Here is a 72,089-nt window from a genome sequence, read left to right on the forward strand (position 1 = left end):
TCCCAGTATCATGGGGGAATTTGTTTCAGGCCATCAAGTTCACAGACACACAATCACATATGTAAAACGGTGCTTGCATGTCATCTACATATATTATCTGGTCTATATTTTTGTAGGAAATTGTTGGAAAATAAATAAAGACTCAAAATTATACATAGCCAACTGTCTAAGTGATATGTTGTGATAGTGCATTTATAATTCATCTGTCACTGCACTCAGAAGGAAGAGGAAAGAGGATCCTGAGTTTATGGCCAGCATGGCTGCTTAGTTCAAATCTAGTCAGTCCTACATGTCAAAACTGCAAGGCTGAGGCTGTAGCTCCCTGTTAGAGTATTTACCCACCATGCACAAGGCCCTGTACTTAGTTCTCAGCACCAAAGATCAACTGATTTAATCATTTTTTTAACTTTCTTTGTATTTATTCTGTGTGTCTTTCACATCATGCATCTTGATCCCATTAGTTTCCTCATCCCTTCACATCCTCCCTCAGCCCCTACAACCTTTCCCCTAAAAAGTTGAAATTTATGGGGGAAAAATTAAAACTCTCATCATGGAAACTACAGTGTGACACAATGAATCACACAGTAAACCCGTTTTCCCATAGATCTTTATTTGCAAGTGTTCATTGTGAAGAGTCGTTAGTCTGGCTTGAGGCCTCTGGTTTCTACTACACTGTCAATGCTGGGTCCTCAATAATACTCTTCTTGGATATCCTGTTGTTGGCTTGTGTTATGGAGATCTTGAAGCTTTGGGTCAAACATCTTTATGTGCTCCAGCAGATCATAGATGAGGTGGGTCAAGTCATAAGCCTGGTTCTGCTACTGGCCAGCTACAGGGTTGGTCAGCCCACCACTAGAGTGAAATCTGAAATAGTGCTACTCCCTTTCAGCAATGCAAGGGGCAGAACCGTTCTCCTGCCTTCCTGCCTGAGGGGTTGGCACTCCCACACCTACACCAGCAGAGACAGCACCACTGTGCTACCTAGGTGAGGTGCAGACAGAATGCTGCAGTTGGTGATGGACAAGGAGAGCCTTTCAGCCCCCAGGAGCCAGCGCCAGCTCCTCCACCTGTCCCAGGCATCAGTGGGCTGGGGGCGGGGTCATCTCTCCTCCACCCATGCCACCACATGTCAGTTGAGTAATGGGGACATCTCCCTCCTCACAACATAGGGACTGGGTCACCTACACCTCCAGCAACAAGGCCAGCTCTGCTGTGTTGCCTAGGTGAGGAGCAGGGCCCACTATCCTAAGTGCTGCAGCTCGTAAGGTGTGGGGGGCTCTGCTATCTTGTAGGGAGTAAGGTGAAAGGGGTAAGGAAAACATGTCTCCTCCACCCCATAGGCCTGGCTCACCCACACCTCCTGCAACAGGGCTGACTCACTCTTGTTGCCCAGGTGAGGTGTACAACCTGCCCTCTTGAGTGTTTCCACTGGTGGGGGGCAGGGACAGTTCTCCCACTCCTGTGACCTCACAGCCAGTTCTCCCCTGCCTCAGCATTGATGGGTGGGAGGGAGAGGGTATCTTTCCCCTGCACTCTTAATCTCCTAGATAAGTCAAAGGAAGTCATGGGCTTCTATGAAGTATACATCAAGCTTTATGCTAAAAGTTTAGGTATTTGGACAGAAGGCAAAATTTTAGTCTCTTCGTTTTAAAATCAGTCAGATGTTTAGATGATAAACAGAATTAATTCTCATTCACACAAATGAATAAAGAAGGAATTCCTGAAATGATGCTATTTTATGAACCTCAATTCAGAAATTATGCCTCCCGTGACCTGATTTTTTGTTGTTTTCTGTCTGCATTGTTGACTTGTATATTCTGTTAAAATATACAGGCAAAGTAACAAAGAGATTGAGGGTTAGAAGCAAACAGGTTGGCAGGACTGTTCTCCTCCATGTGACCATGCAGGTATCCAGGCTCCTTCCTGCTTGAAGCTATCAAGACTCCTTGAACAATCTAGGTATTCTATATCAGGACATTTTCTAAATTAGACTTAATGGAGCACCTATCATGTTTGCCTTCTTTATATGGCTGTATACATTGATACAGAAGACTTGAAATTACAGTTTCATTTTAACCCCAGAGAAGTTGTCCACCATTTTTGTCATGCCATCTAATAGGTTCTGCTAAATCTTAATTAATGTCCTTAAAATGCATTAATACTCCAGGTTATTTCAGTGGGGATTCTCTTCCATCATAAATGACTCATTTTTATACAGACTCCAATGACATTTGTGTGTGTGTGTGTGTGTGTGTGTGTGTGTGTGTGTGTGTTCATTATGAATAAATTCATTGAAATGTATGGTTAAAATCAGGGTTTCTCTATTCAGGAGTGTCTGCTGTCTTATATTTATTTGTTGAACTTTTTAGAAATCATATTAATTTAAGACTATTCAAAGTAAACCACTAGGGATTAAACCCTGTTTTATCACCTATCATTCTACTAGTTATTTTTTCATTAACATAGCAAGAATATTTGGTATTGACAATTTGAAAGACGAAGAGTTTCTTTAGCTCATGGGTTCAAAGGGTAAACTATATCATATGACTTTTGTTTAGAGAGGTGTGGCAGAATAGAGCAATTCATATCTTGGCAGGCCGGGAAGCAGAGAACTCTAATGGCAGATCCTGGCTCTCTTTCTTCTTCTTTTTCTCCTTTTATTCTGTTGGAATCTCCAGCCCATTTGTTCTAGTTTACATTAATTATTTAATTTATTTTTGACATTATGATGTAATTATACCCTCTTTCCTTCCTCCAAATCCTCCTCTCCTGTTTTCTTTCGAATGTATTGCCTCTTTTTTCATTGTTACATGCATATAAGTATATGTATGTACATGTATTTTCCTAAATATAATCTGCTCAGTCTGTATAATGTTACCTGTATGTGTCTTCTTAGGGATTGGCCATTTGGTGTTGTCTTTCCTGAGGGAGATCATTGCTCCCACTCTCAACATGGCTTAGTTGTCTGTAGTTCTTTAATGTTGCTGCCATAAAACAATGAGAAAAAAACTGACTTGGGGGAGGAAAGAATTTGTTTGTTTATAGGATATGTCCATCATGGAGGAAAGCCAGGACAGGAGCTCAAGACAGGGACTCGGCTGGAGGGACTGAAGCAAAGACCTGAAAGGAATGCAGCTTCCAGGCCTACTCGGTCTACATCAGTCATCTCAACCTGGTGTGGAAGCTCTGCCATATTCCTAGGCAGCTGCTGGGCTTCCAGCTGCTTCCATGACCTTTTACCTGTATTGCCACCAGAAGGGGCTGCTCACATTTAGGTAAATCTTTCTAATTCAAATAATCTCATCAAGAAGCTACTTTGCAGGAGTAGCCAGCAGCTTAGGCATTAGTGGAATGCAGATCTTACCTCGTTGATGACCAGGCTCAGGCAACACTTCATGAGATAGTTCTGCTCATATCTAGGTAGGTCACTGGCATTCAGTTCTTTCTCTCTGGAAGCATCCTCACAAGTACTTCAAGAGATGTGTCTCACCCATCTCCTATGTGATTCCAAATCCAGAAAAGTTGACAGTAAATATTAACCACTTGGTAACTTTAATTCTAGAAACTGTTTTCCACAGTGTGCATGTTTATAATAGATATTTACCTTGAGCAAGAAAGGATCACAGGATATACAACAAAACCCACTTTAAGAGTTTTTATTAATAAAGAGCAGAGAAGGGGAAGAGGGGACGCACAGGCCTGTCTGAAAGAAACATGGCAAGAGAGTGTTTGGCAGGCGTGTCTACTTTTTAAAGGTAGTTCAGCACATGGGTATAGGGGCTTGCATAGCCATGCCACACAAGCATATAGATTGCATGGCTATAATGGACATGTGCATAGATTATGCAGGACATAAGACCCTAGGGTGACTAGACAATTCGCCTGAATGCTGATGGCGCATGCGCGGCTGTGGCATCTTGGAAATGCTAGCACCTGGGTGCCTAAGTGTTTTGCCTGAATACTGATGTCTAAAGGACCCTGGACATGACAACAATGACCTTTTCCAAATAAGTTCTTTTCTAGCCCTGTTGTCACTGAGAAGCCTTGAATGTTATATTTTTTGCCTTTGATGCAGTAGAATCAACATTAGATTGGAAGTGAGAAATATGGATCTAGTTTTAGATATGCCATTTTGGTCGTGGAAATGTAAAAAGAAAAATTTGCCTCGCGTAGCTCATGCTCTCTCAGTGGGAGGCTGGCTGTTCTGGGTTCATAATTATGATGGACAGAGCATGAGTGTACTTTGAAGACCATTCCTCAGGTGCAAAGGTGTGGCAATCTTTGTTATATTCACAACAGAACATAATAGATCAACCTTGCTGAGTTCCCAATTTGCTCAGGTTCTGTACAGGGCACCGCAGAGTGATAAACATGAGTTAGAAGCCACAAGTTAAGTGTTGAAGATAAAAGAAACTGCCAGAAAAATATGATAAAAGATAAAAGATAACAGCTCAAAGAAAATATGAAAGCAATCGCAGGCCAAACCAGAGTGGCAGAGCCGAGAGGGTGGTAGGGATACTCTTTTGATCAGTGGGATAGAGAATGAATTAGGGGGGTCTCACTGATCTTTTCTGCAGTCTCTGTGCCATGCCTTGGGGTAACCAAGATCTGCTGATGCTTCCAATCCAACGTCTGATTTCTCCATGTATATCCTTTGGTTACCACAAAGTAGGCAACAGTTCATTTGAAGCATCCAGACCCCGGGCCTTCAAGGAGCACCATGAGACAGGTGTGTTGGGAACTTGTGATTGACCTGCAAGCCATATTTTTGCTGAAAATGAAAGCCTCTTTATTTATAACAGCAAATTTCAAAGCTTCCATGAAGTTACAGAGATTATCAATATTGTATTGCACTGTTTTAATACAACCTGCTTTGTGTATCAGTTAAGAGAGAGTTCATTTGGTCACTAAAATGTGCGGTAAATTGCCTTTTGAGCAAATACGAAAACAAAACCAGGGCAGAGGCCAAGACTAAACAAATAACTGCAAAGGATTCAAGGTTGGCTAACTGAACAGTGTAATAACCACACGATTTGACAGGTGTTGGGATACTGTTATATTGCAGGAGCATTTGTAGTATAATTATAGTTATTGGTAGCTTGTGTTTTCTTTTAGAATTTTAGTTTTTTTCAAGTGTGCAACGTAAGTCTCTCATATTTAGAAGCATACTGCCAACATAAGAAGAAAATTATCAGATACATTAGACAAACTTTATATTGGCTACCATTTAGTAATGTTGCTTGAATTCGCTAGAGCAAGACAAGGTAATGGCTTCATTAATTTTTTTAAAGCAGTGAATTAGTACAATATAAACATATTCAGATTTGTGTCTATGCAATAGAAGGATGTAGATTAGACTTTTATACAATCATTCAGATAATCGAGCCATGGAAGTTCTATCATTTTTTAATGTATAGTTTCCAGACTTATACTGACCATCAACAGCTACCCAGCTGAGACAGAGGCTCATGTCACATACTTTTACAAGTTAGAGTCAGATGCACTGCTGTCATTTTGTGACCGTTACATTAGCCATAACTCAGTACGGTGGTCATCCAAACTGCAAAGGATGCTTGGAACCAGAATACATCCTGAACCTAAAAGGAAAATGAGCCCCTGAAGGTGATCTATCAAGTTTCATCAGATACAAGAACATACATCTGCTCTACTATAGATCTCTTTTATCTGTTTTGACTCGCGAGGTCATAAAAACCCTATAACTTATTTTCCTCTTCAATCCTTACCTTTGGAACGGAAATAGATCTAAACCTCTCCTCCACCATGGGAGTTTCCTACAGTCACAGACTAGCTATTGATTCCAGAATTGAAGCCTCAGCTTCTAGTCTTCTATCTCTAGAACTCATTCTCTCTCTTTACTTTGCTCCATGCATTTCTCCTTGCCTTATACTTTACTAAGAATGAAGGAGCAAACAGGAATTTCTAGATCTGCTAAAATAATAATAGAATCACACGAATAAAGTGACTGAAGTATATCTACTTGGTGATATTGCAGACAAATGAAGCCTAATATGTTAAGGGGCGAAAAGCAATGCAGTTTGTTTAAATAATCCATTTAAGGTACCATGGAAAGGGTAAATAGTTGAAAAAATAAAACCTAAGGTCTCAGTCAAGGGCTTTAATAAGCTTTCTTGGAAATAAGAGAATGACCAAACATAACTCTGGTAGCTACTTTTTCATCCTGGTTTTAAAACGAGTTCCTCTAAGAACCGATTCCATTTGTAGAGTTTGATATAGTCTCTGGCAATTATTCATGAATCCATACTAAGGGGAAAACAGTCCTGCAGAAAAAGAATTTTAGAAGCAAACTTAGGACCCAGTTGAGTTTGGCAATTTTAGATGTAGCCAATGTAGGATGAGCTCCTGACAGAATCCAGATAGTACAGATGATTTTGCACACATTATTCTGTTTATTCTAATGTAATTGCATATGAACAAAATAGCATTTGTATTATCTAGAAGTCCAAGGTCCTCATGCTATTTTTAGGTCCTTTTAACATGGAAGAATAGTATATGGATTTAATATCTTTTTTTCTCTCTGATTAGTTCAAACTTTTCAAAAGTTTGCTTTGCTTTCAGAAATAACCAGAGACCTCAGAGTAGAAGGAGACATCAGCAGCACATCTACTTTAACCTGGACCCCTGTGAAAACGAGAGCTCTTGCGCTGCTCTTCAGCCCTGAAACCACAGCAAGCCATTGGTTAAGCTATGAGAGCAATGTATGATAGACCACAGTACTGACATACCCTGCTCACTGTTTGCTGACCTGATAGCTAGGGCCATCAAATTTTTAGTGTGGTTTGGTTGGTTTGGGTTTTATTTTATTTAAAACAGAAAGCATATATCAGATGGGTATTATTAATGCTTTGCTCAGCATAAAAATGGCACATTCATGCTGTGTTATCATGCCTTGCTTTTATTTATCCTGTTCTTCCACCATACTCCCATATCCCAACTGCCCTTTTCTTGCCTGCCCATATCCTATTCAACAAATAATTCCTATTTCTGCTTAGATCTCATATGTAATCCATTAATCTCTTTTCCTACCTGCTCTTAAGACTATACTTCCTTCCCTGTCACAGCCCCCTTTATAATTTCATCACACAGACGTATATGTTTATATGTAAAATGTCCAAATTTATATATTTGTGTAAAATATAAATATATAAATTTAAATCTAGAGTTCAGACATGACATTTATCTTTATAAATCTGGCTTATTTTGTTTGAGATAATGATTTCGACTTCCATCCATTTTTTCTTCCCATGTCATAATTCTAATTTTCTTATGGATGAGTAAAATTCTACCGTGCAAGTGTACTGCTTTTCTTTATTCATCTGTAAATGGGTATCCAGATTGGAACAATTTCCCAGTTCTACTGCAAGTGCTTCATTATTGAAACATTGACTGCTCTTCATATACCCACTGACTGCAGTTAGGAGCAGAAATCTGAGAATGGATGAGCAAGAGTTGCAGTGGCTTGTTGACGTAAATGACTTTTGGTTACCATAAGGCAGAGGACATTACTAAGGTCCACACTGCAGAAAAGAGTTGGTCATTGTTGCAAAGACAGAGAGAAATCTGTAAAAATTTGGAACCACTAATTACCAAGACCACTATTTATAACTGAGGGTTTTTTTTATTTTTGTTTTCTAAGTTTTATTTAACTGAACTTCCTGATACAATTACAAAAATTTAATTTTTCTCTTGGGCGTATGGCATGGGCAAGATGGGTGAGTGTCTTGGTCACCATACTGGCAGGAAATTCACCAGTCACCAATGAGACCAGAACTGGAATGATAAACAATCTAAGTCCACTTAGGCACAGACATGAAGGTCAGTCCTTTTGGGGTATTCGTCATGCAAGGAAATTGTGCTTGAAAAAGTTGAAATTGAAGCCAAACAGCCAAATTCTACTTTCAGGAAGGGTTTGAGGAGTGGCTCATCAAGAATGTCAAGACTGTGTCAGGGATAGTTGCTTGAACGTCACTGAGGAAAACGATGAAGTTCTGGTTGGTGGATTTGGTCAAAACAATCATGCTGCAGGTGACATTCCTGGAGCCCACTTTAAGTAGCCAGCATGTTTCCTTTGACCCATGTTTATTCTCAGAGGTGACTCTGAGTTCCTGTGCGGTCTCAGCTTCTGTGTGCTGCTGCTAATGTATGGTTTATCTTCTTTCAGGCACAGTCAGGTCCAAAATACTCTAGCAACTGCAAGATTTTCTCTTTCAGCTTCTTAAGCAGCTGGTCCTCATGAGCATCAAACATTGGGCTTGAGGGCATCGGTTTATCCCCAAAGAACAGTAGGCATGGAGATGACAAGAACAGGGTGGTTCCAACTTGCCATTGCTCTCCGCACTTCATAGCCATCTTTCTCTTCCAGATGCCTTTTCTGCCAGCTCCAGGCTTAATCCTGGATCTGTCCCTTGATTTCTCAGTTTACCCTTTTAGATGCCCCAATCCACTCGCCTAGGGATGGCATTGCACAACATGAGCTAGAACCTTTCTTCTCAAATAATAGTCAGGAAAAATGTATCACAGACTTTCCTTGCTGTGGGCTAATGCTCTTGTACACTGTAGAGATTTGTCACTCATTTTGGCTTAATAAAACACTGATTGGTCAGTAGCCAGGCAGGAAGTATAGGTAGGGTGAGCAGACCAGGAAAATTCTGATTTATTTGTTGATAGTTATCTCAGACTAGATCTTCAGTACTGTAGAAGGATGTGTCTTTCCAATTGTCACATGCCCCAACATAGCTAGTTATGCGTGAATTATTTAATTACTCCCCAACTCTTCTCTTCAGAAGCCTGCACTCTTCAAGTGTGCCAGTGCCGCACCTCATTTAATGGCTGCTATTCCACCTTCTTGTTCATGGTTCTGCTCTGCCATATATAACTTCCAACTATTAAATTTAAAGCTGTATTAGAGTCGGCACATCCCATCACTCTTTTCCTGATCCTCTTGCAATACCTGAGTGTGTTCCATGTTCATGGGTGGATTTAAGGTAGGATTAGGATAGAGAACACACCCTAAACTGGATGTGAACCTGTAGAAGAATGAAAATAGACCCATATCTATCACCATGCACAAAACTCAAGTCCAAATGGATCAAAGACCTCAATATCAATCTGAACACACTGAACCTGATAGAAGAGAAAGTGGGAAGTACCCTACAACAGATAGGCACAGGAGACCACTTCCTATGTACAACCCCAGCAGCACAGACATTAAGGGCAACATTGAATAAATGGGACCTACTGAAACTGAGAAGCTTCTGTAAAGCAAAGGACACTGTCACTAAGCCAAAAAGGCAACTTACTGACTGGGAGAAGATCTTCACCAACTCCGCAACAGACAAAGGTCTGATCTCCAAAATATATAGAGCACTCAAGAAACTAGACTTTAAAATGCTAATTAACCCAATTAAAAAATGGGGCACTGAACTGAACAGAGAATTCTCAACAGAAGAAGTTCAAATGGCCAAAAGACACTTAAGGACATGCTCAACCTCCTTAGCGATCAGGGAAATGCAAATCAAAACAACTTTGAGATATCATCTTACACCTGTCAGAATGGCTAAAATCAAAAACACCAACGATAGCCTTTGCTGGAGAGGTTGTGGAGGAAGGGGGTACCCTCATCCATTGCTGGAGGGAATGCAAACTTGTGTAAGCACTTTGGAAATCAGTGTTTCGGTTTCTCAGGAAATTCGGGATCAACCTACCCCTGGACCCAGCAATACCACTCTTGGGAATATACCCAAGAGATGCCCTATCATATGACAAAAGCATTTGTTCAACTATGTTCATAGCAGCATTATTTGTAATAGCCAGAACCTGGAAACAACTTAGATGTCCTTCAATGGAAGAATGGATGAAGAAAGTGAGGAATATATATACATTAGAGTACTATAACTGAGTTTTAATTGCTTCATATTCAAAAGACTCAAATAAAACTTCACATTTTTCCCGCTTCCCCGTAATTTAAGTAGGTAAAATAGCATTCCAGAATCATTTTTTTTTTCCATTTACAGGTGAAAGTACCAGTGTCCATGGCTTTAATGAGTTGCTGACTTCCATTTAAACGGGAAAAAAACACAAACAAACGAACAAAAACTGTTGGGGCCAGCAAGATGACTTAGTGGGTTATGGTGTCTATCACCAAACCTGACAACCTGGTTAGATCCCAGGACCCACATGATGGAAGGAGAGAAGCAACTCCTACCAGTTGTTCTCTGACCTAACACTCATACCATGGAATGCTCACATATACACACATGTATCATTGGCACTATACAACATAAATGAAAGTATGAGAAGAAAAAATATGTGCTCATTTTTGTTTAGTAAGTACATGGATAGAAGAAGCCCACAATATTTACAACATTACATTTATTTACATTTTTCTTCCCTTTCCCCATACCTAAAATGGCAACAGTGAAGAATAGTACAAAAATAGTCTACTATGATATGATTTCTGCCCTATAATCAGTCTCTATGTATTTGCTACAGTTAGGGTCTGAAGCCTTTCTGAGAAGTCCATTTTGAGAATTCATTTCATTATGGTAAGAATGAGTCAGGGATGATTTGAAACACTGAATTTTGGCTGCACAATGAGATATTCAATGTAGCCTTTATACATCAATGGAGGGAGAATCATGTTGGTGAGTGTGTCCTGAGTCACTGTGGCATTGGGACATTTTGATCCATTAAAACAACAAGGTAGTTGACACCTGCTGTGTGGTGCAGTGGGAATGAGGGAAATCCCATGCTCTTGAAACCTCTGCATTCTAAGAGTGTTGTCCTGTAGGAATCACGGGAATGGTCAATGTGCTTGCATACAGTTTTCTTTCAGGGAAGAAGGACCTGGAATGTGTTTACATATTTAAATAAGCATACATGTCTGTCCTTGCACTTTTCTGGGGAGAATTTGATCTCTACTGGAAGATGTCTAAGGCGTAGGCCAAATAATACTCAGCTCGGCAGAATATCTTCTCTCTCAGATTTAGCATTTCTCTGTGTCAGTAAGTAGTGCTCCTTAAAAACCTGGAGTTATGGCTGTGTGTGTCTCTTTCAAAACCTAGTCCTACATGTAACACTAATTCAAAGTACACTGGACTATAGCTATGTTTGAAGTTATGATCATTAAACAAATAGTTAAATTATACCAGGAGTGTTAAGGTGGACCTTAATCAAGCATGACAGGTGTCCTGTATAAGAAAGGATGAGGACAGGGCAGACTGAGGAAAGTAGAAGACAACAGGAAGACAGTTTTGTCAGATTCTGCCGTGACATTGTCTGAGAGACAATGAGAGAAATGACCAGTTAAATGGTTTTAAAATCCCATTACTCAAATGCAACCTCTGCTGGGTTTTTAGGAAAAGAAATTACTCATTTTATTGTTAAGCCAATGACTGGAATTTATATTGTGGTTGAATAATGAATTATCCTTCAGGTCAGGAAAGCTAATTCGAGGCTCAGTCTGATGGCTCAACATGGCGAGGAAGGATATGGTTTTGTTGTCTGGTTAAGTTTAGACATTTTCTTGTATTCTAAAAGTAGTGACCAAACCCAGCTTTTGTTGTCCAGAGTTTAGGAATTATCAATGAGTCTTGCTTTAACTGTTGAGCTAGGTTATGTCCTACTTTGTCACTCCTCACCCACTAGACTGTTGTGACTGATAACATTGCATTTTCACTCTGCCTACAGCCTGCCAGGCAGTGAAGAGCTGTGAATACAGCGACCCACACCTGCTCAAGGGACTCAGAATATGTGACAATTGAGTGTTCAGTCCTAACCAGGACACTTATACCACCTCCTCTAAGCTACAGGGAACATTGCGGAAGATTAAAAAAAATTAAATCATGCAAACTGGGGCATAGGAAGAAGAGCTGCAAAATGCTGACTTCATCTTCAAGCACAGCATAGCCATTGTGGTCATAATCTCATATCTGGGTGGTAATCTGCCCTGGGCCAATCATGGATTGAGGAGGGGTTCATGAAGCCCTATTCTACCCTGATGGATATATTGTCTACTGATATATTCTGAAAGAGAAACAGTTGTAGTCTTCAGTGAGTTGATTAGCTCCAGTGTTTAGTTCTAATTCCTTGGTTACACAGTCAGCTCTGAGTAAAAGTGAGTCACAAAATAATAGAAAAAGGCATGAATATGATAAGGGAACTGTATGGGGGAAAGGGGAGGAGAGAGATGAGGTGGCATGAGATTAAAGAAAGGAAGAGGTGAGGATAAACAAAATGTACTATATACTTCTAGGAAATTGTCCACAGTTTTTGCTTTTATTAAAATGTTTTTTTTAAAAAAAATGCATCTTCAACAAATGGCGCAGGCATAATTGGATGCTGACATGGGAAATGCAAATAGATCCATATCTATCCCCATGCACTAAACTCAAGTCCAAGTGGATCAAAGACCTCAATATAAGTCCAGTCATGCTGACCCTGATAGAAGAGAAAGTGGGAAGCAGCCTTGAACACATTGGCACAGGAGATCACTTCTTAAAGATAACTCCACTAACACAGGCACTGCGTACAACAATCAATAAATAGAACCTCCTGTAAGGTTCTGTAAGGCAAAGGATACAGTCAAAAAGACAAAACGGCAGCTACAGAATAGGAAAGGATCTTCACCAACCCCACATCTGACAGATTGCTGATCTCTAATACATATATAAAGAAATCAATAAACTAGACACCAAAATAACAAAAAATCAAAATGTAAAAATGGGTTAGAGATCTAAACAAAGAATTCCCAACAGAAGAAACTCAAATTGCAGAAATACACTTAAGGAACAGCTCGACAACACCCTTAGCAATTAGGAAAATGCAAATCAAAACGACTCTGAAGCAGCATCGCACACCTATCAGAATGGCTAAGACCAAAACCACTAATGACAGCTTATGCTGGAGAGGATGTGAAGTAAGGGGAACAGTCCTCCATTGCTGGTGGGAGTGCAAACTTGTACAGACACTTTGGAAATCAGTATAGCAGTTTTTCTGAAAACTGGAAGTCAACCTACCTCAAGACCCAGCAAAACCACTCTTGGGCATATACCCAAAGGATGAGCAATCATACCAGAAGGATACGTGCTGAACTATATTCATAACAGCATTATTCATAATAGTCAGAACTTGGAAACAACCTAGATGCCCCTCAACTGAAGAATGTATTATAAAACAAACAAAAACAACAAAAAGTCTTTTTACAAGGCTACAATTACCCTGATACCCAAAACACAAAGACATTACTAAGAAAGAGAATTACAGACCAATCTCACTCATAAACAGTGATGCAAAAATACTAAATAAAATACTGGCAAGCTGAATACAAGAACACATCAAAATAAAAAAAAAATCATCCACCATGAGCAAATAGGCTTCATTCCAGAGATGCAGGGATGGTTCAATATACGAAAATCTGTCAATGTAATCTACCATATAAATAAACTGAAAAAAAAAAGAACATCACATGATCATCTCATTAGATGCTGAAAATACCTTTGACAAAATACAACATCCCTTCATGATAAAGATCTTGGAGAAAGCTGGGATACAAGGAACATACCTAAACATAATAAAGGCAAAATACAGAAAGACAACAGCCAACATCAAACTAAATGGAGAGAAACTCAAAGCAATCCCAATAAAATCAGGAAAAAGATAAGGTTGTGCACTTTCTCCATATCTATTAAATATAGTACTTGACGTTCTAGCTAGAGTAATAAGACAACGAAAGGAAATCAAGGGGATACAAACTGGAAAAAAGTAGTCAAACTCTCACTGTTTGCTGATGATATGATAGTTTGCATAATATAATAGAATTTTTGAGCCCAAAAATTCTACCAAGGAACTTTTACAACTCATAAACACCTTCAGAAATATAGCAGGATACACGTTTAACAAAATAAAAAAAAAATCAGTAGCCTTCCTTCATACAGATGATAAATGGACTAAGAAAAAATTTAGAGAAACATCACCTTCACGATAGCCACAAATAACATAAAATATCTCTAGAGTAACTCTAACCAAACAAGTGGAAGACCTGGATGACAAGAACTTTAAATCTTTGAAGAAAGAAATTGAATAAGACACCAGAAAATGGAAAGATTTCACATGCTCTGGGGTAGGTAGAATTAACATAGTAAAAATGGCAATCTTACCAAAAGTAATCTACAGATTCATCACAATGCCCATCAAAATCTCATCAAAAGTCTTCACAGACTTTGAAAGAACAATACCAAGCTTCATATAAAAAAGCAAAAAACCCCAAATAGCCAATCATTACAATAAAGATTGTAATGATAACAATAACAACAACAACAAATAACAATCTTTACAATAAAGGAACTTCTGGAGGCATCACAATCCCTGACTTCAATCTCTACTACAGAACTACAGTACTGAAAACAGCCTGGTATTGGCATAAAACCAGACAGCAAGACCAATGGAACCGAATTGAAGATCTGGCTATCAATTCACACATCTATGAACACCTCAGTTTTGACAAAGAAGCAAAAAATATGCAATGTAAAACAGGAAGCATACTCAACAAATGGTGCTGGCATAACTGGATATCAGCATGTAGAAGAACAAAAATAGATCCTTATCTATCACGAGACACAATACCCAAGTCCAAGTGGAAGAGACCTCAACAAAAAACCAACCACACTACACCTCATAGAAAAGAAAGTGGGAAGTACACTTGAATGCATTAGCACAGGAGACCATTTCCAAATATAACATCAATAGCACAAACACTGAGCAAAACAATTAATAAATGGACCTCCTGAAACTTAGAAGCTTCTGTAAAGCAAAAAACATGGTCAACAAGACAAAATGGGGAAAGATCTTCACAAACCCCACATCAGACAGATGGCTGATTTCCAATATATACAAAAAAAATCAAGAAATTGATCATCAAAAGTACAAATAATCCAATAAAAAATGGGTACAGACCTAAACAGAGAAAGAACTCTCAACAGATGAATGTAAAAAGGCTCAAAGACACTTAAGGAAATGTTCAACATCCTTAGCTATCAGAGAAATGCAAACCAAAACAGCTCTGAGATTCCATCTTATAACTTTAAGAATGGCCTAGATCAAAAACACTAATGACAGCTTATGACATCCTCTTCAGCATAAGCTGTCATCAGTGTAGAGGATGTGGGGAAATGGAACATTCCTCCATTGTTGGAGGGAGTACAAAATGGTACAGCCACTTTGGAAATCAGTATGGCGATTTATCAGAAAATCAGGAAACAACCTACCTCAGGACCCAGCAATACTACTTTTGGATGCTCAATCATACCATAACGACATATGCTCAACTATGTTCATAGCAGAATTATTTGTAATAGCCAGAACCTGGAAACAACCTAGATGTCCCTCATCTGAAGAACAAATAAAATAGATGTGGTACATTTACACAGTGGAGTACTACACAGAGGAAAATATAATGACATCTTGTAATTTTCAGGCAACTAGATGGATCTATAAAAAAACATATTGAGTGAGGTAATCCAGACCCAGAAAGATAAATATAATGTGGACTTATTCATCAGTGGATTTTAGACATAAAGAAAAAAAAAGCCAGCTTACAATTAACAATCCCAGAAAACTTAGACAACAAAAAGGACCCTAAAAGAGACATACATGGATCTAATTTACACGGGAAGTAGAAAAAAAAACAATATCTCCTAAGTAAATTGGCAGGGCAGGGATCATGGAGAGTGCAAAAGGTGAGGGGGGAGAAAGGGAGTAGAGCAGAGAAAAATATATAACTCAATAAAAACAATAAAAATAGATTTAAATACAATACACCTCATGCCTCAAAAGAAAATAAAAGCAGCTGGTACATTTGCACATAGGAGTATTACTCAACGGCAAAAAGCAATGACATTTTGAAATTTGGAACTAGAAATAAGTATCATGAATGCGGTATCCCAGTCCCAGAAAGACAAACATGGTATGTATTCATTCATAAGTGATAGCAGATGCAAAGCAAAGGATAATTAGGCTACAATCCACAATCCAAGAGAAGCTGGATAAAAAGGGGAACCCTAAAAGGTATATGCATAGAGGATTCCAGGAAGGAAAATAGTTAAGATATCTTGGGTAAACTGGGTGGTGGGTAGAAGGGAGAGGATGGGGGATGCGAACATGAGAGATCAAGAAGACCAAGTTGGGTGAGGGAAAAAGGGGGAGAGCAATGTAAGAGATATCTCGATAGAGGGAACCATTATGGGATTAGGAAGAAATGTGGTATTAAAGAAATTCTCAGGAACCCACAAGGATGACACCAGCTAAGACTCCTAACAATAGTGGAGAGCAACGTCCAGTAACTGATGGAAGCAGACACAGTGACCCACAGCCAAGTACTGTGCTGAGATCCTGTGGTTCAGTTGAAGAGAGGGAGAAGGAATCATATGAAAAGGGGATGTCAAGAGTATGATGGGGAAAACCACAGAGAAAGTTGACCTGAGCTAGTGGGAGCTCACAGACTCTGGACTGTTAGCTAGTGAAACTGCATGGGACCAAACTGGACCCTCTGAATATGGTTGAGAGTTACATGGCTTAATCTGTTGGTGTGGACCCTGGCAGTGGCACCAAGACCTATCCCAGGTGCATAACTGGCTTTTTGGAGCCCATTCCCTATGGTGGGATACCTTGCTCAGCCTAGATATAGAGGGAAGGACCAGGTCCTGCCTCAAATTAGTATGCCAGACCTCATTGACTCCCCAAGGAAGGCCTTACTCCCTCTGAGCAGTAGATGGGGGATGGGAAGGAGGGAGGTGGGGGAATAGGAAAAGGGGCAGGAGGGGGAACTGGGGTTGGTATGTAAAATTAAAAGCAATTTTTAAAAAAAATATGAAAAAAGAAAAGAACTAAAAGGAAATACATTTTCTCATACAATATATATCCTGATTACAGTATCCCCTCATCATACTCCAGGTCCTCTTCTCCTCCCCCACCATCTGGATCCACTCCCTTTCTGTCTCTCAATAGAAAGGAAAAGACTTCTAAGGAATAACAACAAAACTTAATAGCATATAACAAGATAAAAAGGAAAACTATCACATCAAGGTTGGATAAGGCAAACCAACAGAAGGAAAGAGCCCAGTAAAAGGCACAATAATCAGAGGTCCATTCATTTACACACTCAGGATTTCCTTAAAAACACTGAACTGAAAGCTATACTATATATGCACAGAAGGACCTTGTGAAGGCCTGAGCAGGTCCTATGCTTGCTGACTCAATCCCTGTGAGTTCCTATGAACTCTGCTCACTTGTTCTCAAGAGCCTTGTTCTCTTGGTGTCCTCCAAACCCTCTGCCTCTGCCTCTTACACTATTTCCACCTCCTCCTCTGTGGGATTCCCTGAGCTCTGAGGGAAGGGATTTGAGGGAATCATTCCCTCTAGAGCAGTGTGTTACAAGGTCTCTCTCCTTCCCTCTCTCCTTCTTTCTCTCTCTCTCTCTCTCTCTCTCTCTCTCTCTTTCTCTCTCTCTCTGTGTGTAACATGCCATTGTGAGTCTGTGTTTAGTCCCATTTGTTGCAGGAGGCAACAATCTGATTTGATATGTCAAATCAAGCACATTCCATGAGATGGAACCTTTAACTGATACTGAAAGACCTACAGTAAAGTCAAATACTACTGGCCTTTAAACAAAAAAGTCTTGATAAAATAACTTCTAATGATATTCTGCTGAACTGATAGAATAATGCCTTATTCAGACAGCATAGGAGAAACTATCAACAAATTTAGTCAGCTATACAAAAGACAAATTCTATAACATAAAGATGAAGAGAATCAAAGGATGGAGAAGTCATGCTGCCTACGCTTAGATTTCTCAGTATAAATGGGCTTTTCTGTTTAATTTTGCATTATCAGTCATTTTACGATCTGAGTTTCTGTTTTTCATTTTCTTTACATGTATTCATTTGATGTGGATGGGGATGAAGTGACTCACCAAGGCTACTGTAGAAACCAGGGATTGTTAAGAAACTGTTTATCCTGTCCATCTGTGATATTAACTTGTTATTACATTTGTATCAAATTAAACAAACTTGTTTTGAAACCATATACATTTATTCTGTTACAGTTCTGAAGGTCAGAATTTTAAGATGACTCTTGCAGGGCTAATGATGTGGGAGTGTCATATATCAATCTGTTGATTTCATTGGCTAAGTAATAAATAAACTGCTTGGGCTCATAGCTTAGAACATAGGTGGGTGGAGTAAACAGAACAGAATGCTGAGAGGAAGAGGAAGTGAGCTCAGAGACTCGACAGCTCTCCTCTGGGGAGCAGACGCCTCACAAGAGACGCCATGCCCTGCTCCTGGACAGACACACACGATGAAGCTCCGACCCAGGATGGACTTAGACTAGAATCTTCCTGGTAAGCGCACCTAGCTGTGCTACATAGAATATTAGAAATGGGCTAGTCCAGGTGTGAGAGTTAGCCTAGAAGAGGCTAGATAGAAATGGGCCAAGCACTGTTTAAATGAATACAGTTTGTGTATTGCTATTTCGGGGAATAAGCCATGTGGGCGGCTGGGTGCAGGGGACACAGCCCCGCCGCTCCTATTACTACAGGCTAACATCAAGGTGGTGACATGGCCGTGGTGCTCCCTTTGATGGTATGGAGGAGGATTTGCTCTCCTGCTTCGTCCAGCCTTGGGGAGGGTTTCATCCTTGGTTCACTTCTCTTCCATCTTATCAAATGTTTTCTTCTATCAAATCCCATTACCCTGAGAAATGTCAATATGCTCCTACTTATATAGATACATAAAATAAGTGTACAATTCAACTTCTGCTGAAATAAATCAGAAAATATTGTACAATAAAATTAATTGGAGATAATCAAATTTGCATATTGAAACTGAATGTTTGTTTCTTCCACAATGAACTAAATCTTAGCAGAATAATGGATAGTGCAGGGCAGTGCATTATTTTCAATGCTGATTGATGTTTTTATTTGATAATTTTCTGTAATGAGAATGCTGCTTCACATAAATATATAGTAAAAATGGCAGAAGTATGTTTAAGGCTATGGTAGAAATTATTGAAAATTGTGCCATAATCCCTAACTAAAATTCTTTTAATAATTTTTGTATGACTTCAAGTCCATAATTCAAGCAGAAATTTCAAAACTAATGTATCCTAATACAATACAATCCAAGCTGAGAAGTAGCAATAGTCTTTGTTTGGCATCATTAACCCATTATGTTTCTATAAGAACAGAAAGCTTGGTGTGCAGAGTCAAACAACACTCCATAATATGCCATAGTCTCGGACTTAAGCCAAAGTGCTTCAGGCAGTTCCTGCTGTGTAGCAGGGAGTGTCTGTTGGTGTCACACGACATGGTGACCTGAGCAGTGCAAAGAGCCGTTGCTTTGTGTTCAACATCTAAACTTTAGGGAATCGCAGAGTGAAAGATGGTAAGTATAGACAGAGACACCTCAGAGCAACAGACATATTCTGTTGCCTTGAGACAAGCATTCTGAAACTTTTTACTGTTGCATTTTAATACACAGTCCCATATGGGATCTTGACTCACAGTGAATAAGTTTCCCTCTGCTTCTGTCATGTGATGTCCTCTTCTCCATGTGGTCACATCTGTCCTAATTTTCTATAAAAAGACTTGAATTTGTCTTTGGGGGACCATATGGGTAATCAGAGGATTGTTCTTTATCTAAAGACACTTAGCCTTTTGGATAAATCTTAACTTGTACATAAAATAATGTTCACAGGTTCTAGGGTTTGTATCTGGATACCACTGGGGTCCTTATTTAACGTTGCACAGTCTGCATTGCCTGCTGGAACATAAATTGCCCTCAGCATGCCATGGGGCATCGGTATGAGTTCTTTGCAAACCTTCTTGTACAGACATCTATGATTTAAGTGTAACAACTGTTATTAACATAGTATAATTTAAAACATGGTGACCGGAATGTAAATAGTTAATGTATTTATAAGGTCAGTTTTAAATTAATGTAAATGTTGAAGGCCTTTATATAACTATATGATAGTTAAATGTAAATACTACTGGAATTTCATTTGTGTCTATTATTTCAATATATAGTCTGATGGATAAATCACTAAATGTGCCTGGTTACACTTTCAAAGAAATTTTTGTTTTAAAATTAAATTGAGTGTGTGTGTGTGTGTGTGTGTGTGTGTGTGTGTGTACACATACTCATGCCATGATATATGGAGGTTAAAGGACAACCTGTGAGTACCTGCTCTACCCTACTCTCTGGATTCCAGGGATCTTGCAAGGTCCCTCAAAGAAATTTTATACTGAGCCAATATGTATGACCAAATGTCTATACTTCTATGAGATTTGGTTAGGGCTAAAGACTTACAGAGATATTATAGCTATTGATCAGAATCATTATTTGTAACTTTAAGGAAGGTTTTAGAGGAAGAAATATAAAAGCTGGCAACATTTTTAACTAGCTCACTAAAGGTAAACCCGGGGTCTTAAACTAAGCAACCCTTCATGCAGTTTCTTAGATGTTACATGGATTAAACTCACAAGTGGGAAGATAATTTTATAGGCCTGTTTCTGACAAGACCATACCCTATATGTGAAAATATACTAAGTATTGGAACAAAGCAAGCTTTGCTTCTTTAAATGAATGCAATACATTGGACATGGAGAGAAAATCTACTTAGTTATGTTCATGCTGTGCAAGTAAAAGGCCCTGAATTTGATCCCCAGAGGACACATAGAAACAGTTGGACATAGGTTGCAGCCCAGCCAGTTGGGCCTACTCAGGGAGCTGCAGGCCAGTGCAAAAGCTCATTTCAGGAAAGAAAGTGGGCTGAGGAGAAAGTTTGGAGGGTAGAGCACAAGCCACGCAGTGTGAAGAACTAGACTTGAATTCCCAGATCCCATGGAGTAGCCAGTGGGGGAGTGGGACCCTGTTACCCCTGTGCTTCTACAATACAATGGGAAGTAGAGAAAGAATCCCTAGAGGCTTGTGTGGTGCAGAACAATTCTGTATTCTGTCTATTATGTCTTAAATAAATGCTGATTGGCCAGTAGCCAGGCAGGAAGTATAGGTGGTACAACCAGAAAGGAAGTAGAGGTAGGGCAAGGAGAACAGAAGAATTCTGGGAAGGAAGAAGCCCATTTTTCCCCAATCCTGCCCAGACCACGGAAGAAGCATGATGTAACCTGCCCTGCTGAAAAAGTACTGAGCCATGTGGCTAACATAGGTAAGAATAATGGATTAATATACATTATAAGAGCTAATACAAAGCCTGAGCTAATTGGACAATCAGTTTATAACTTATGAAGACCTCTGTGTGATTTTCTTTGGGGCCAAATAGCTGTGGGACCTGGTGAAAGGACAGAAACCCCAACAAGCAGGCCCTCATGTTACACTTGAGGGTCACCATGCCTGGTGTGCACAGTGGTGAACACACTCTCCATGAAACAAAGCAGAAGGGAAGGACTGACTCCTGAAATAGTATCTCTCCTCTGTGTCTGGAAAGCAGGCAAGTGATTGTCACGACTGCTTTACATGCACAGATGTGAGTACATGCACACACATCCACACCCCTGCAGCAGCATACAAGCATATAAATAAACACAAATATATAAGCACACAGAGTTTTAAATGTGTATACATTTTAATTGATTCTGTTGTTCTACAATTTCATACATACTTAAAATGTTTTCTGGTTACTCCCTTTTCCTTTCCCGTCATATCTTCTTCCTGTCCTCCTAGGTATTCAACAGCCCATTTCCTAGGTTCATATTTTGTGACTAGGGACACCTGAGTGACCACTGCATTAGAATTGTCCACTGAACCCTGGCAGGGTTATCAGTTCATACAGGTAAGAGGGCAATGATTTTTTCTACTTCCTAAAGGTGTCATTAGCTAATAGTTCAGCAATGACGGGCAGAATCCCCTGGATTCCTGCTCTATCCACATCTGACAATCTATTGGTCCTCTCAATGTACATTATTTTTAATAAATCATAATGGATCCCGGAAAAGCCATCCAAGGTTGACCACCATGACATGCATAATCACTTTCCTGTGCTTCTACACATATGAATATGAACCTACATACACATGAAAAAAGAATGCAAAATGTTAATTGGTAACTAAATAGCTTTACTCTGGAAAAGCCTAACTGAAAAGTGTGATATGCTTTAATTATTTTATAGGGTCTGCCTTATGTTAAAAACTGGAATCTATATCTTCCATAACTTCTCCAATGTTTCTACTGTTTATATATCTTGAATGGCATCCACTTGAATCTGTGAAACTGACTCTCTGGAGGGAAGAAACTTCTGTACCAATGAAGGGGATACTCTCTCACTGTCCCATTGATTTCTCAGAGGCAGTAACTGACATAACCCAGTGACTTACCCTCCAACCCATCAGAAACCAAGTGCATCATCTGTGCAAGCATGTGATCTCTACTTGCCAAGTCTGAGACATTCAAGAGGAATCCAAGGAAGACAGATGGCCCAGGGACAAGCTGCCAGGTAGACAGCAATTGCTTCCCTGAGTTGTCAGTTGTCACCTCTATCCCCACCCCTGTCACATTCTCTAGCAGTATTCAGAACAGTGATTTCAGCCTTTGTCTGTTTGATCACCTGTCTCCTTTGTCAGACCCAGTGAGCCATTTGGCAGCCCTTGTGGTGGCCATCTGTGCTGTTAGGATGAGGCTCCTTTCCCATCACTTACCTAGCTTTCTCATCCAGAGATTCTTGGCTTAAAGGAGTCAGGTGCTTCAGATTTCTGGGCTTCTTGCCACTGACTAGGTGGGTTTCACATCTTGGGCCAGGTTTTGAGGTAGAAGCATCTAAAGGGGATTGTGTTTCCTTGGAGGTTTCTTTTTCATTCCCATAGCATTGACATTTACTTGGCTGTGCCCACTGACTTGCCCTCTTGACCCTTCTACTTTAGGTGATTTATTCTATTCCTGAAAATCTAGTCAGTCTAGGTGAATGAGAATGGGCCTAATCTTAACAACAGGGAGTGATGAATAGTCTACTCTTTATTTCTTGGGAAAAGTGAACCCATTGAATCGGATTAATGTCATTACAAGGTAATTTTCAAGTTTTAAAATGTTATAAACAGGTCTCTAGACCTGTAAATATAACTTCATTTAAATATGCACCTTTTAGTCTACTCTAGGAATTGTGTGTGTGTGTGTGTGTGTGTGTGTGTGTGTGTGTGTGTGTAGAGAGAGAAACAAAGCCATTTGCTTTTGTACTAAATAAGGGGAAATCTATTTAAAAAACATTTACCATCTCTGACAAATAATGCTAATACAAACCAAGAATACTGTGATTTCAACAGTCTTTTACTTGGGTTAATTTTGTCTTTGAAAATATTGACCAAGGTCAGTATAACAGGTGGTTCATGGGGGACACTGAAGATCAAAAAGGAATTTGATGGTATGGTAACCTTGTAAAGCCAAGGGTAGTCTAAGTCAGAATGGCGGGCTGACATTCCCCTATCTTAGGCAAGAGCTTGACAAGTACTGAAACTGCTTTTTCTTTTTGTTCTTTTTATTTTTGGTTATGCTTAAATCCAGGGAAGGTAATATTTCTCTCCCTTCTAGTTCGCAGCAATATCATTACCATACTAGTAATTAATGGCTATAAAGATCCCAGAAGCATTATGATATCATAAAAAGTGAAGGGGGAAGTGTATTAGACTGTAATAAATTCTCAGTCATTTATACACTTTTAATTTAGAACTGGATTCAATAGAGTGAGACGCACTTTGGCAGTGTAGTTATGCACCGTGTGGGAAAGAGCCATTTGCTAGGCGAGGTAAGAGGGTTAACAGAACTTTCAGAATAAAGAAAAAAAAAAAGAAATACATGTAGTTCCACGCTCCTGAGTAAGTACTTGAAAATAAATGGGTGAGAAATCTCCAGATTCACGGTTATCACAGCAATGCCACATTAGGCGTCGTCAGGAAGGTATCCTGTTAGTTCCACACATCTGTTAGGTATTGTAAAATACACTTTTCTGTTTCTATTTGGGGCCTTGCTATATGGTGACCCTAAAATTATATATTCAGTTTTTATTGAAATGCAAAGAAATATTGGTTCACTTTTTAAAAATAGCTACCTATAAACATGCAGCATATATAGTTACAAAGCAGGATCCTCTGATAGATTAAGAAGAAATCATTTAATTCTGACTTACATTAGATAATTCCATAAGTTGTAAAAATTCATATAATTTGAATAACAGCGACAGAAGGCACTATTAAAATATGTGAGTAAACAATATGCTCATAAACTGTCAAATAGTTCCTCATTGTTGGAAAACAGGATGTAAAATATGTAATCAGAGGCAGTTTTAGACAAGAGTATTATATGAGCCTTTCCTCGTGTCCCATGACATGGAGTTTAAAATTTATCAAAAATAGAATAAGAAGACCTATATATATTTAAGCATATGATTTCGGAAGAGGCTATGGATAAAACTTAAGAATGGACCCAAACAATAAAATTTTAAAATGAAAGAATGACCCCAAATAAGGGACAGGTTTAGACTGTAAATTCAAGTAAGGGGTTGGAAGGTGGCAAGGACATTTGGGCTTCTCTTTGTTTTGCTAAGTTTGAGGTTACAACAGAGAAGCCCTTATTATGAATCTGTCTATCAATATAGTAGCATTTAAATTTCATGTTTTCTGACAGTCAGAAACATGAATGAGTTTTGTTTTTTTTTTTTTTTTCGGGGTAGAAAAACAGGGTTATAATGTGTTGCTGCTTTACTGAAGACTATCTCTAAAACCTTGGAAGAATGTAGAATTGGACAGGAGAATTGAGGGAGACATGGAAAATATGATACAATGAAAAGTTAAAACAGAAGAGACGTCACTGAGAGGCCTGAAAAGGAATCGCAGAGGAATTAAAAGTGCAGAAAAAGCCAACACAAAATGGACTCCATTTTAGATTTTGAGTTCACATGTATGTGATTTTCATTGTTTGTTTGTTTTGACTTAGTTATTTTTAAGAGAAAAAAAAATAAAGTATGGCAGGAATAGATGGGGTAGGATCTGGGAGGAGCTCAGGGAGGAGAAAGAATATGATGATTAAAATATATTGAATTAGAACTTTTAAAATAATAAAACTTAATAAAATAACTTCTCAATCCTGAAATTATTATGAAACCAAACTATAACAGAATTCATCAGTCTGTCAGATTTCACAGGTCTTAATTAAATGAGGATTTAGACATTCTTTTTTGGTAAATATTGAAATATTAATGATCTTTGAAAACACAGCTTTAGAATGAAGATAAAAATGAGAGGCTCAAAGTGTCATGGAACAGAGACAGTTTGAGTGCTTGGACCATAAGGACCATGAAAAGCAGCCATTTCCCCTTTAAGACTAAAGTAGAAAATGCAGTATTTAAAACTCTAAAGAAAAAACTAATTCAGTAGAGAAGTAAATCTGAAGATCAAAGAGATTGAGAGATCAAACATTTATTTCATGAAGATGAGCCCCGTAAAAATATGAAGACTTGATGTGAAATGTTCAAGCATGAATACAATCTCAGAAAGAAAAATGGTGTCATAATTCTTTGAAGGATAAATAAAAGATAGTATTACTGAAAGTGCTGTTTCAAGGTGCTGAGAAATTCACAACAGTGGTCTTGACTTTTCTTCCCTGAAGTCAGAGATGAGCTAGTAGATGAGCAGGAGAAATCAGGAATGATTAGAAACTACTCAGATTGAGGAATAGACTACAAAATTCACCAAAGTGAAAGAGAGAGAGACAGAGCGACAACTATTAACAAGGATTACCTAGGGCAATGCTGAAGGTGAATTATAGGACTTCATTGTGAGTCTTTTTGTTTTATGGATGCCAGTGCGTAAATATGGGGAAAATGATAATCCAAAGGAAAAGATGTAAACCACAACACTCTCATATAAAGGTAAACAGTCTTGTCTCAAAGTGTATTCTTAACTACCTGTATCTATCCATTTATATGTGTGCGTATGTGTTCGTGTGAGTGTGTGTGTGTTTGTGTGTATGTGTGTCTCTGTGTGTGTGCAGAGGGTATTGCATATTAATCAAAATTCTGGCAGGAAAAAATTGGTATACCACTCAAATGTGGTCATTCAGGAGAATGCAGTTAAGTCTCTATTTCCAAAGTTAGAAGGGAAAAAGAAACTAAGGGGAACTAGGAACCTTATCTAGGGCTATTCAGTTTGAGATTTGTGAGAGGCGATATTGAAAAGAGGGCTTTTGTGAAATTAGGAAGGCCTGTAACTTCAGTAAAGACTAGAGAGTACAATATGACGTTTAGGGAGTCAGAGCTTGTCAATGTGTTTCATCTGAAGGGATGAAGATGAAAATATAAAAGTCTTGTGGGTCCCTGTTGGTCTCTTCTCCTATTTCTCTACTATGTGTGTCTTTTGTTGTCTGAAGCAAACAGATGAACAACAACAAAACTCATGAAAGAGAAAAGAGACTGGCAATCCACAGAAACCAGCTCTACCAAGGCACAATCCACAGAAACCAGCTCTACCAGAGCACAATCCAGAGAAACCAGCTCTACCAGGGCACAATCCACAGAAACCAGCTCTACCAGGGCAAGGCCTGAAGGACCAACACACAGAGCATCCGAGAGGCGTGAGAGGAGTAGATGTTTGAGTTTACCCCATGTCTTAAGTGATTCAAATGGTGGAGAAGAGAGGACCTTTTCAGAGGGAAGAAAAGCAGATCTAGAATATTTTGTGAGATATGAATTATAGAGGGTTAACACTGTCCAAGAGACAAGTACTCCATTTTCTTTTTATAAGACTAGCATTTTGTTTTCCTTTTTAGTCACAAAGATCTGGGAGCATCAAACTCCTGCTGGGCTAAAAAGCTCTGACCTGAACTAGAGGAATACTTTTGGAATTATTTGGAAAGATAAAGTAAGGAAATTTTGGTGTGATTTGTTCAAACATCAATAAGACAAGACTCCTAGTTTTGTTGTGTATTTTTTTGATTTAGTGTACTAATTTTAGTTATGGTGAAATTAATGAGTGTTTTTTTCCTTTTTCAAAAACTGGTTTTATGTCTAGTTTAACTCAAGCAACCAAAGACAGTTTAACAGAAAGAAACTGTGGTAGTGTGGAACTCATAAAAAAGAAAAATAAGAAAGGCTGAGGTTGACATGATAATTACTGAAACAAACTTTCAATCAGAACACTCTGGATGTTCTTTTGGCAGGTGCTTATTGATGCAAATTGAATGGAAGATGAAGTAAGCAGATTGCCATTTAAATCTTAATTAAATTAAGACCTACACATCAGTCCAATCTTTCCGAGTTCTCAATAAACAGGGGACAAGACTAAGAAAAAGGAGGAAAAAAAATTAAGATGCAGCATAGCTTGCTTGTAATTTATCATTTACAGCCCAAATGAGAAGATGAAGAAAAGGAGATAAAGATAAATTCCCTGAAGTTTTTCCAGTGGCATCTATGAAATTGCATCAATTATATTAGTCTATCACCATCCATCGCTATATTCCCCATAACGACATAGTCTTGCAGTGTTTCGAGCCCTCATGTTACTTAGCCACATTTCTCTCATAATTGCAAAGCAAACTGACTTAGAGAGCACTGTTGGACTTAGTGTATATTTGGGACAGAAACCCTGCTGCAAATTATGGTGTACATGTCATAATTATAGTTTATTTAATCAGATTTTCTCATCCTATTCCAAAGACAGGGAAACAAGCTGGTTTTATGGTGGCCTTACACAAAGTATCTTGTAGGCTATCCAAGCTGATGATTCCATCATTGACTTCAAGTAGCTTTTGAAGCTGTCTGTGGCAATCTCTAATATCCAAAAATGCAAATGACTTTAGCTTAATAAAAATATATTGAGCATCACTTTAAACACTGCTTAATGTCAAACACCAGTGTTACAGAGATAAAACATGCCGTGTCTTCCTGTCAAGGAGTTTATATTCTGCTATTAGAAGCAGTTATGTAAATAAATAAATGTCACACAGTATACCACATGCTGTAATTCCAGCAGAGTTCAAAGCACTCCAAAAGAGAAACAAAGCAGGCAGCAGCTGCCTCTATCTAGCAATAACACATTAAATAAGAAGACACAAATTGAGTCCTGCGGAATATCAACAAAATATCTCTCTTTTTTTTGTCTCTGTTTAACTCCAAGCTTATGTTGGGTTCTTTTCTTTCTTTTGTATACTGATGAAAATTCTCCTTCAAAACATTTAAGTAAATTAGGTCAGAAAAACATACCAAATAATTCTTTATATATAAACAACTTTGAATAGATATATCCATGACAGAAAATAGACACATCTTGAAAAAATGTTCAAATGGATGCTATTATTAATTATAATTATAAATTTAAGATTAATTTGTTAGTATTGAAAGTATATTTAGGAAACCAGAATCAGAAACCTATGTGCCTAAATCCTATATTTAAAAATTGAGATATATAGAGATATAAAAGAGAAAAGAACCCTGATTAAAGGTGTTTGACATTTGAGCAAGAGAGTTAGACACACATATAAATAATGTCACCTTCCAAGTGGTCTCTTAAGACAACCATGTGCAGGTACAAAAGAACCATACTCTAGTGATGGGAAGAGAGGATTCTGTGAGGCAAACATCTAATCTAATACTTCTTCTGGAAAGTGAGAATTTCGCTTTATATACTTTGAATTTTGTCCTGATCTCTAGCAGTGGGCTAACCCTGACAGGAACAGTCATAATCTCTAGCACCAGGCTAGCCCTGACAGAAATGGCTATAATCTCTTGTATTCAGAATCAACCTTGAAGAACTCCATGTTCATCAGTGAAGCTTCCATTGCCTTCTTTGCAATCTATAGTACAAACAATCTTAAAAGTCCAATATTGGAATCAACATGGCCTTGACGTCCTTGTCCTACATTCTTTCATGAAAACATGGTGCCAAGCCATACCAGTGAGTGTCAACCATTGGGGGAGAGGAAAGGGGGAAAGAAATGGTAGTTTATGAGCATTTGAAGATTGCCTTCTCAGAGACCTGTATTAACCTCACCTGACTGATAAGACTGGATCTACTGAGAGCAAGTGGAAATAAAACCATGGAGGTGACTGATACTAACCAGTCATCTTGAAGACACCTTGAAGCTTCAGTTTGCGCAATGTTAAAATTTCAGTCTATTCCAGCTTATCAGTGTTTGTAAAATTCGCAGAGTCCTGTCTTCAGATAATCAAGGTTTATCACTCTAAGCAGCGAGGTCTATATGACATCATATTATCTTATAATTTTGCACTGCCATGCAAATTGGGTCCAATTGGCTGATCATGGTTCACGGAGAAGATGAAAAAATGGCTGAGAAGCATGTTCCCCATAATATACTAAATATTCCTATTACATTACACAATCTAGGCTCTATGGCAGATGGTACCAGACAAATGCTGAGTAGATTAGAGTCTATTTGATTGGCATTTAGCTTCAAAAAACAGTTTTTGAAGTGATTTTGGTATTAGATACCATGGCTTCTAAAGAGCCATAAATCTTGTTTGTATCTCTAAAGCTCTATAAAAACTTTATTAAAATGAAACCTATCATCTGCCTTCTGCCTTGATTCCGCTTTAGCAAGTATATTCTCCAGCTTCAAAAGATATATAATGGTTGTAGCTGCCTTTTTTCCAAGTCTAAGTTCTATTGAGCAATGAAAGTGTATTTAATGTTTAAATAGGGCAGAAGCTTGGATAATGAAGCTCAGTGGTGGACTGGTCACTTAATATATTCAAGGAAGTATTTAATACATAGCCCTGCAGATATACATAGCCACCTCTCAGTATCTCTGTCTCCCTGTCTCTGCCTGCCTCTCTTTCTCTCTGCTGTGAGTGTGTGCGCGCGTGCATGTGTGTGTGTGTGTATGTTTATGATGAAGACAAATTGAGTAAGGTTCTTTCAATGATCTTCAATGAAAAGTTACAAATATAGATGATAGAAACTACATTCTATTACTGAACATGATATCTCAGGACATGTTTACCACTCCCTAGCTGGAGCAGAGAGCCCCTTATCAGTGGTCACAACACTGAAGAAAAAGATTTTCAAATGTTTTAAGTTAGTACTAATTTCAGTTATACATAGATGTCAGTTGATCTTATAAGACATTCACAAGATATTGGGTAAGAGAAAAATGAGCCTTGGCTGTGGGTAGTCATTACCATAGGGAAGTGCTTGCTTCTATTCCATAATACTGCTTATACTAACCAATAAATCACTATTAGACTGTTTTTACTCCTCATTAGATGGTGAAATCAACAGATTTTAATTGCTTAAATAAGATATGCAATTGTTTTCTTGCTCCCTTCAAGAAGATTTAAATGCAGGAAGGAAAGAGAAACTCTGCAGATATTCTCTAATTATTGCTCTATCTTTTCTGGAAATTATGCTTACTTGCTTTTTTGCATTTCTATAAAGTGGTCCCTCATGCCTCCTTACAGCCCCAAAATAAAAGTTAGTATCTTGCCTGAACAGAACCCTAGTGATGACTTACTGTAATTCAAAGGGAATTCTCTATTTACCTCCATCCTCGAGAAACATGCCTGAAGGCCCTTGTTTGATCCCTGGGACTACACAGTGGAAAAAAGAGAGAATAGACATCCACAAGATGTCATCTGATCTCCACATGTCAATTGTGCCTCATGCATACACAAGTAGAAACATAATAAAAAAAACAAACAAATACACATGCTTTTAGTTTCACAAAGACTCCTACAGGATACCTGAAGAATCTCAAGCAAAAGCAGAAATAGTAGGGCTTGCTTGCACAAGGCTCACTATCTGTGCTAGGATGACACATCTGAACAAGTGCATTAGAAGATCATCATTTTCTGGGGTACCATGATGGCTTAGGGCTCTGAATGCACTGCTGTAATCCTTATTCATGTTTACAATTGTCACCACAGTCTCAAAATTATGTAGTTTGTACTGATTTGGAACACTATTTTGTAGTAGCTGACACTGCACTTTCTGGGGGCATGTATTATACTTCAAAATGTTTGACAGAACTCTGCTGCTTGATGTCTGGAGTCACTGGTCTCATTTGGATATTAAAAAATAAATGACTGTCTAATCCCTGCAGATCAATAGATACCATATTTAATAGATCTCATGAAAAGCCACCTCAGCTTTGAAGGTTCCAGACTCAAGGGAAGAAAAGAGGCTATGATTAACCTTGCACTTGAAGGTATTGCTGAATGAAACTGTAGGTTGAGATGATTGTCAGGATCATAACAATTATATGATTTATTGAAGTTTTACTATTACTAACCATGGTATCATTCCCTGCTGTTACAACATGCCTCATGATGAACTTGGAAGCCTTTCATCAGAGGTCACCAGCAATCAATGGAATTAATTGTAAAATTGCAGCAGTAAATTCAAATGATTGGTTAATAAAGACAAGTTGATGAAAGTTTAATTTTTTAATATATTCAAGGTGTTTAAAGTAGTTTTGTAGCTCCCAGAGAATTTACTTAGTGAAAGCTCAGACCCACATATTCATTTTGCCAATTGTTTTCAACTGATAGATAAAAGAGAATCTGGCCAGTGAAACATTGTGTTGCACTCTGGGTCGCAATTATATAAAGTTCTCCATATCTAATGGGCTCCATGAGTAAGTGCATTTGCCACCAAACCAAACGATTTAGGTTCCATCTCCAGGACCCACATGGTGGAGGGGGAGAACCAACTTCTACAAGCTGTCCTTTGGTCTCCACATGCATGTGCTGTGCATGGCAAGTTTGCACAGGTACACGTGCAAGCATGAACTCACATACGAACTAATATTTAAAACTTTTCTACCTCTAATTGGCCATGACTCTGTCCTCCTCTGATTGATGCACACCGTGACTACTTTGCATTTAGTGTAAATATTTTGTCCTCACCAGACAGTAGAAAGAGGGAATAGTGTTTCTCTAGTAAAATCCTTAGAATATCACACAGAAGTATAGTCAATTGGTTAGAATTTTGACTAACTGAATGGATATTCCCATGATCAAGAGGTCTGATTCAATGGTCAGTTAAATTAATCTGAGATTCTTGGCAGTAAAACATTAGGCTTCATGACCAAGCCTTTCTTTACTCTTTTGTTTATAAATATGTCAAACATCTGTACTTATAGTCTGGATTGAACTTAGTGCTGCCTAATTATACATTCTGAAATGGTTACAAATTCTTATATGTTTTTAATCACATAAAAATACATTTAACAGTAATAAAACAAATAACCCAATCAGAACTGAAAAAAAAATCTAAGCAGAAGACATCTCAACCAAGAAGTTCCAAAGAAGACATATAAGCACAGGAAAAGATGCCTTTTCCTTTGTTTTTCCTTTGTTTCCATGCCAAGTGGTGAAAACCGTGATGAGATATGCCTCTGCAAGCGCTGGTGTCACTAAATAAATTGCAATGATATCATGAGAAAGTGAATAAAGGAGAATAACCTTTGACTGCTGATGAGAAGACAAAATGGTGCCTCAACTTTGGAAGATTCAATTTTTACAAAGATAAATATAGACTAATTAATTTTGAAACCATAAGCCTCCATATTTATCCATTTAGGCAAAAGTTTTATTTCTAAAAGACTTGAAACAAAATACAACATTTTTTCATAATTAATTAACCAAAAGTAGGAACGAATGAGAATTCCTTCCATGCATGAATAGTTTTTTAATGTATTCATTTATATAATGCATTCATATAATAAAACAACAGCTAGCAATTAAATTTAAAATTAAACCATGGAAAACCCAGGTTAACTGAAATGAACATTACTGAGTCAAATAAGCACTTAAAAGGCTGTAGACTATAGTATTCAAACTCTATGGAATTTTGGAAAAAGACAAAAATATATAAATGGTTTTAGATTAGTTGTTGTGAGGGATCTGGGGAAAGTCAGGATTAAAGATGAAATGTGGGCATGTTTCTGGGGTGGCAAATTTTTCAGTATGCCGAAGAGATGACTGGTTTATGAGATTAGGCTGTCAAAATCTATCACAGAAAACATAAACTGTAATATATACAAGTTTTAAACAGGTTGACTGAGCCCAAAAGAAGGAATGTAGACTGTTGAAAATCTAACTACATCTTATGTATGAAGCAATGTGTTTAAAAGCCATGGTGATAGACGAGCATCTAAGTCACTTTGAGTTTTGGTAGAAACTTGAACATAAATAAGAGGACAATGATGGAATCGTGACACTGTAATGGATGAGAGCTGGAGACACCAGGTTGCACTCACATTTGGTTAAATATAGAGAGATATGGATACACAAAGAGTTGTTTATTGCTACATGGATATACATCGGTTGATACAAACACATACATTTTGGGCCCAATAGAAATGACACACAAAGTAACTTTGAACATTTCTAGCACCCAGCTACTGGTTCCTAATTCTAACTCTTTTATAAAAGGAACAAGAGTGTATTGAAGTAAGGTCTTATTCTAACACTGAAATTATATGAGTCCCTAAATATCTTGTAGTATCAAAAAAAATTAAGCAGAAACATTAATGATTCTAAATGTCTCTTTAAAAATACCTAAAGGTAAATATATTAAAAAGAAATGAACTCATTTGGTTCTAGATGTTAGACTGAATGAACGACCATGCTGGTTGAGGGATTCTGCTGTGTGACAGAGAAATAGGAAGGGAAACAGCTATGGCAAAAGGATTGAGCATGTGACCTGGCTTCATTTTATAATACCCCGCTATTGCCTCTTTGAAAACCAAATATGCCTTAAGAGAGCTGTCCCACACACCAACTCATGTGTATTTCGGGGTGCTTTATCCAAAAAAACAACATAAAACTTTTACACACACAAACATGGGTACAGAGAGAGAGGGGAAGGGAGAGAGAGAGAGAAAGATTTTCAAGATTAAGCATCCTTACAGGAAATATGGGTACTTCTGGAGTATTTTATTAATGTATCTTGTTTCTATTGCTCTAAAACTATTCAGAATAAAATTTATTTAAATTCTAGCTTTTATAACTCTATGAATAGGAAAATGGAATTATATATAGGTTCATTTCCAAATTCCAAATCTGGACTTTATTCTCATTGTATTTATTATGATGAGAATATGTTATAAATCAAAAAAGGTTTTAAAAAAATACATGTCATTTTTCTTCATGGGTTTGAAGGCCAGGAGTTGTCTTTGTGCTGACTTAATCTTTAAATTTTGCTTTTGTTTAGCTTTGTTTTTCTAAAACAAAGTCTTATTATATAGCCCTGGATTGCCTGGAATTCACTGTATAGAACAGTCTGGGCCTTGAACAGTTGGAGATCCTCCTGCCTCTGGCTGCTGAATGAATGCTAGAAATAAAAGCATGGGCCACCATGCCCAATTTTACCTAAACATTTTAAGAAAAAATGGCTATTAATAACAAAACAATTCTGAAAACAGAAGTTATTAAAATTTACCCTATAAATTATCTGTAATTTAGCAGATAAAATATTTAATAATTCTTCCTCTGCAATCTAGACAATGATTTTAGTTTATATTTTCCTATTTCCGTTTCCAACCATATTTGTTATCTATTCTCAATGAACAATGGTAATATCACAGTGACTAAGACAGAAGTCAACCATTGTTCATTTCTTTTAGAAGAAAACATTTAATTGGGGACTTGCTTACAGTTTCAGAGGTTTAGTTTCTTTATCACCATAGCAAGCATGGTGGCAGACAGAAAGGCACGGTACTGAAGAAGTAATTGAGAACTCACGTCTGATCCGTAAGTTTCAGGCCAAGAGAGAGCTAGACTGGCCCTGGAGTGGGCTTCTGAGACCTCAAAATCGACCCCTAGTGGCACACTATCTTCAACAAGGCCACGCTTCCTAATCCTTTTAAAATGGTTTCACCAACTATGGAAACCAAATATTCAAATACATGAGTCTACGGGGGTCATACTTACTCCAACCTCCACAGTACCTCTGTGTTCTCATCTCCATAACTGGATCCCATAACTATACTCATTACTGTGGTAACACAAATCTGTCATTGTGAAGGCCTCATGAACCTACTTTTATCTGTGTGTCTATGTAGCCAGAGGTTGATGTGGAGTATCCTACCCTATCATTTTTCTATCTCCTCTTTAGATGCAAGGTCCCTCACTGAACTGGAGCTCGGTGCCTGACAAGACTGGGTGCTCAGTAAAACCTAGAAACCCACCTGTTTTTGTTACCCAAAGCTAGGATTACAGCTATGGCTCATGCCTGACGTTTTGAGTTAGTACTGTCAAATGGATTCCTTCTGTTTGTATATTAGGCACCAACTGAGCCATCATCCCAGCCTCCAACTTGAGCATATTCTAACGGTGTCCTCAGTCTAGTGATGGACACTTACTAGAAAACACATTTAATTCTTCAACTGCAATATTTTATAATTTATAATCCAAATTCAGGAGTTTGCAGAATGAGTTTGCATAGCAACAGGTTCAATAGTCATTCAAAGCTGCCCTTTCTCCTAATATGCGTCACTTCTAAAGTACTGGTCAAGAGAATTGGCACTTTCTTTTTGTACCTGATTGCTGCTTCTTATTTCAGTAGAAACTACATTTACTTCAACAGATTATGAGCAAGACTTGATACATTATTTCTTCCTATGTGATTTTTAAAATTCCAGGGGCAAATATTTGAAGATAAACTTTAAAATAATCTCCAAAGGTGCTCAACACATGAGCAATTAAAGATAAGATATATAAAACCAAATTCAGTATCACTATCCACTTGCAAAAATGGCTAAAATTGGCAAGACAATAGCATCGAGTGTTGGCAGGGCTCTATAAAGTTACTGGGAACTAACACTCTCATATAAATCTTGAACAATCATAATCTTTATGTATGAGATAGATGGTATAAGCCCTGGGAAATGTACAATAAGTTTAAATGGATACCAGTTCTATATCCTAGCCAATCTCAGCGGTTCCTTGATGCTGTTGGTGGGTCCCTGCATGTTAAGTCTTTACTAGAGGAAAAATACATCATAGAAAATGACAAATATAACAGCATACACAAAAGAAATAAGTGTGTGTGAATATACAAGAAGATTTGTAGAAAAATACTCAGAGCATCCATACATATAGAAAGAAGAACTTAGAAGTAAACCAGATGACTATCCCCCGGGAAAATGAAGTGAACCTTGTGCTATATTCCTGAAATAAAATGCTTCTAATACTAAATGATCAAATATGACAGTCAATGGCATGGAAAGAATACCCAGAAATCTTTCTAAGAAGACTGTTAACTTTGTGATTCTATTCATAAGATATAAGATTCATAGCAACAAAATAACAGGACAATGATCATTGATACATTGTAGTCACTGGGAGAGAAACTGGAGAAATCCTTGGCCTGATGAGAACAATATCTCTCTTTTGCGGTTACTAGCTACACATATTTGACAGAGTTCATGAAACTGAAACTATAAAATTTGTGCAGTATACAACATATAAAAGACACCTTAATTTTAAAATTAAAAATATTGAACTAAGAATAAAATATCCCTTATAATTTAAGACAAAGTGCCACTTAAGCAACAGTTTTTGAGTGCCAGACCATGTCTTGTCTCTGGCACTGCAACCAAAGTGACAGGGCCACTTTCCAAGGGTAACCTAAGGTCTGGAGGTAAGATCATTTATGCCTCAAGGGATCAGGGTCTCCCTACTCCACAACTATGTCTTACAGAGGCCAGGGCGACATTTTCTTGATGGACATGGTTTTTGTGTGTTCAGGTGTCAATCATACTCTATGGGCCTCCGTTTGCTTCCATGTGTCTCTCACCTTTAATAAATTTGACCTTTTCTTGATGCTGGGTATGGTTCCCTGCGTGTCAAGTCTCTGCCAGAGGAAGAATACATCATAGAAAATAACAAATAGAACAGTGTGTTCTTGTGTTGATCCGCCAAACACATGGTTTGGGTTCTAAGTGATGGTCTGATGAATTGAGTCTAGTTGTCTTCTGTTTATTCCCTTTAGTGAGATTTTGGGGAGGCATTTAATTGACATCCCTCTTTAATCCTAGGACCAACCTATGCCCTTTCCACTCCTTTTAGAGAAAAGTGAGAAAGGACCCTCTCCAAATCCAGCTTTGGAGCACTGTGTCATTTAGCCAATTCCAGTTACTTTAGAAATGACATGGAGAAATGGATGCCCATTGCCAGTGATCTTAGTCCTCTCCATGCTTCTCTTTTATTTCCCTCACCCCTAGTCTCTCCCATTTGTTTAGCATCATCCTTTTCAAAATTAGATGATGAATAAAAGTTTTACAACATTGAGCTTCAGTTGCCTTTGGTGATTTGTTGTACTAGAATCACCAAGTGCACAACTACTTATCTGAGACTGGATGTTCAATGGACCTAGCCCCATGCACTTCTGTCTGCTGATCTCAGTGGTACTTCGTCTGGCATGATCTAACATCAGAAATGTTCCTTCGCATGCTTATTAGTGGAACCTTGAAATCCTGAGTGTAATTCTCATACATAGTTGCAACATTGAAATGTTACTTTGCATCTTACATTTTTATTAAGGGATCGTGTTTAAGGGTGGATTCATAGAAAAAGGTGTGATACCATTTGTTAACCAATCCATAACCCTTTATTGAATAGTGCCCTCCAAATTAGAATCAAATCACATAGAACATATTTTCTGTGTTTATCCAACACATAGGAAAACAATTGGAGTCCATGAGAGCATTCTAATTCTATTTAGAAAAATCAGAGTCACTGTATTGCTTCAGTTGTTCTCAATTCAGGATATTCAATGTGAGCAGAGCTTTGCTCTCATTAGGAATATGTTCCAGCCAAGAAAGACCTGGAAGATTAGGGAGGATTTCTACTTCTTTCTAAGCGCAAGATGAAACAGTTATAATACTACGGATGCCCTAGAAATTGTACACCCTTGTTAAGTGTACCTTCTGGCTTGGTATGGATAAAGGATGTGCACCCTTTACAACGAGAGGAGTTGATTAGGAACACGGACTTAGTATTTCCCTCAGTTTTAGAAATGATGAGTCTGGAAATAAATGAAGAAGTGCTGCCATTTGCCAAGTACCTGTCCTCTGACACCAGATGTGGTGGTGTGCACTTGTAATTCCTGTACACAAGAGGCTGCAGCAGGAAGATCACTACAAATCCAAGGCCAGCATAAACTGCATCTGAGTTCAACGCTAGCCTAGGCTAAGTGGGAGACCCTGCTTCATAAATAACAGCAACAACAGTAAAATAAATGAAAAGTGGGAAATGAATTGTAGTTCAACTCTGAATCCAGTAGATGCACCTGGCAATGCAATGGGTCTAGAAATTTATTTATCATTCAGCTTCCCTAAGTACTCACCTTGACTGATAGCAGTCAGGTTGCCTTGATTCCCTCATCATGCATGCAAGCTTGGCATTTGGCCTCAGAAATCCCTAGTATTCCTACCCATTCTTGGAAGACAAGGTTAGTCTAGCTATTTAATGACTCTGAATTCCTTTGAAAGTAAAGAAGAAGATGGACAGACCACTTATGAAAACGCATGAAGGTATTCTTCAGGGGTAATCTTCAAAGGCCATTTCTAGAGCTTCCCAAGGATGTTGCCGCTCACCTCACCAAAGAATAGCTCTACAAGTACCCTACTGCGTCTCACCAGAAAGAGATGAGTGAATCTGCACATGTGTGTGTTTCTCCAAGCTTTTATATTCGTTCTAACATAGTAGAGCAATGAAATTCTGCATCTCAGGTTCATCTGCAGTAGATCAACATTAACTCCAGGTTGTCATCAACTACATAAACAACTAATAAAAGCCTTTTTTAGATTTTCAAGTTAATGTAAGGAATTTTGGGACCTCTTCTAAGTGTGTGCATACTGATAGATTTGATGGTTGCTATATAAAGAAGTTCCATTGTGGAACAGGACCAACTGAAAGAATGTATGTTAAAAGGGATTATTAAATTGGCATGTGTGTTGTGGACTTGGTAATCAACAATGTTTTCTTCATATTGGAGAGGCAGTAATGTCTTTGTTCATAAGTTTACTTGCCTCAGCAACCCCAATCTTTTATGGTGGCCTGAAGGAATCCTAGACGGCCACTGTTATTCACTACTCGCTGGAAGACTGAACATTCTGGGTTGCACTGTCAGCAAAGGCAACATCAGTGGCTACAGTAGCAACGACAAGAGTAGATGTATCCATCAGCAACAGGTGCAGGCAAGCAGAGGTAAAGCAAGTGCTTCTTCCTTGAACCTCCTTATACAGGCCACCCACTTTGTGGAATCATCTTCCCCTCGGTTAATCCTTGCAGAAAATTCTCTGGTGTGCTAGCCCACAGTTTTTGTGTCTTAGTCGATTCCAAAGTTAATAAAGTTGACAACTCAGCTCAACTATCACACTTCTACTCTATTCTTGTGTACATAGATCCCAAGAGTCTTTCCCTCTCTGTACTTTTGTCATGCTGAGAATTAAACTACGCATGGCAAACCCTTGTTTGCTTGTATGTTTGTTTGTTTGCTTGCTTGTTTGCTTTCAGATGAGGTCTTACTATTTAGCTCAGCATCCTGAACTCACTATATAAACAAAGCTGGCTTAGAACTCATAATCTTCCTGTTTTTATTTCTGGAATGCTGAAATTACAGACATGATCCAGAGATCCAGGCCAAATATATCCAGTTTTTTACTGATGTAAATAAACTGCATTCTCTGGTTCTTTGAGTACATGAACCTCATTCTTCACACATCACCCTTCATGTGCATCTTCTTTAGTTACATTCGAACTGACTCCTGTGTGTTTCTAGAGCCTACAAGAGACGGTGAGTGTAGATGTTTTGGAAATAAATATCCTCTTGAGGTGCTAAAATTTTTTCCTGGGGAGAATGAGATAAATATGATGTCTACCCCTTCTCCTAAGCTCCCAATGCGAAGTAATACATGATTCCTCCAAAGTTCACTCTGGGGAACTCGGGGCTTTCTTGGGAGCATAGGTAAAGGGTTACTTACAGGACATGGCTGCTCCTCCCACAATAAACTGCAGGCAGACAACCTTTACCCAGCTTACCCAGAAAACCTTTCCTACAGTTGCATAGCTATATAGATTCAGGCCTCTTCCCCTAGTCTTCCCTGGCCTATATATCCTATTGCAGCTTCCTGGCCACTCCTTACTAAGGCAGAGTTGTCTCTAGTTCCTGATAAGAAGAGCTGGAGAGGGAGGGTAAGAGGAGTGGGGAGAGGAGGAGAAGAGTGGGAGGAGGGGGAGGGAAATGGAAGGCTGGGAGGAGGCAGGAATTTCTTTCTTTTTTTTATTTCAATAAAAAAAAAGAAGAGCTGCTTATGAAAGTGAGTGCCTGTGACCCTCTCCACCCTTCCTCTTACAGCTAAGAGGGCACAAACCTAACCTCCCACAACAGCAGTTGTCTTAAAGGGCAGCCACTCACTATACCTTGTAATATAAGGTCATTGTAGCATCCACAAACTAGGAGAAGCAGACATCTTCAGAGAGAGTCAGGGAAAAAGTCTCTGCCAGTGGAGAAGGCAAAGGTATTTACAGGCAGGTCAAGACACTCAGATTCAAATCCACCCACGTTCCTTTGTGTCAAGTGGTCAGACTCCAATCTTCGTATGAGTGGCCTGAAAGTGACACAAACATGATACAGACGAGACATCGGTTTGAATCATAATGTAGACAGCAGGCACGTGGTGACCATCATGGCACACCTTTCGTGGGTGCCCTTACCTTGCTGTAGGTGTTCACCCATCCTCCCACATCTCCAGTGTCATAACAAGGAGTAGTGGACTGCAATGTGTCTGTCACTTTTGGAAACAGGCAGACATGTTGTTTACCCAGTCCCTCTTTTAGGGGAACATTTAGGCATGTGACTTTGAAAAAAAATCAAATCTCTTTTTGAGACATAATCTGAATCACATGAGTAAACAAGTCAGTTGATGAGATGCCTTTGATAGGCATTAAATAGGAGATTTGCCACCAATAAGTGAACTCTGCCTTAGAAAGGCTCAGGAGAGTTCTTTAGCTATCTATAAATATCAAAGAAAACTAAAATACCCATAAACTTAAAAAACATATTCTTTAAAAATACTCTAAGACAATGGGGATGTTCTATTGGGAACTTACCAAGGCCAGCTGGCCTAGGTCTGAAAAAGCATTGGATAAATCCGGACTAGCTGAACATAGCGGACAATGAGGAATACTGAGAATTCAAGAACAATCGCAGTGGGTTTTTGATTCTACTGCACGTACTGGCTTTGTGGGAGCCTAGGCAGTTTGGATGCTCACCTTATGAGACCTGGATAGAGGTGGGCAGTCCTTGGGCTTCCCACAGGTCAGGGAACCCTGGTTGCTCTTTGAGCAGATGAGGGAGGGGGACTTGATCGGGGGAGGGGGAGGGAAATGGGAAGCGGTTGTGGGGACGAGGCAGAAATCCTTAATAAATAAATTTAAAAATAAATAAAATAAAATAAAAAAATAAATAAAAATACTCTGTTATACCCAGTCGGTGGTAGCAAACCCCTTTAATCCCAGCATTGGGAGGCAGAGGCAGGTGGATCTATCTCCATGAGTTTGAGGCCAGCCTGGGGTACAGAGTAAGTTCCAGGACAGTCTTCAAAGATTCAGAGAAATCCTGTCTCAAAAAAAAAAAAAATCAAAAAACAAACAAAAATACTCTGTCATAGTCTTCACCAGTGAAAACAAACCAAATGTTATCCACTAAGTTATCAGCCCAAAACCATATACATACATGTAACATTATGCAGGCTGAATAGATTATATTTATGTATTTAGGAGTGTGTATGTATGTGTGAACCAACAAAAATTTGAAGAGGAAAAGGAAGAGTATATGAGAGGATTTAGATGGAGGAAAGGGAAGGAGATGTGATGTAATTATATTAGAATCTCAAATATATCAAGAATAGCTAAACATAAACAATAAAAATATGCCAATAGTAAGAAAAAGAGGTTTAAACAAATAAGGCCTGAGCTGTATTTACCCTCATTACCATTTTTGAGGCACACCTGAGACTTCCTCGTACCTTTTATCCTCCTTCACTGAGTCACCTTCATTTTTGACTAATTGAAAGGCTGTTCCAATTACACAGAGAACATTTTACTAAAAGAGGCACAAATTTGCAACTTTGGCAACTCTGGCTGTCTCTGGAGTCATTCTCTATCCGTATTTGGCAAGGCATGTAAGATTAGTTCTCTGCCTCTTGCAGCCCCCCCCCCCCCATCTTCCATTTCTGGTTTCTTTCTATCCTTGATGAGGAAAAATATCACCATATCCCTTCTTTCTAGCTGATGACAGAAAAATGCACAGTTATGCCTACAGAGTTGCTTTCCCCCTGATATTCTATTATAACTGATAGGCTGTTCTCGTGGTAAATAAGACTACCAGAGAATCCATTCGTCATTACACATATCATTCATGGTACGTTTGCAAGATACCAAAGAAAATACGGTATGTGGTTTACTGTCTTCAACAAGTTTAATTCATTCAATGGATTTCTCTGACAATGAGAACAATCTTAAGTCCTTTCAGTGTGACCAAGATTAAAAGAAACTGCAAAACTTTATTTACAAGATTAGCTTATTAAAATACAAAAATATCATGCAAAACGTTGAGGTAAGATTACATGAAGGAAACTTAGAACACCTTTTCTGAAAGCAAGCATTAATGCTAGAAAACTCTCTTGAAATAGGAATGTGTAGCAGGCAAGATCTTGTGATCTTAAGATATGATGATTCAGTCAAAACTTATGTAATATAGTCTTAGAGTTGATGTCATAAGATTCTGAGTGTATTCATAAAACCAGTCTTTAGAAATAAGGTGTTGAAATTAAACAAATCAAAAATAAAGATCTTTATTACTTATTTTTTATTACCATCTACAAAACTTCATTATCTTCAAAAAATACCTTCCGAGGTATGGAGTGAATGAGTCTGGAATTTTAATTTTTTCCTACATATTTTCTGGGCTTAATTCATATGCAGACAAGTCCTCAGCTATTTAAGAGTGATTTGGTTATGGGAAGTCTGTTATCTCTTTCCAAATCCAGGGCTGCAAAGCTGCCTTTAAACACATTTAAATAAAATTTAAATACCTTAAAAATTGCAACCCTAAGTGTATGTGTTTAAGAGCTGTAAGTAATTTAAGAAACACACTGTGGCTTTGTCTTGAACAGATGGGTGTGCACTTCTGAAAAGGAACATGTCTCTCAGAGAACAGTAGATGATAACATTCTGTATGTATTTATAGTTCTTACACTGTTCAATGGCTCTTTATATAACCACCTTTTCACTTGGGGATTTTCATCCCTGGTGTATGTTGTGATTTTACTGTTTGCTTTTCTTTTCTTTGGAGACAATGGGCTATTTAGTATCTCTTTTAAAATCTGTTTAGGGTGTGCATTTTAACAGCTTCTTTTTTCTAGTTACATTATTTGCTTGATTTCCTCCCTCTGGCATTTCTTCTTTTTAAAGCAAACAAAGACAGTAATTTGGGGTTTGGGGATAGGAAAGGGAATCTTGTGATATAAAAAGTATGGAGTAAAACAGTAGAAGTTTTACATGTTTGTTAGATGGGTTTTCCCATAAATTCTTGCTATTTAAAAATACATATTTATACTATTGAATGTCATTAATAGAAAGCATAATGCCTCATACACCCTTTGAAGACACTATTTTTGGTTTTCAGTATGTATTTGCATATACCTACTACTGTACTTAATCCTCACACATTAAAGACTTAACAGGCAGGTGCTCTTATTTCTTTTCTATATTGAAATAAGGCTAAGGAATCTTAAACAATTTTTCCCTAATCTCATGGTCAGGATACAAAAGAAGTGAGAATATAAATCAGTTCTATAAGACTGAAAACCCCAGGCAATGGATGACATGAGTCAGGGAATAGCATACATACAGATTAATTTATATTTTGTAAGGATTGAAGGTAAGAAAAATTGTCAACAAATAAAGGTAGTAACATAATAACTGTGTGTTTGTTTAAGAACACAGTTAATAACTACAGCATCAATACCAGTCAATACCAGCTGTCAATTGGTCAGCATCACCTAAATCAGTGGTCTTTAACCTTCGTAATGCTGTGACCCTTTAATACAATTCCTCAAGTTGTGGTTACCCCTAACCAAAGAATTCATTTTGTTGCTACATTATAAATGTAATTTTGCTACTATTGTGAACTGTAATGTAATTATGTGTTCTCCAATAGTCTTAGGCAGGCCCTGTGAGAGGGTCAACCCAAGGGTTGAGAACATTCTCAACACACTAAGGAATGATATTCTCATTCTAAAGTCAAAACTTAAACTCAGGGAAAGCTATGCAACTTACCCAAAGTCACATAACTCATCCATTACAGACATAGAAGCGCAGATGTGCTCCAAATCATACTTAATTTCTGCCCCACTGTAAACTCCATTCTTCTGTACTTGGGACTTCATCTCAGAAAGTCATTGCCCTGGAGTCCTGGGACTTTTAATTCTAGAATAATATATGACATGTATAGGCCACAATAACTGAAGCTGCCACTGTCCTTATGTATCTAGTCATCCTATTCTTGTTGGATTCAAAATGACTGTGTTCTTTAGTATTTTGTTGACTCAACCCAAGCTAGGGTTGTGATGGACGAGAATACCTTGAATTGAAAAATTTCTCCACCAGATTGGCCTGTGGTTCATGGTCTTGATTAATTATTGATGTGAAAGAACATGTTCCACTGTGAGTGCTGCTATCCCTAAGCAGGTGGTTCTGGGTTCACTAAAATAAAAGTTAAGCAATCCATGGAAAGCAAGCCAAGAAGCAGCATTCCTCTATGGTCTGCTTAAGGTCCTGCCCCCAGATTATTGTCTTGAGTTTCCACTCTAACTTTGTTCCATGATGTTCTGTAAGCTGTAAGATGATATGAAAATTTCCTTCCTCAAGTTGATTTTGGTCATGGTGTTTGTCACAGCAAGAGAAAACAAAATAGAACAATGGTCTTCCTGAAATTAGTGAAAAACTGCGGGAAGCAGGTGTGGAGAACTTCAACATAACACATCTCTCTGTGAAACATTCTCAATGGATAAGAAGAGAGAATACAATACTAGGTCATTAAAATTACAGAACTTCTCATAACATTAAAAAAAATACAGCAAACAATACATAAAGTATCGATGGAACTATCTCAGAAGTGCCAGTTATGCAGGCATGATGACCTGTGTTCAAATCCCAGTGCTGTGTAAAAGCTCAGCAAAGTGAACACTTGTAATGTTAGTCCTGGGAGGGCAGGGACTGATGCATCCCAAGAGCTAACAGGCCAGCCATTTTAGTCACTCATTTTAGTCACCTGGGCTCCAGCTTCAAAGAGAGACCGTGCCTTGCAAAACAAGTAGGAGGGTAATAAAGAAAGACATTTGAATGAATTCTGACCTCACATGTGAACTTCATATCCCTACTGACACACACACACACACACACACACACACACACACACACAAATACACACACAGACACACATACGCACACAGGTACACAAGCAGAGAGTAGTGGGGGTATAAGAGAGAAAATTTTTATCATCTCATTCAAAAGCAGGATTTAACGTGAACAGAATCATGCAAACTAAATTAGCAAAGCTAGAGATATCAAGGTCAAGTTCCAAAACACCACTCACCTGAAGCTTTGCTTTAAATCTGAAGGAGAGAATAAGTCAAATGTTAAGTTAACTGTTTCAGCTAAAACTTGTTACTTTATATGCAACACACACTGAAGAAATCCAGAAAATCAGAAGGACAAACTTTAAAACCTGTACTCCACTAAATGGGAAAATCTGAATGAACTGGATATTTTTTTTCAATACATGCCAAAGTTAAATCAAGAAAAAATAAGCAATTTAAACAGACATATAACGTCTAGTGAATTAAAAATCAATTATTAAAATTCTCCCAACTGAAAGAAAAAACAAAACACTCAGGGTCATGCAGAATTCTACTGTTTTTTCAGATAAGAGTTATTGCCAATACTCCTCAAATTATTCCACAAAATAGACACAGAAAGAACCGTGTCCAATTTTTCTTAAAGGCCACAGTTACCTTGATAACCAAACCACATAAACACCCAAAAAGAAAGAGAATCATAGACCAATTTTCTTTATGAACACAGATGAAAAATGTTTCAATAAAATACTTATAAATGGAATCCAAGAACACATAAAAAGATCATCCACTATAGTCAAGTAGGCTTCATCCTACAGATGCTGGGATGGTTCAACATACATAAATCCATAAATGTAGCCCACCATATAAATGGAAAGACAAAAATCACATAATCCTCTGATTAGGTGCAGAAAAGGTCTTTGACAAAATGCAACTTTCATGATAAAAATCCTAGAGTTCAGGCATTGGGGGTGAATGCCTTTACTCCTAGCACTTGGGAGGCAGAGACAGGTGAATGTCTGTGAGGTCTAAGCTACCTGCTTTACAGACAGCCAGGGCTATGTAGGGAAAACTTATCTTGAATGAAAGGAAGGAATGAAGAAAGGAAGGAAGGAAGGAAGGAAGGGAGGGAGAAAGAGGACAGAGAGAGAGAGAGATTAAGATACAAGAAACAAATGTAGCACAAGTGAACAGAGAATTCTCAAAAGAGAAAACTCAAAAGGCTGAGACACACTTAAAGAAATGTTCAACATCCTTTGTCATCAGGAAAATGCAAATTAAAATTACCTTGATATTTCAGTTTATATCCATCAGAATTGCTAAAACCAGTAACACAATTGACAGCTCATACTGGTGAAGATGTGGAGTAAGACAAAGACTCTTACTTGGCTGGGAAGAATGCAAACTTGTACAGTAAATATGGAAATCCATGTGACAGATCCTTAGGAATGTGGGAATCAATCTACATTAAGATCCAGCTATATTATTCATGGACTAACACCCAAAATATGCTTCTTCTTACCATTCTAGACTTAATTAACCATGTTCATTTCTGCATTATTCATAATAGCCAGAAATTGGAAACAACCTACATATTCTTCAATGGAAGAACAAATAAATAAAATGTGGTACATTTATACAATAAAATACTACTCCATAAAAAATGAAATCATGAGCTTCACAGGTAACTAAAAATAAAGTCATCCTGAGTGAAGTAGCCCATACCCAGAAAGAAAAATATGGTGTTTTCATGTATGTGGATTTCAGCTGTTAAGTCAACAATAACCGACAAAAAAATTGTAGAACCACAGAAGTTAGGTGTAGAGTAAAGGAGTAGGGAGAACAGATAGAGCTTGTTAGGAAAAGGAAATAGACTAGTCATGGATGGGTGGGCTGGGATGGAATGGGAGGATCAGGTGGGAAGAGAAGGAAAAGACTGGCAAGAGGGAGAATCAGCTAAAATTAAGGACTCTCTTAGGGGTAGTGTAGGACCTAATACAGTAGAAGTTTCCTGATACATACATGCATACATGTGTGTGTGTATGAGTGTGTGTGTGTGTGTGTGTGTGTGTGTGTGTGTGTGTGTGACTGAAGTTATAAATAATGGGACAGACGGAGACCCAACTGGCCATCTCTAGTTACCAAATGAAGTTCCAGTACCGGGAATGGGCTACATCTAGTTGAGTTGCTGGTAAAAAGTGTCCTATAAGAACCCTTAAACAATTCAGGCTAAAAGCAAGGACCTATTGCTGAAGACAGTATTTACATAATTTATTGAACATAGAAAAATCAAGACGGTAGCTACATAAAGCCTTCCCCCTTTTATAGAGTCTTTGATGCAAGGATGCATGCTACTAAAGGATAAATATAAACACCAACATAGCTGCAAACCCTTGAATCAACAATGATGCCCTAACTACAAGATATGCTAGTGCAATTGTGACACAAGTCTTGTGGTAAAAACCTACTAGTATCTGATTTGATTTAAGGCCAATTCCACAAGATGAAACTCTTACCCAAGATCACCCATGGGTGACCAAGAACCTAAAACTAAAGATCCCAGCAACTTCGAGTAAATCAAAATACTACTGTCCTAAAAAAAAAAAATCTAGCAATAAAGTAACTTTTAATGGTGTTCTGCTATACTCATAGGTCAGTGTCTTTCTCAGCTATGATCAGAGAAACTTCCATTTGCAGCATATGGAAACAAATACAGAGATCCACAACAAGACATTATGCAGAGAGTGAGAAATATCAGAACACTTAGCTCTAAAGCAGATGTGTCCATCAAATTCCCCCCTTCAGGGCTCAGTAAACCCCAAGGAAGAGGAGGCAGAAAGAATATAAGAGAGTGAGAGGATGGAAGACACCAAGAAAACAAAGCCCTCTAAATCAGCACAATTGGTGCGCATATGAACTCATAGAGACGGACGCAGTATGCACAGGGCCTGCATGGGTCTGCACCAGTTAAAGCCCTAGTGCTGAAAGAAGTGGGCACTGCCCCCATCCCTAAGCCAGAAGCATTCTCCAGTTGATAAACACTTTTAAATGAAAATCTAATTTCCTCCCAGGGAGTCTCACCAGGGAAACAAACCACTCTTCAGTGTAGGTTATGTGCCCAGCAGTAGCTGGCCAACATAAAATGAACTGAAAGACATCTTTGGAGGTTCTTATGTCATAATATTTGTGAGAGCTCTTCTTCTCTTCCTCCTCCTTTCTTCTTTTAATTTTCCCTTATGTTAAATAATATACACATATATATGTATGTATATACATACACACATATAACCCTTCTTTTTACCCTAGAAGTGCTTGGTATATATATTATGACTTCCTGTTTAGTGTTTTAATGAGATGCGAGTGTGCAAAGGAATGGGCCTCTGTTTCTTGTGCCTTCTCTTATGCTTTTTCCTTCCTTCCTTCAGTTTGTTTGTTTGTTTTGTCCAATTCTTATATGTTTGGCTTTTTTGTCTTATTATATTATATTTTATTATTAACTCATAGAAGCCTGTTCACTTTTTAATGGGAAATAGAAAGAAGGTGGACCAGATGGGAGGGAAAATAGGGAGGAGCTGGAAGGAATAGAGGGAAAACTATAATCAGGATATATTTTGTGAAAAAAAAAACCTATTTTCAATAAGGAAAAATGTTAACTTTTATGTAAACAAGGCTTGTTACTCTGAGTTGGAGAAAAACTGTATATGTCTTTCCGTGTATACTGTGCAGTGCATTAGTCTTCTTAGGCTACTAGAACAATAAGCTATGGACAAAAGGTTTATTAAGCAGAGGCTTCATGTTTAGAGACTGGCAGGTCAAGAGCATGTCAGAGTGATTTGGTTCTGAGCAGAACATTGACTTTGCCTGTAGTCAGTTGTGCTTTTGCTATGTGCTCATGTGGCCAGAGAAAGACCAGGCTCCTTGACATCTCTTCTTATCCAGGAAGGGACTCGTTCTCTAGGGCCCATTTTCATGACTTCGTTGAGCCTTAGTGACTTTTCAAAGGTTCAAATTCTATTATTGATGCATTTTATGCTAGGATTTCAAAATACGAATATAAGTAATATTTCTCCTTCCTTCTTTCTACAGATAAATATATATATATATATATACATAGATGATAGATAAGAGATAGATAGGTGATATAGAACAACAGATATAGATATATAATTATTCTTTTATACATTTTGCCAACTACGGATGCAAAGACAACTTAAGTAGAAGCATAAAAATAGAGGTGATGATATCACCTTTGAGTTGCTACTTAAACATAGCACATACACTGTTTTTTGAAACATCTGGCAGAAGTGTTGTTTTTTTTTTTCTTTAGTGTGAAACTTTAGTCTGCTGACAAGAGCATTTACTCTTAATAAGTATTCTGGATAAGCTGACAACGGTAGCACCTAAAGCCAAGCCTCCTGCATCTCTCTGACAACTGGGCACATCACACATTCCCTTAAACATTAGATGTGATGTCCACTGGCTTCTAAAGCAATAAAATACAGTTATAATGGGTTTATTTTAAACTAAGGGATTAGATAATAATTTTATTTTCAGAAAGCTCAAAGGATATGTGTGTGAAAATGGATACATATATATTTCTATATACAACCAATCTGATGTTAATTATAGTAGTAGAATGGTTATCAAGATGTAGAAAATATTTAAACCCAAGGTGGTAGTGGCACATGCCCTTAATTCCAGCACTCAGGAAGGCAGAGGCAGGCAGATCTCTGTAAGTTCAAGGCCAGCCTGATCTACAGAGTGAGTTCCAAGACAGCCAGAGATACACAGAGACACTATGTCTCAAAAAAAAACCCAAAAAATTCTCGTTAAGAATGTTTAAACCAAAATGCAGCCACATTTAAAGAAAATATTAAGTCATAACATTTAGTAGTTGCATTTAAACAACTGAGGTAAATGTGTCAGAAAATGGGAAGAGAACAATTGGGAACATTACTATTTCCTTCCCCCCACACACACCAAAACTTCTGTTTAACCTCAGGGAATTTGAAACAGTAAGATAATAACTAAACCGAAGAAAAAACAATTAACTAATTACTTGACCAATTAATACAAATAAAAAGAGCAATGGATAGAAATTTCACAGGATTTTTTAAGACATAGCAATGAAATGGGATTGGAATCACAGAGAAACCAGAATAAAGGAAATTATAATTCAAACCTGGATTTGGAAAGAGTTTGGTGAATTTTTCAGGAAGCTCAAAGCTTGGCACTAGAACAGGATCTGGAGGGAGCCATGTGACAACCATCCAGTTAAAAGTAAGTTGGACAATAAACTATTGATTTATTCAAATTCAAAAAAATGGAATGATCATGGAATGATGGAATGATACTGTCAAGTCCACATATGATCAAGTACCGCACAAGACATGTGGATGACCTCAAAGCCAAGCTAGGGAGGAGGACCATCAAATTCATGCCTGCCTCTCTCTCCTGATGTGAGCTGATGAGGATTTGCTACTCAGAAACAATCTAAGCTAAACCATTTGAGGTAAATTTATACACACATACGCACCCATGCACACACACACACACGATTTAAGAATTAAAGAGCAAAAACAAACTGGCACCCAATGAAAAATTACTTCAAAGTGAACTCAGCTAATACTCTTCTGAGACAAGGATGAAATATAATAATTTAAACATATTCTCCACAGAAAAATCTCAGTTGAGTTGAATTGCTATAAAAAGATATTAATAATACCAATTGATTAATAAATTTAAATACCAAAGTTTTGCAATAAGTTAGCACATTCCTTGTAAACAGAAAGTATAAAGGAGGATGAAAGGGTCATATAGAATGCACTCAGAAGTTCCCCAAGTGCTCCAGAAACAGAATATTTAAAAACTATATTTATAAAGACATAAAAGAAAGACTTGAAATATTACTTCTAAAATTAGAACCAATAGAAGACAGAATATTTTTGTATTTATTTCATCTATTGTATGCCATGGTGTATGTGTGTGTACTGCACATTTCAGGGTGGAGGTCAGATGGTATCCTGCAGGAATGGCTCCTCTCTGTCTACCACATGAGTACTAGAGACAGAATTCAGGTCACTACCATTGGTAACAAGCTCCTTATTACTAAATCACCTCACCAATCTCATGAGAATACATTAAAGGAACCAAAGAAAGTGTTCAGGATCTAATAAAAATTCTTTGTTTTTGAATTAAATAAAAGGAGATAAAAAACGTCAAGAAATAATACATTGAAGATTATAACTTAAAGAAAAGGTCAACAACAATGAAAGGGGGCATGATGTTGGGAGAAAGATGGTTTGGGAGCAATAGGGAGAGCCGGAGAAAGGTAGTGATGAAGTTATATGATCAATACATATTACTAAATGTCTGAAATTTTCAAAGAAGAAAAAGTATATATATTAAAATCTAGGAAAACAGGTGTATAAATAATAAAAAAAATTAAAGGTAAGGAAACAATAAAATATGTTAAATATCTAAGCAGTATTCTGAATGCAGCCTTAAAGGAAAAGAGGAACAAAGCAGAACTGGAAATATAAGCGCTAAGTGTTTACCTGGAAAGGGGGACAGTGTGATTCTTTTTTTTTAATTTTTTTTAATTTATTTATTTATTAAAGATTTCTGTCTCTTCGCCGCCACCGCCTCCCATTTCCCTCCCCTCCCCCAACTAAGTCCCCCCTCCTCCTCAGCCCGGAAAGCAATCAGGGTTCCCTGTCCTGTGGGAAGTCCAAGGAACCCCCACCTCCATCCAGGTCTAGTAAGTTGAGCATCCAAACTGCCTAGGCTCCCACAAAGCCAGTGCGTGCAGTAGGATCAGAAACCCAGTGCCATTGTTCTTGAGTTCTCAGTAGTCCTCATTGTCCGCTATGTTCAGAGAGTCCGGTTTTATCCCAGGCTTTTCCAAATGCTAGAATTGTAATCAAACCCAGACAAGATTAAAAATGAAAGAAAAAGAAACAAAATCAAGGTATCAAAGAGTGGCGAAGAAAGACATTGGAGAATTTGTGAGGAAATCAGAATTCTTATCAACCAGTCAAAATAATGGAGTTTTAGAGGAAAACGAAACAAAAAATAAACAAAATTTTAAAAAGAGCTGATTTTATGTCCAAATGAGCATTGTTGGTAACTACTTTAATTTCCTGATTTTGCTAACTCATGAACTCTGTTAGATGTATAAAATGAAATGAAGTTATGAGGTTTGCATTGGTTGGTTTTGTTTGGGTTTTGTTGCATTGAGGTGTTTATATAACATTAAAAATATTATTTTTAAACTTTTGATAGATATGACTAAAATATGACATGGGCAAAGAATAATTTAATTTAATGTTTTGTATTAGAGGATGATGATTTTTTTTAAAGATTTGTTGTGTGTGTGTATGTGTGCGTGCACGCATGTGTGTAGTTTCTCCTTTTACAACACTTATTAAGTCCTGATTTGGTGCTAATTAATCTTCTTTTCATTTCTAATAATCCTTATCTGTGCTATATTTGATTCTGATTTGTTACAGCATGGATTTATCTGTTTGGCCTTTTTTTTCTTAAGAATTCTTGCTATTATATCTTTATTTTCAGGGTCATTAATTTTAGCTTATAACTTTCTGATTTCTTCTCCATAACTTTTATGGATTTTATTTTATTCTATACTAAGCCATGCAAAAAATTCAGTCCAGGCACCTCTGTGAAGTTTAAACAAGAAAGGGGGGCTCTTTCTAGGATTTACAGTCACCAATTTAGAACACTAAGGAGGACCAGAGAGGCTCTGCAGGTAAACGTGCTGCCTGCCAAGACAGCACTTAAGTCCAGAGATTTTCGGTGTAGAAGGAGAGAACCAACTCCTTCACGTTATACTCTGACCTCTACCACTTGCTTGTTGCAGTGGCATGCTCATGTATAGCACCCCCCATACAACCATACAAATACATACACATATATTCCAGAAAGACTGGAAAGTCAGTTGTCAATTAAATCAGAGCTATGCCTTAAAAATTAATCACTGTATAAACCCATAAGAGACAATCGAGTTGTGTAACTATAAAAATAGTAGCACATTCTCATCATGTAAAAGCAAATTAAATGTTGAGTTGGTAAGCAAAGTTACTCCGTGATGTTTCCACAAAGATTTCATGAAAGAGATTTTATTAAAACACCACACAAATTAAATTCTTAAATTAACATTGATACTTCTTCCTTAAGGGAAGCATATTTAAAATTAAATTTGTCTGTGATTACCTCAAACATAGCCTTATTAACAGCCACCTAGATGTTTGTGGGTTTTCATGCATTAAATTTTTGTTCCAGATTATTCACGGTTTGTTAATTGGTGTGATACTTGATGAATATTGATGGTGCATATTGTGGAAATAATTTCCATATGAAAGGGGGTAAAAGCATTTCCTGCCCAGGCAAACTCTGGAAATAAAAATAAAAGAGTTCTGTATGCCTGGATTCAGAATAGGAGTTTACGGTAGCTACTATTTATTTAACAGTTAATAGTTTCTATAACCAGGCCTCCCAAAATGTATGGGTGCCAGTTTACAGCTGAAGGCTTTAATGATGTGTAAAACAAAGTTAAAATTAATTTATGCATTAGGGCTATGTTTAAGTGCTTAACTTGGAGTCCAAATATTTGCTTTATTTAAATAAGATATTCCTATTTTAGAAAAATCTAGGAGACGTGACATCTTCTATAATGCTGTAATGTCAGGGTGTTTGTTTTCCTCATTCTGTAGCACACACATGACTTCAGCCAACACTGTATCGTGGGAAAGATCTGACAAAATGAGGATTTTTTTCCAGCCCAGTTGTGATGATTATTTATCAAACCGATGAAACCATAGATTACTATATCTGTAATACTTCACTTAGCAGAGCCGTTGAAATCTAACTTTATTCCATGTCTTTATTATCATACAGTCACACAGGAAGTACTTAATAAATACTTGCTTTTAATTCCTCATTAAAACCCACTTGGCATTACAGGGTCAGTACAGTAGAATAGAACGTTAGACACTAACTCATTCCATCTTCACTTCATTCTAAAACTATTAGAGTCATAACATTGACAGTGTAGGGGACTTTTGAGGAATGCAGTCATGCATGAACTCTATGGTATTCTTGTTTAGGTTGTTGTGGTATTCTTGCAGTTATAAATTTGAAAAAGAACTTGAAATACTTCCCATTTGTTTTCATGAGTTTATCTTTCAAGTATGTAACAGGAAAGCCAGTAGATCACATGACATGTATCTAGTGATCTCTTTGCTTACAAATGAATTGTGTTCTGAGTCTAAATAGACAACTTGTAATCTTGGGTTAAGTGTATATCTTTAATTGATCATTATGTGCAGAGCAACAGGGAAGAAAAGATTCAGAAACAGAAGTGTATATTAAATTCTCTTCTTTACATATTGTACACAGTTGACAACATAATGCCCTGCCGCTGAGCCAGACTTGTTGATAGGCCTGTTTGCATTGATAATCATTGTTCTTCAGTTTGTTTTTGGTTGTTTTATACCATTCAGCTTCGTTTCAGTTTGTATATCCTTATGCTTTTATGATCACAGACCACTTCCTTACCACTCAGTATTTTATCTCCTTTCTCCTTTAATATGTGAAACTTAGCCCGAAGAGCTAAGCTATATTACACCTAAGAGCTTCTCAGTACTTGGCTCAGGACTCAACTTCTACATCTGATTCTCTCCTCACCAACAGAATTTCTCTTAAAACTGTATGTTGAATTATTTGTCTAAGTTATTCTTAATGAAAACATAACTGAATCTTGTTTCTCTTTTTCAAAATATACTGTTAATGTAGGCAAAATGACCAATGTGTTTCGAAATATCAAAAACCCCTATAGGCTTGAAATCATCGAAGTTCTCTGGAGACTTTTCCTAATTTTACACATATATTCCCTATCCTCACTGTGTAACAGTCATTTACTTCTTGAAAGTTTCCTAATGTCAGCCCCACTGTCCTTGACCAATGAGCTCATGAACCAAGTAGCACTTGTGATAGTTAAGCCCAAGAGAATGATCTTTCGCTTATCAAATCTTACCTGCTTAGCAGTCTCTGTGTGTCTGACTTGCTAAAAGCAGGCCCTACAACTGAACTTTCACTATGACTGCCAAGCTCTGGCACCACTACCCTGTATCCTAGGGTTTAAGGACTACTTGAACTGCTTCTGTCTTTCAGGTAAACTCTGTAGTCTCATCAGAGAAGTCTCTTGCTTTATAGAGGGGAGCAAGGTTTTGCCAAAGTCCCTTTCCATAGAGTTACAGGCCACTTCAACTGTTGCTGTGATATTTCTCCCTTCTGACAAGGTAATTCTGTGTCTGTTTTATAAATCAAACTGAGTTAGTGAGTGAAGAAAGAGATCAACAGTTATCTTTCATGACTCTTTGTTGACTTCTTGGTTGGGTAGTTTTTTCTTCCCTGCAATGTCAGCTGACACCTTAGATTAGGCATCTCAACAAGGCTAGGATATCCAAAGTACATATCATTTAAATAATGGATATCATAAAGACTGGGGTCACCTAGGAAGACTGGGTGTCAGTCTTTCTCCATGTAATTTGTAGTTTTAAATTCTAGACTTTTCAGCTGTCATTTGCATATGGTCACTCTGGATTTTTTTCGATGACAATTTAAGAATTCACAAACCAGAGGGTTCAGAAGGAGGAAGAAAGAAAGTAAAGAAAAAGAAAGCAAGCCCTGCTTCCAAACTAAAGAGAAAACAAAGCACTAAAACCTGAAAAGGAAGAAAAATTTGTTAGAGAGAAAAGAAAATTTAATGCAGAAGGAAGAATTCTTGCCTAGATTCTAAGGAGGAACAAAGAGTATTGTTCTAGAGTAGAGACATGGAATTGGGGGAGAGAGTAGCATGAAATGAGGCTAGCCAGACAACTGTATACAGTCTTACTGTTTTCACCAAGACTACAGAACCTTTTTAATGGCACAGAAGAAGATTATTCAATGGTTTGTAGATATGAATATTAAATGAATAGATTTTTCATTTTGAATAGGTCATGTTGGCTAGGCTAGGAAATAGCTTGGCAGAAAACAGGAAGAGAAGGAAAAAACCTCATCTAGTAAAGGGCTATCATAATATGGGAGAAAGGTGATAGTTTATTAGACTAGGGAGAAAACATGGTGATAGAGGAAATCAGTTTGTATCAAAAGATTTATGGGCTAGATTAAACAGTACTTCATGATTAATTAAAGGTGCCTCTGGCTTGAGACACTATGTAGATGGTGTGGATGCCAAATTAAGAGGCCACAGAAGAAGATTTGGAGAAGAAATATTATTAGTTCTGCTTTGAAAGTCGTGAGTTTTAGATCTTGTGGATGCAAGAAAATTCAAGGGACTGTGGCACAGTGAATACTGGGGACATAATTACTTAAGGTTATAAGTTAACAAATAACTGTTGCTGTGTTATTTATCCCTCCTGAAAAGGTTCTGTGTCTGCTTTATAAATTCAGAAGATGGCTGTAAAGGATGTTGTTGGACCATAGGAACAGAAGCACAGTGGTGTAATGGCACATGAGCACTCAGAAGGATAAAAGTGCTGTGGGGCATGTGAACAATTCTCATGTAGAATGCTAGCAAATTCACCTTCCACAGTTATATGAGCATTGACAGAAGACAAGGTATGTTTAGGAACAGCAAGATGGTTCAGTGGAACTCCGGCTGCCACCAAGCCCAACTACCCGCGTTCAGTCCCTGGAACACATGTGATGAAAACAAAGACCTGAATCCTACACGTTTTCTGGCCCCCACATGCATGCTACAGTAGACATGTCCATGTACACACAACCATTCAACAAACAAAATAATAAAAATTTAAAGACACTTTTAGATAGATACACATGATGATTACGCCCCAAATTGTATCAGGTCTTCTGTCCCCATTGCTTTTAGGTCAGTATGAGGAAAGTCTGTGATACCATTGTCCTGGTGAGTTTTCTTGACGAGAAAGGACCCAGAGCTTAGGTTTCCTGAGTTTTATTTCATGGGCAGTGAACATGCTTCCATTATTTCCCTGAAGGAAAGACTTTGTCTTCCAAGATTATCAAGTAGACAACTACCCTGGAAACCATAGTCCACAAAGAAGCTTTCTTCTCCCAAATCATTAAGGGCCTGAAGACTTACAAAGAATTGGCTCCCAACTGAGTAAGCCCAAGGCAATTGTCAATGTCTGAGTAAGATGAACTTGTGTATCATTCAGTGCTGATGACCTTCTAGTGATTTGTGGTGATTTTTTCTTTGCAGAATTCAGATATTCATAATATCTAGGACCAAAGGAGATTGACAAGAATAGGAGGGATGTAAGAATGGGTGGATATGGGAATAACCCATATGCATTATATACTACATATATTAAGTTGTGAATGAACAAATTCAATTAATAAGAAGATTTCTAATTAGAATGCTTAGTTGAGTAAGATGGTGGTTTGGATGAAAATGGCCTCCATAGGCTCATAGGGAGTGTCACTTGTAGGAGGTGTGGCTTAGTGGCATAGGTATGGCCTGTTAGAGGAAGTGTGTCACTGGATACAGGCTTTGAGGTTTCAGAAAAGCTCAAGTCAGGTCCAGTGGCTCACTGTCTGTTTCTGCTGCCTGCTGATCCAGATATAGAATTCCAAGCTTCTTCTCTATCACCATGTCTGTGTATGTACTGCCAAGCTTCCCACCATAACAATATGACCTAAATGTCTGAAACCTGTAAATTTGCCCCAGTTAAACATTTTCCTTTATAAGAGTAGCCATGGCTATGGTGTGTCTTGACAGCAACAGAAACTCTAACTAAGACAACTACTCTCATTCCTGTTTGTTCACAGGGTTTGTTGTTTGTTTGATTCTTGTTTATTTGTTTGGGGATTTTTTGTTTGTTCATTTGTTTTTGCTGTAGCAGAAACAGTAATGATAAAGCTGGAGACAAACACAACATGAATCGAGTAGCATAGTGTTTATGTACACAAGTTCTAACAACAGGCTCCATGTAATTTAAGAGTTTCTATTCAGGGGCTGGATAGCTCAGTTGATCCTGTCCTTGCCAGGCATGCATGAAGCTGTGGGTACAATCCCCAGCACCACACAAACTGCATGTAGTGGTGCATGCCTAATATTCCAGAATTTGGTAGGTAGAGGCAAAATGTTCTGGAGTTTAACACCATTCTTGGCTCTTTAGTGAATTTATGGCCAGCCTGGAATATATGAGACCGTGACTCAAGAATATATAAAATAACTTTATTCAATAAAGGACATAACTATGGATATATCTCAGTCAGTGAAATTGCTCATCTTGCATACAAAAGGTGCTAGGTTAAATCCTTAGTCCCGCATAAACCAGAATGGCGGCACCTGCCTATAAGTCTAGCACTTCAGGTAGAAGCAACAAGATAAAAAATGTAAGGTTATCCTCATTTTGTCCAAAAAAAAAAAAAAAAACCAACCAACTTCGTTGGGCAGAGACAGTTGAAACTGACTTTGAGTTCAGCCTAGGGTGTAAGGGGTCCATGCTCAGCTAGGCTACAAAGTAGAGACTTTGTGTAAGCAAACAAAGAATCACAACAAATAAGCAGAAAGACAAGATGCTGCTGAAAGATATTTCAGGGCATAAGGGAAGATAGAATATTTTCTTTTAGCTTTCTATCGCAGTAGCAGAACCAAATTAGAATCGAAATCCATTAGTCAAATTATTATTATATCGTAATCAAATCTGGGGAATTAAAAACAAAACAAAATGTTGTTTGGTCTCCCAGTTTCGCATGCTTGACTCTGAATTGAATCAGTCATTGCTTTGGCCCTAAGGCTGAGTGACACAGAAAAGTGTAAAGCTGTGTCACTTACCTAATAGCCAGGAAAAAAAGAGAGACAAGGAGAAGAAGACTTGAGAGCCCTACAACTCCCTTCAATGAATAGTGCCCATAGTGACCTAAGGACCTCCCTGGAGGCCCCCTATTTCAAGGTTCCACTATGACCTTGTAGAACTCCTCCAGGGACTAACCCCTTAACACATGCACATCTGAGGATCAGTCAAGACCCAATCCTCGGCATTAAGAATGGGGAAAAATCAGAACCACAAGTTGTGCTAATGGAAAGAGAGCGATGCAGCTTTGCAGAAAGCCATCTGGTAGTACTTAGGGAAATGAAATATGTTTATGCATATGCTACAATTTAGCAATCTTTCTCCTTGAGTAGGTACCAGACAGACTCTCCCAGGATTTCATAAAGAGATACATATGAACAAGACTGCTCTTGGGATATATGGGACTCAGAGAAATATTTTTGGCAGAACTGATCTGCATGTACAATCTTATCAGAAAATGTATTTAAAGACTCAGGTGTACCTCAGCATCGTAAGTATAATAGATGAAGGTTTGGAATAATCTCTCATAAGATAACCTTTTCTTGTCTAAGGAGTACATGTGACCATTTCATAGCATCTAGATATCATTTGATCCTATTAGGACATTCTGCACATCTCTCCCTGTCCATTTTTATCAGATGTGCCATTTCTGATCAATTTCAAATATACGACCATAAGGAAAAGCAACACACTGTTAATATTCATAATTTAATGACTATCTGTAGGCCATTTTCATCAAAACGAAATAGATCATCTTGCCTCTGCGGTCACAGCACATCAATTATTTAATGCTGGGTGCTTGACATGAACCTGTACTACCCTCGGTCCTCCCTCCATCCCTCCATCTCCGCATACTGCCACCTAGTGGACATCACCATAAATTCTAGGTTTACCCATATTATCCACAATATCAAAGTTTCTGTGCAAATCACCTAATGCCAATACCTACTTTGAGCCTTTTGCACTACAATCAGCAAGTTCCTATGGTGTGATAGAGATAGAAATTACACCTTGGGAACTCTATGCACTAACCTCACTAGAAGTCCAAGGAGTTGTGGGACAGTACTGCTATCTTAGGGAATGAGCATCCTCTGATACGAATCCAGAATAGCCATCATATTGACTAGAAGATAAAATATGAAGAGAAAAATATGTTAGAATAATGATCCAAGACTTCAGTTCTCATATGCTCTTGGAAGAGACTGACATTGTCAACCATGATGGTCTGACAGGAAGAGTTTATAGAAACAGTAACCACTCTAGAGTCTAGAAGTTGAGGCGGGGACATCTGAATGTGGCACAGTATAAAGAATAAAGGCCACTCCCCCATAACCTTATGTAGCACTCTAACTTAGTGTGCTAACAGCCATTACCATTACTCAGTCAAACACTCAGTCGGGACCCATAAACACTGAGAAGACCTAAAGATGTGAGCCAAGCCCTGGAACTCATCAGCATTACATACAAGCTATAAATAGAGGGGGAGACTACACAAAGGGAAAAATAGAAGCCAGGAGTCACACAGATTGTGGTTCACCCTCAAAGCACAGTCCTTAATAGCAAGCATTCGCTACCATTGCAGATGGAACAGGAACTGTCACTGGCTTTGCTCCTGTGTTCAGCATTTCTGAAGGCTGGGTTAAAGGGCAACAGCCTCAAAATGAAATCCAGAGTCCTGACTTTAAAAGGACGTTCATATATTGATGGTTACAACTAGAGGCACCATAGGAAATTCTGTAAGCAAAACTTGGTGTATGCAAATGATGAAATATAAAGTGGCCTAATATATCAGATGCCTTTTAGGGAACATCTTCTGGTGTGTTGACCCCCATTACTGCAATGGCACCTACTTTTGCTCAGATGCTACTTGCGGGATAAATTATTGTTTCCTCCTCTTGGCTTCTCTGAATCTATGTTGTTGGATATTTCAGTAGATATCCAACTCTTGTCAGCACAAAGCAAGTGCAGTCCATGATTGTGGGAGTTAGCTACTGGAGCAGCTCAGTTGGTTAAAGGAGGAAAGAAGCCAGCAGATAAACAAATCCTTACTTGGTTCACCCAAAGAAAACAGTAGCATACATTTCATGTCTCACAATGGGATCCCACCTATCTTTCTTTCTCTGCTCACTTCATTTGCTACTTACAGATGTGTGTGGGTGTCATTCTCAAGTACAGTATGAGAAACCAGACTAAGACACATGAGTAGTATTCTTTTACAGTAATGTCTTACAAAGATCAAGCAATCAAAATGAATGAAATCTAAAGTAATACTTGTTCAAATTGAATATACATACACACACGGAAACCCCTATAATGATATATTCTGGAGTTGTACACACCCATTCACACGCACACTAGCAATAGCATTGATGAAGAAGGAAATAAAGAATTGGGAAATGAGGTGGTAATGAATAGACAAGTTGAGACCTGAAAAATTACTCAGCATAAATCTGTATGGCAGCAGGGACCAAGAGACAGAAAAAGATGGGAATATATCTAGCAAAGCCAGACACTTTGTGTCAGAAAATAATCCTTTAGCTTCTTAATGATTTTGAGGATGAACATAGGTCACAAGCAAAACAGAAGAGCAGTGCAGGACTTTCTAAACAGTATTCATTAATCTTCTCAGTTGTCCTTCTGTTCAAAAATATTGCTAATTCTTCTTGCTTGTGTATCTTGTTCATCTTTGATATCTCTACCTGAAGAGTAAAGTAATGGGGAATTTAGAATAGGGATATTGCTGCCCTCCAAAGTCCAAACCAATGACCTCACCACTCCTCATTTATTTCATCTGCCTGTGAATTGCTTGTATTTGACTTGCCTGCTGGGACCATTGCTTTACTAAGGTTAGGAGGCTGGGGCAAGAGAAGAGTCTTTCGAATCTAAAATTAGCAGCACTGCCTCTCTCCTTCATGCATAAGCATTCTGAGTTTTCACCCAGCCTTCCTGGGTATTTCAAGAACTACTATAATTATTTGCCAGCGTTTTTTCACATTTGCATTTGTTCTGCTTTTTATTTTTTCAAAATGTGTGAATGTTAACAGGAAAAAGAATTCAGGAGAGAAAAAGAAGAAAAGATAAATGTGTCCTATGCTTCTTGATCCACAGGTGAGCTGCCCAGCTTTGGTTTGGCCTCAGTTATATTTCCTTACAAGGAAGTGCACACCAATGGTCTATCTGGCAAATACTCACTTCAGGGAAGAATAAGAAACACTTTAAATGAGAAAGATAATGGGACTTCCCATTCTGTGGATACTAACCAGTACATGTCATTGGCAGCAGCTGACTTGTCTCCTCGAAATGTACCCTTATTCTAAAGATTAAAGCCCTTTCTGTCATCCAGATAAAATGACTATACCAGCATGGGTGTAGAAGCCTGAACAAAGGAGCTAAGAGCTGAAACTGGAAACCTCAGTGGGGCTTCCCCAAGACATCATTCCCTTGAGCCTGGGCTTCTGTCAGAACTGAGGAGTCTTTAGAATTCTTCTTCCCTCCAGTCACTCATGCCCCTTGTCCCTAAAATTTTACTCTCACAGATAAACTTTTATGAGGTTAGAAAGATTCCTTCAGCCTTTTTAGAAATTAGAATTTTCCAGCTAAAAGCTAGGTGACACAAAGCGTCAATAAACCCACTTTTAGTATCTCAGACTCCCCTTGTGTTATTGTTACCCCAGGGAGTGCCAGGCACTTGAAAGAGACAACTATGTGTGACAGTGGGAACAACAGTTTGTGGGGAAATGTACCTTCATCAAGGGCATTTATGCTAAGCTTAGAAGTTGTTAAAAAGTAAAGTGGCCCTCAGTTGTCTGCGGAGGATACTTCCAGGAACCCCAGTGCCTGTCTGAGACTGCAGATAGTGAGGAAGAGCCCCATGCACACTGTACCTCACAGTTCAAATTATAAATCAGGCACACAAGAAGTAAAAGCAATAATAACAGAAGAACTATAACAACATGCTATAATCAATGTTATCTAAACATTCATTGCTGTGTATATGTATAAATGTTGCATATGTGTACAGAGAGAAAAAGAGGAGGGTACCTATAAAGAGCCTTCCCCTTTCTCTTTCTGCCTTTGTGTAACTACACTGAGGAAAAGCAGTACTGGAGATGAGAGATGGCTGCAACAGAGAAATCTTGAAGTTGCCTATGTTCTCAGCCTCTGCAAACGTAACCATCACAAAACACCAGTCTTAAGATAGAAGCTGATACTACTCCATTTCTTGTTGTTTTTCATCCTACCTTAACACCAAGTACTTGAAGCCTTCACTCCTCCTGGAAGAGAATGCATCTAAACTATTCTTGATTCCACCCCTAATGTGTTCCTCCCCCAATTTAAAAATAAATCTTTTGTTCACTAGGTTTTGAGGTGGCAAGAGAACACTCTTAAAATACTAAAGTGAATGAATGCTCAGTGTTCAGAAACTTTCAAATATCATAAGATTGTAGACACAGTGAAAATGGTATTCTTTTTTTTTTTTCTTTTCCGAGACAGGGTTTCTCTGTGGCTTTGGCGCCTGTCCTGGAACTAGCTCTATAGACCAGGCTGGTCTCGAACTCACAGAGATCCACCTGCCTCTGCCTCCCGAGTGCTGGAATTAAAGGCGTACGCCACCATCACCTGGCCTGAAAATGGTATTCTAATGGTTAGGAAATTATGCTACAATGTGCAATTGGAAGGAATATAACATAATCTTTTTTTAATTATAAAATCTGATCTATGAGTGATAGAGAAAGGTCATTGGTTAAATAAAGAAACTGCCTTGGCCCTGATAGGTTAAAATTTGATAGGCGGAGTAAACAGAACAGAATGCTGGGAGGAAGAGGAAGTGAGCTCAAAGGTCACACAGCTCCTCTCAGAGCCAGACACGATGAAGCAAGCCCCCAGGTCAGACATGCTGAATCTTTCCCGGTAAGACCAGTGCTACACAGTTTATTAGAGATGGGTTGATCAGGATATCAGAATTAGCCAGTAAGGGCTAGAGCTAATGGGTCAAGCAGTGTTTAAAAGAATACTGTTTCCGTGTAATTATTTCGGGTATAAAGCTAGCCGTGCGGGTGGCCGGGTGCCAGGAATGTAGCCCACCGCTCGTATTACTACATATGAGACTTCAACCATCCTAACAACTTTTTCATTTTCTTTTTCAATTTTGTTATTTTCAGTGTGTGTATGATACATGTATGAGCAGGTAGGTATATGCACCCATGCAGGTATATATGGAAATCAGAGTAAGGGATCCAAGGTAATCCTCTTTAGATCTATGACATAGTCTCTTGAGACAGGGGTTCTCACTGAACCAGAACCTCACCATTAGAGCTAGGCTGACCAGTGAGCCCCAGGAATTGATCTGTCTCTACCCCACAGCACCCAGAGTTACAAGCACACATAGGCATGCCTGAAAGACTTTATGAGTGTTGAGGATTCAAACTCAGAGCCTCACAGTTGCATAGCAAGGATTCTTCCCCTGTAAGGCAGCCCCATACAATCCTTTTTCCATTGCTATCAAAGTAAAGTGACTATAACCCTTCCATTCTCCTATGCCTGTGTCCTAGCCTAGCATTGCTGAGGTAGGGAAAAATAGATCTGTGAGAGGAGGAGAAATGAGGGAAGGAGAGAAAAAGGAGAAGAAAGGAAGAGTGGAGGAAGGGAGACAGTGGGGAGGGAAGGAGAAAGGATGAAGATGGGGAGAACAGATTGATTATGACTGCATTTTGTTCTTGATTCTACTCTGTCCTTCAGTACCTTGGATGATGTACAACCAAGTTGGGGAGAAGTTTGTTTCATTTCAAACTGATACATTCTCATAGGCACCTCCAGAAATACCTGAGCAGACCCCTGAGCATCATTTACCTAGTAAGCTGACGTAAAATGAGCCATCACATTCATCATTGCTAAATGTAACATTTAGTGCAAGTGCGTCAGGAAAGAGCCTCTAGATTACCCCAAATGTGAGTTGTTCAAAGTTCTATAAGTAAAAGTCACAGAAGTTTATTAATTTGTCCTCACTAATTTTGGCTGAGTAAAAATATTAGAAGTCTGACCATGACCTATTAAATGGAACCATAATAAACTAAAATATTTATTTGTTCTAAAATAGTTTCCCAGTGTCTTCCAAAAAATGAGCAGGTCTTTTCTGAATAGAAGATGCTTCATCTACATCACACACAAGCCCTGTTGTTTTTTGATATAATGGCCCACTTAAAATATATTCATTTGTGCTTAATGCTACTGGCACTCCAGCCTTGGCTTGTTTTGACAAGGTACCATACTGGTGTGTTAATATTTGGGTTTAATATCTATTGATCACATGTGCAAGATTCCATTCACATTATCCATCAGGTGTTTTGCGAATACTTAGATAGGACCTAAACACAATGCCTGATGTATTAGTTAGAAGTTCACATAGTTAAATTCAGGTACCTAGTTGGTAATTTTTGTTCTATCACTGGTTACATTTACATGGCACATACACACATATATAGAGAGAAATTATATATGCATATACACACATATATTTTCCCTCTATTTTCTAATCTGTGAAGTGATAACAATTACAGCACTAACTGCATATGGTTGCATAAAGGTTATAAGGTTATATTGAGTCAAAAATATAATTTATATGGATCACTTGTACCATTAGATGTGGACAGTGGGGGAAACACACAAAACAGATATTATAGAGGTAGTTCATCTGAACCTTATGTTCTTATGCAATTTCCTGATCAGAATTATCCTCCTCACAGGCTTCTGTTCCCTGCCTAGAACACCATGTTAGAAATAGTATTAATTCTTCCTAGGACTCAACCTAGTTTGAGAAACTTGTTGGCTTCTCAAAGATCATTTATAGAAGAGGTACCCATTTCTACCACAAAAGTCTCACACAGTACTCTCTGGTGTGAACTTTTGTATAATTCCTAATCCAAGGTCGTTGGCTCATTATTTCCAACTAATTTGTGTTGTCCTCGAGCCTTGGTTAGAAGATTACCAAGCAATCTCCTCACCTCCTAAAAAGGAATATTTTTTTTTCCCTCTCTTGAAGCTGTCAAAAATTTTCTTAGTTCTTAGTTCATGCTCCTGAGGCACAGGGGCTCATTATGTAAATTAAAATGACTTCTACACAACCCACATCACCTCGGGTTACACTAACGAGTTCTAGATAAGAGAGAATGAACATAAAATTGTATCAGGAGTATTTAGGAGCGACTGCCCAAGTGAAAGAGTAATGAGATGAGTTGTAAAGGGAAGCCGTGGAAAGGCAGTTAAGATAAGAGTTCATATCTTCAATCATTTTTTAAAATATACTCACCTGCTAATGTGTTACATGTTTGAGCTGGATATTTAAAAACTCACTCTGAATATCACTCGATATTGAGCTTGCTAATGTATGGTCTGTGTTATGAGGACATTTGCCTTCTTGAGTACTAGTCCGGAGGGTCAGAGGGCCCTGTTCTGTACTTATAGCTTCAAATTCAGTAGCTAGAGATATCAGCGAAATGACACCTCACTGTGCCTTGCAAAGAGGAAACTACTGAAAGTATTGGCTTTTTCAGTAACAGAACCTTTTGCCAATCCCAAAGGCAACACAAGCTAAAGAGGTTTTTTACCCTAAATAGAAGTATCTAGAACCCCAAACAGCATATACTAAATCTAAAATCAAAGACTATTGAGATTTTTTTGTTTGTTTGTTTGGGTTTTTTTTTTTTTGCTGGAATTTCACTTGGGGATCTACTTTTTAATTTAATTTATCCCTTAACAATTTTATGCACACATGCAATACACATTGACCATACTCACTCCCCCAGCCCTCCTTAGTCTCATTCCTACCTCTATTCTTGCATCCCAACGAGTGTAAAGTATACAGAAGAATGCGCATAACTTACAAACAACTGCTATACAATTTTATACAAGAATATACATGGATACATTAGATTAGCTAGAGATCTTGATGGCCATGGGAGATCCTGGAACCAGTCCTCATAAGACAGTAAGTATAACTATACACACTACGTAGTTTGTTAGGAGGGCTAATCAGTGTAGTGTGGTTGGGTTTAGAAAGTGCACAGAATTGGCTATCAAATTACACACTTATTTAGAGAAAAAACTATGGAGAGAAAGAGAAAAGTTAGACTTCAGAGTAGAACATACCTGTACTGTGCTTCCTGATCCAGTCACTGGCAAAAAGACTTGAAATTAAAGAATTCTTTTGACTTTTCCCATCTTAGTTTCACTTTTAGAAAAAATGTAATTGTAGACACAGCATCCATCACCTGATACATTATTAGATGAACTCTGATGTCTTCTTGCCTGTAGACTTTCATGCTGGCCTTTTGGTCAGGTTATCCTTGTCCTTGATTATTTAACTCAATAGTCACTTCTACAGGTCACCTTTCATCTAAATTAATACCCTAGGGCAGATTTTAAGGACCGAAAGAAGTCTACTACTATTGATCACAAGCCAAGAATTTAATGCTGCAGGACATTTTTCTTTAGTTGCATAATGAGTAACTTTGAAAATTTATTAAAAAATAAAAACAAAATAAAAAATGTTGAACTGTTTGTTCAAATGGTTCACTTGTTTACCCTCAGTCAAGAAAGTGCCTTCTTATTTCTAGTTATTTTCATACTTCTAACGCTTGGTTAAGTGATGTTTAATACGTGTATTTTCAAGGAATAGAAGACAAAGCATAGATACTTAGAAATAAAGGAAACCATGGTTCAGATTTTTGATGGATATTTTGAGGATTCCTTCATAGAATTTTTGACATATGTATGTGTTTATGTGTACGTACATGTGTGTGTATAATAAAATAGGACATACTTTTTTTCAATTTACATAGACTTAATTATTGATTCCTCACTCTAACCATAAAAGTATTTATCCAAGATTTTATTGAGCACATTCTATTTATAGTCTACTTAACGTAAGACCTTACCCTTGACTTCCAAAACCTCTTAAGTTAATAGAAAGAAAAAGATATGGAGATACATGAAATTACCTATTTTTCAAGCAGGGTGCAATTTAAAAGACAGTCTGTGCTGTAAGGAAGATGGGCTGGCTTTATGTTTGAATTCCAAGGGCACACTAAGAAAGTATCAGTGTGCTGTGTGAAAATGTATTCCTGGTGGTATTCAGATGTGCCAAAAAAAATGAAATTGTTAACTGTGTTTGCTAAGTACGAGGCACTATCATAAGCACTTTTTAATATTAAATTACTTAAGACTCACAAAATACTTTGAGATCTATCCTGGGGCAAACCAGATTAGAAAGCACGTGCAAGGTTTCCTTGTGGCATGGAATAAGACTGTGATTCCTATGATGTGGTGATTTGAATAAGAATGGTCCCCATAAACTCACAGATTTGAATGCTTGCTCACCAGGGAGTAGCATTATTTGAAAGGATTAGGGCTCATGGTCTTGGAGGAAGTGTGTCACTGACACGGGGGTTTGAGGTTTTCAGAAGCCCAAGCCAGATCCAGTGGCTTTCTCTTTTCCTGCTTCCTGCAGATCAAGATTAGAACTCTTGGTTGCAACTCCAGCACCATGTCTACCTGTGTGCTGCCATTTTTGCGACTATGATGATGATGTACTAAACCTCTAAGCTGTAAGCCAACTCCAATTAAATGCTTTCTTTAATAAGAGTTGCTAGTGATGGTGTCGCTTCATAGCCACAGAACACTAAGACACGTATAGTGACATTCTGACTCTCAAATTTGTAATTTTTTTTAACATGCCATATTTCAAGAGAGAATCCTTCCCCAAGGGAATGTCATGGAAACAAAGGCAGGCAAATTGACACATTTTTATTAGTTCTTAGGCCAAACAAACAAAAACCTCCAGTAGTAGAAATAACAATATCTCTACATAAGTATATAAATTTTGTAGATTGAAATTTTGACTAAGTCTACCAAGGTTAAGAACCTTTGGAATTCACAGAGGAGCCCTGAATGAAGAGAGTGGCTATGTTGTTATCATCCTCCATGCATGATTATGCAAATATTGAAATAAAGCAGAGTCCGGAAGTGGAAAGAAGAAACTCTAGCATCAAGGCTAGACCTGCTTTGTTAGACACATTCATTCGATGTATTTGTGAAATGATAGATGAAGAGACATGATAGGGTATGTATGCAAAGGAAAGACACACATGAAATGCAGAGTGATTTGAGCCACCATTTGAAAAGCATGAACTTAATGTTTTGTATTAGTTCATTGATAACCACAAGAAATGACAGAGTGAAAGAGCAGAGGTTACTTAGTAACAGTAGCTTCTGGTTCTCAAAGAAGGCAAATCAAGGAAAGGCTGACTTCTTAGTATATGATTCCTGAATAGAGCATGTCTTCTTTTCTAATGTATAGAGCATATGGCACCTCCAATAGCAACATGGATGCTTGATGCTACGGAAACAGAGCCAAGGCAGGACCTGTTTGGGGCTGCAAAGAAAATGTCCCCATTTTCCTCATAATGGTGCCTCGCCTATTCTGTTTCTCTCAAACCTTACTCTTCCAACTGAATTGTTCTCTTTGCAGATCATTTGCCCTAATGGATATGATTTCCTAGGCTGTTATCATGATCTTCATACTCTTCTTAAAACATTTAATAGAAAACACCCAAACCAAGATATCAAAGAACTCATTTCAAAACAGCTCACTAAGCATGTGGTGAATTACATTGTCATACAATACCCAGAGGCCTACATAGTCAGTGCCCTAGAAGCCTTCACCTGGTTCCTTTCTTGCAGTCCGAGACATTTGCTATTGTGACTTAACACATTTCCTTTAGAAAACACCAGACAATCTAGTCTTTTTGTGTGACTTTCAAACAGTCTATGCTTTCTAGGATACATCATTTATTTTACATGTTCAGGTTTAGGGACTTAAATGCTTTAGATTTAGGGACTTAAAAGAGAGGGGAATTAGGTTCCTTTTCATTTGTTTTTTAATCACCAAATAAAATTGTGAAGGTTCTCTGGTTATGCTTATGACGAAACTTGGTAAGTTTGTCTTTAGTTCCAGAAAAGTTGTTAGTAAATTATAAATATTTTCTTGGTATACCTCGAATTCTTTGAAGGCAAGCTAAATATATGAAAAGGATATGTTTTAGTCACTTTTATTTTCTCGTTGTCATCTAGGTTATTTTTTCCTACCTCTATTTACTTATTTTGGTCACTCAAAAGTATTGACATTCTAATTAATCTTTTATTTCTAATCCATACTGCTTTACATAATTTTAACACAATTTCTGTAGTATTATTGGATAGACAGTGATCAATGATAAGTAGCTCAATAAATATGTGATAAATGATAGATGATAAGCAGAAGACAGATAGAAGATAGATAGATGATAGATAGATATTAATACAGTGTTTCTTAACAACATATGTGTTCATTGTTGACTAATGTATTTTATAACAATGTAATTCAATTTTGACCCTTTCTTTATACTTTTATTATGAGGGTTTTTTGTACTTACATATGGAATTTTATTATTTATATACATTATTTAATGTATTTGACTCAATTTTTAAAAATCCGTGACTGTTAACTCAAATATTTTGACTCATCTTTAGACCTGTTTTCACAAACTGACTTTACTCTCTGTCTACCTCAGTTCAAAGTGTTAAATTCTGAATTGTACCCTGTCAAGATGAGACTCTGGTTTCTGCTATCTTCCAGGAATGAAAAGCCTTGTTCGATCTAGTAGAGAGATAAATTATTGGAATCCAGCATGAGCTGAGTGATCCTTGGTGTCACCATTGTTAAAGTCAACTGTGTTTCAGTTTTGCCTCTTAGTTATAGAGTGAATCTCTTGGCTTTTGTAAATGGGCATTCAACGAAAAATCCAAAATATTTACCAAACCACTTTTGCCCAATGGGACCTATATTACCAATTCTTTCTCCTCTCCAAAAGACAGCTATGTCTCTGGCTATTTCATCTTTAAGCTGCCTGTTTCCTTCGAAGCCCCAAGCTACCTCCTCACACCCACTCCTCAGTATGGTTTAAAATATCTGAAGCTAGTTAGGCAGTTTGTCTGGCAACTTGGTGGTTTCTCCTCATGTAGCTCCATTCTTTCTGTTGCGCCCCTCACCTGGCAATTGCCCACACTTTATCCCCTTACTCATGAGGTTAATAACACTTGGATTTTTTTTCCTTTCTCCAGGTAGGGAATCTGGGATTGCCCTGGCAGGGGAGAATCATATTAACGGGATTTTGCCCACTGCGGTTTCCTTCTTTCATGAGATGGGCCCCCTCTGGTGTCTACCTGATTTGGGTCATGCTCCAGTGCTTTCAAACCTCTTTCTAAATATAATTGTTACCAGCAGGCAAACGGAACCAATGCAAGAGACTGCAGTCTATGAAAATAGGAACTGAAAGATAAATTCTTAAATATGAATTAATTTCAATCTAAAAGAATAAATTGTATTTATCTCAGAATATAAGCCAAGACTAATGGCTAGATAGGGTGCTAGATCCTAATCGACTCATGTAATTGAAGTTAAATGTAATTGGGCCGCTTCACCTGAAGACTTACTTATTTTCCCTCCATAAAGTGGCTATTTTCCTGGGGGTGCCCTCCCACTACCGAGGGCAGCTGAAGAACACTGGTGTTAATATTTTGAAGCAAGGTGAACACTGCTGGGGAGAGGCCAGTTCTCTGAGTTAATATAATTTCTGGGTTGCTAAAGCAACTGAAGGCTATGCATTGTAAAAAAAAAATCTGATTTATTAAGTTCTATGAATAGCCTCAC

Source organism: Microtus oregoni, unplaced genomic scaffold, assembly GCF_018167655.1.
Source record: "Microtus oregoni isolate MIOR12 unplaced genomic scaffold, Mior012 000035F_ref0000213, whole genome shotgun sequence".
Lineage (NCBI taxonomy): Eukaryota > Metazoa > Chordata > Mammalia > Rodentia > Cricetidae > Microtus > Microtus oregoni.